Source organism: Salvelinus namaycush, chromosome 9 (assembly GCF_016432855.1).
Source record: "Salvelinus namaycush isolate Seneca chromosome 9, SaNama_1.0, whole genome shotgun sequence".
Taxonomy (NCBI): domain Eukaryota; kingdom Metazoa; phylum Chordata; class Actinopteri; order Salmoniformes; family Salmonidae; genus Salvelinus; species Salvelinus namaycush.
This window is the reverse complement of record NC_052315.1, coordinates 72,740-132,525: the sequence shown is the minus strand read 5'-3', so window position 1 is coordinate 132,525 and position 59,786 is coordinate 72,740. Positions and strand designations below refer to the sequence as shown.

Below are 59,786 nucleotides of genomic sequence, written 5' to 3'. Positions count from 1 at the left end.
GTCATTGTTGCTAGCTGTCTGGCCATCCAGAATCAGGGCAGTTTATTGTCATTGTTGCTAGCTATCTAGCCATCCAGAATCAGGGCAGTTTATTGTCATTGTTGCTAGCTGTCTGGCCATCCAGAATCAGGGCAGTTTCTTGTCATTGTTGCTAGCTATCTAGCCATCCAGAATCAGGGCAGTTTCTTGTCATTGTTGCTAGCTATCTAGCCATCCAGAATCAGGGCAGTTTATTGTCATTGTTGCTAGCTATCTAGCCATCCAGAATCAGGGCAGTTTATTTTCATTGTTGCTAGCTATCTAGCCATCCAGAATCAGGGCAGTTTCTTGTCATTGTTGCTAGCTGTCTGGCCATCCAGAATCAGGGCAGTTTCTTGTCATTGTTGCTAGCTGTCTGGCCATCCAGAATCAGGGCAGTTTCTTGTCATTGTTGCTAGCTGTCTGGCCATCCAGAATCAGGGTAGTTTATTGTCATTGTTGCTAGCTGTCTGGCCATCCAGAATCAGGGCAGTTTATTGTCATTGTTGCTAGGTATCTAGCCATCCAGAATCAGGACAGTTTATTGTTATTGTTGCTAGCTATCTAGCCATCCAGAATCAGGGCAGTTTATTGTCATTGTTGCTAGCTGTCTGGCCATCCAGAATCAGGACAGTTTATTGTCATTGTTGCTAGCTATCTAGCCATCCAGAATCAGGGCAGTTTCTTGTCATTGTTGCTAGCTATCTAGCCATCCAGAATCAGGGCCGTTTCTTGTCATTGTTGCTAGCTATCTAGCCATCCAGAATCAGGGCCGTTTCTTGTCATTGTTGCTAGCTATCTAGCCATCCAGAATCAGGGCCGTTTCTTGTCATTGTTGCTAGCTGTCTGGCCATCCAGAATCAGGGCAGTTTCTTGTCATTGTTGCTAGCTGTCTGGCCATCCAGAATCAGGGGAGTTTATTGTTATTGTTGCTAGCTGTCTGGCCATCCAGAATCAGGGCAGTTTCTTGTCATTGTTGCTAGCTATCTAGCCATCCAGAATCAGGGCCATTTCTTGTCATTGTTGCTAGCTGTCTGGCCATCCAGAATCAGGGCAGTTTCTTGTCATTGTTGCTAGCTGTCTGGCCATCCAGAATCAGGGGAGTTTATTGTTATTGTTGCTAGCTGTCTGGCCATCCAGAATCAGGGCAGTTTCTTGTCATTGTTGCTAGCTTTCAGGGCAGTTTCTTGTCATTGTTGCTAGCTGTCTGGCCATCCAGAATCAGGGGAGTTTCTTGTCATTGTTGCTAGCTGTCTGGCCATCCAGAATCAGGGCAGTTTCTTGTCATTGTTGCTAGCTGTCTGGCCATCCAGAATCAGGGCAGTTTATTGTTATTGTTGCTAGCTATCTGGCCATCCAGAATCAGGGCAGTTTATTGTTATTGTTGCTAGCTATCTAGCCATCCAGAATCAGGGCAGTTTATTGTAATTGTTGCTAGCTGTCTGGCCATCCAGAATCAGGGCAGTTTATTGTCATTGTTGCTAGCTATCTAGCCATCCAGAATCAGGGCAGTTTCTTGTCATTGTTGCTAGCTGTCTGGCCATCCAGAATCAGGGCAGTTTCTTGTCATTGTTGCTAGCTGTCTGGCCATCCAGAATCAGGGCAGTTTCTTGTCATTGTTGCTAGCTGTCTGGCCATCCAGAATCAGGGCAGTTTCTTGTCATTGTTGCTAGCTGTCTGGCCATCCAGAATCAGGGCAGTTTCTTGTCATTGTTGCTAGCTGTCTGGCCATCCAGAATCAGGGCAGTTTCTTGTCATTGTTGCTAGCTGTCTGGCCATCCAGAATCAGGGCAGTTTCTTGTCATTGTTGCTAGCTGTCTGGCCATCCAGAATCAGGGCAGTTTCTTGTCATTGTTGCTAGCTGTCTGGCCATCCAGAATCAGGGCAGTTTCTTGTCATTGTTGCGAGCTATCTGGCCATCCAGAATCAGGGCAGTTTCTTGTCATTGTTGCTAGCTGTCTGGCCATCCAGAATCAGGACAGTTTATTGTCATTGTTGCTAGCTGTCTGGCCATCCAGAATCAGGGCAGTTTCTTGTCATTGTTGCTAGCTGTCTGGCCATCCAGAATCAGGGCAGTTTCTTGTCATTGTTGCTAGCTGTCTGGCCATCCAGAATCACAACACACGTCCTTCTGCTCTTAGAAGCGCGTTTTTTTTGTGTAACGTTATCAGTTAACCAGTCTATGTAAGCATAAAGAAAACAAGGAATGTGACAGAGAGAGCTATAGAAAAACAGAGATCCAGATATAGAATAACTAGAATGGGCATTCCCATTCCAGTCAACTGTTAATGCTATGGATCATTATGTATAGACTACTACCTCACAATACAGCTGGAGAATCTGTACTTGTACGTCACAATAATACTGTCAAGCTAAATCGATAAATACCCTGTTCAAGGCAGACGTAGCTAACAAGCTTATTCAAGTCGATGTTGCAATGCCAGTGCGTTTGTTTCATTTGTTTGTGAAGGCCCAAGGTGCTCGTCAGTGGCAGTGGCGGAGGTGCAGTGTAAACCACAACATATCTAGAACTCTAGAGGAGTGATGGCTGCAGCTCAGACAGACGCCCGGTTGGCTGAGTGCCAGTCTGTTTGGGCTGTCATGACAACTCCTTGACACTCACTGTCATGACAAACTCCTTGATTGAAACACTCAAAACAAACATGTTTGGCTTGACAATGACAGCAATAGAGTTGTCAGGAGCTCGAACAGATCTGGGACCAGGATAAGGCTCTTTTGTCCTACACTGGCGGATGGGGCAGGTTGTCCATCGTGTGGCCGTGACTCAACTCGTCCTCCGTTGTCACTTGTCCCGGAGCAGGTAAAACACCATGGCCTTCAGGTAATGTCCACAGGCGCAGGTAGCAGACACCAACCAATGGGAGCGGAAGCTGGGGTCCGTGTTCACCACGCACTTTGTGATATCAGCCTATGAGAGGAGAGAGAGTGGGTGACAGTCAGCCTATGAGAGGAGAGAGAGTGGGTGAATGTCAGCCTATGAGAGGAGAGAGAGTGGGTGAGTCAGCCTATGAGAGGAGAGAGACAGCATCACTCGGATACTGCACGTCCCAATCACTCAGATACTGCACGTCCCAATCGCTCAGATACTGCACGTCCCAATCACTCAGATACTGCACGTTCCAATCACTCAGATACTGCACGTCCCAATCGCTTAGATACTGCACGTCCCAATCACTCAGATACTGTATGTCCCAATCACTTAGATACTGCACGTCCCAATCACTCAGATACTGCACGTCCCAATCACTCAGATACTGCACGTCCCAATCCCTTAGATACTGCACGTCCCAATCCCTCAGATACTGCACGTCCCAATCACTTAGATACTGCACGTCCCAATCCCTTAGATACTGCACGTCCCAATCACTCAGATACTGCACGTCCCAATCACTCAGATACTGCACGCAGACATGGACCTGGGGTGGAGAGTCAGGACACAGACATGGGACCTCTGAAGGAGAAGGGTGGAGAGTCAGGATACAGACATGGACCTCTGAAGGAGAAGGGTGGAGAGTCAGGACACAGACATGGGACCTCTGAAGGAGAAGGGTGGAGAGTCAGGACACAGATATGGGACCTCTGAAGGAGAAGGGTGGAGAGTCAGGATACAGACATGGACCTCTGAAGGAGAAGGGTGGAGAGTCAGGACACAGACATGGACCTCTGAAGGAGAAGGGTGGAGAGTCAGGACACAGATATGGGACCTCTGAAGGAAAAGGGTGGAGAGTCAGGATACAGACATGGGACCTCTGAGGGAGAAGGGTGGAGAGTCAGGACACAGACATGGGATCTCTGAAGGAAAATGGTGGAGAGTCAGGACACAGACATGGACCTCTGAGCAGAAGCTGGGCACTTATGATTTCACAGGTCAAAGTTTCACAGGCAGTTGAGGGATGCCCTATATACCAGTCAATTTCCTTTACACAGGGAGTGACCCTTTAACAGTTAGTCTATAACCAATGAATGCCAGAAAAATTACCTGCATTAACAGGAAGATATTATATTACAAAATGTGTTTGACACACGCTGCTCTAAGCAAATAGATATTATCTAGACTAGAGGTCAGGTTAAAATGTTCATTAAAAAACACGTTTACGTTGACCATGTCCAGAAAAAAGTAGAAGGAAATATGGCGAAGGTGCAAGTATGCAATGTCCCAATCAAACAAAACACTGTAATCTTAACTCATATTTCAAAATACCACTTGTGACAATTGGTCAAAAGGTTTTGACTGGCAATAAAAAAAATACATGATAAGGAGAGAGAGAAAAAATTGTCCTTAAGACATAAGAAAACATTGAGACTAAATAAGTAGGCTACATCAACACAGAGTTCTACTATCTGATAATAGCAGCCGTTTCCTTCTCAATGTTGTGGTATGGGTTTTTATCAGCAACGTTTCCTGACCCTTTCAGTTTTTGTAAATCGGTCAGTGCCTAAGCATTTCTGTGAAATGTACAGTATGGCAACTGCAAGTTACAAAAGAGACGACTAGGACTAGAATTGGGGTAAATCTGCACCTAATTTTACAAGGTTGTAGTTGGTTACACAACACATTGTGTTCCATACTAATCTGATAAAAATAGGTCAGGCTGTCTTGAGAAATCAGAGGGTTATACTACGTACCGGGTTGGAGAAGTTAGCAAGGTAACTTTGGTCAACTCTGAGTTCAACTCGGGATAACCGATCATAGGAATGTTGCTCGCCTTTTAGCCAGGTACATTTTTATGGCAACGAATCCTTCAGAACTAACCTGGTCCAGGGCAGGCTAACTCAGGGCTAACTCTGTTTATCCTGCATTCAGAACTAACCTGGTCCAGGATAGGCTAACTCAGGGCTAACTCTGTTTATCCTGCATTCAGAACTAACCTGGTCCAGGGCAGGCTAACTCAGGGCTAACTCTGTTTATCCTGCATTCAGAACTAACCTGGTCCAGGGCAGGCTAACTCAGGGCTAACTCTGTTTATCCTGCATTCAGAACTAACCTGCTCCAGGGCAGGCTAACTCAGGGCTAACTCTGTTTATCCTGCATTCAGAACTAACCTGCTCTAGGATAGGCTAACTCAGGGCTAACTCTGTTTATCCTGCATTCAGAACTAATCTGGTCCAGGGCAGGCTAACTCAGGGCTAACTCTGTTTATCCTGCATTCAGAACTAACCTGCTCCAGGATAGGCTAACTCAGGGCTAACTCTGTTTATCCTGCATTCAGAACTAACCTGGTCCAGGGCAGGCTAACTCAGGGCTAACTCTGTTTATCCTGCATTCAGAACTAACCTGCTCCAGGATAGGCTAACTCAGGGCTAACTCTGTTTATCCTGCATTCAGAACTATCCTGGTCCAGGGCAGGCTAACTCAGGGCTAACTCTGTTTATCCTGCATTCAGAGCTAACCTGGTCCAGGATAGGCTAACTCAGGGCTAACTCTGTTTATCCTGCATTCAGAACTAACCTGCTCCAGGGCAGGCTAACTCAGGGCTAACTCTGTTTATCCTGCATTCAGAACTAACCTGGTCCAGGGCAGGCTAACTCAGGGCTAACTCTGTTTATCCTGCATTCAGAACTAACCTGGTCCAGGGCAGGCTAACTCAGGGCTAACTCTGTTTATCCTGCATTCAGAACTAACCTGCTCCAGGATAGGCTAACTCAGGGCTAACTCTGTTTATCCTGCATTCAGAACTAACCTGCTCCAGGATAGGCTAACTCAGGGCTAACTCTGTTTATCCTGCATTCAGAACTAACCTGGTCCAGGGCAGGCTAACTCAGGGCTAACTCTGTTTGTCCTGCATTCAGAACTAACCTGCTCCAGGATAGGCTAACTCAGGGCTAACTCTGTTTATCCTGCATTCAGAACTAACCTGCTCCAGGATAGGCTAACCCAGGGCTAACTCTGTTTATCCTGCATTCAGAACTAACCTGCTCCAGGGCAGGCTAACTCAGGGCTAACTCTGTTTATCCTGCATTCAGAACTAACCTGCTCCAGGGCAGGCTAACTCAGGGCTAACTCTGTTTATCCTGCATTCAGAACTAACCTGGTCCAGGGCAGGCTAACTCAGGGCTAACTCTGTTTATCCTGCATTCAGAACTAACCTGGTCCAGGATAGGCTAACTCAGGGCTAACTCTGTTTATCCTGCATTCAGAACTAACCTGCTCCAGGGCAGGCTAACTCAGGGCTAACTCTGTTCATCCTGCATTCAGAACTAACCTGCTCCAGGGCAGGCTAACTCAGGGCTAACTCTGTTTATCCTGCATTCAGAACTAACCTGCTCCAGGGCAGGCTAACTCAGGGCTAACTCTACTTATCCAGAATGAAATGTCTGAGCTGCAAGTTGAGGGCCAATGAAATCAGATTCCCTCCCTCTCGCAAACATTGCATCATCCACTTAATTCGTTCATACACAGTAAAACGTTTGTATGATGTTATCAAATCAAATTTATTTATATAGCCCTTCTTACATCAGCTGATATCTCAAAGTGCTGTACAGAAACCCAGCCTAAAACCCCAAAACAGCAAGCAATGCAGGTGTAGAAGCACGGTGGCTAGGAAAAACTCCCTAGAAAGGCCAAAACCTAGGAAGAAACCTAGAGAGGAACCAAGCTATGAGGGCTGGCCAGTCCTCTTCTGGCTGTTATAACAATTATTTTATCGATAGTAGTGGGGGAAAAAGGTGTTGTGTGCATTGATAAACACACCAAAGAAACGGGGATATCTAGTCAGTCGAACAACTGAATGCTTCTTCCCCATTTAACCCAACCCCTCTGAATCAAAGAGGGGTGGGGGTGCCTTAATCAACATCCACAGCACCTGGGGAACACAGGGTTAACTGCCTTGTTCAGGGGGCAGAACGACAGATTTTTTTTACCATGTCAGCTCAGGGATTCAAACCAGGAACCTTTCGGTTATTGGCCCTAACGCTCTAACCACTAGGCTAACTGCCGGCGTTAACAGCTACCTAACGGCATTAATGAAACGTAATAAAATAAAGACGTCACTTCTAAGAGTCTGGTGAATATGCAAGATCACTCTTCTTTCATTTTGATTTCTGCACAAATGTAAATGTGGCACTGACTTGTCCATAATATTAATGTTTCAGCATCGCCTCATTGAATAGTTTTGGGGGGTCGACTAGCACTCGTAGTTACAAGCCTGCTAGAGTTAGCCGACAGGCGGAAGAGCAAAATCCACAGTCGTAGCACAGATGAAGCCTAAACTGGAATGTGAAAGCTAACTGAAGCTAGGTCACTTCAGAAAAGCAAGGGTACATCTAGCTACGTACATAGTATACCCTTCTGGTTTCAACTGGAACCTGCAGAGATGAGGTCAGAGGAAAGTGGATTAGGTCACGTAGACCTCTTTCATTATCTGGCATGTTTAACTTCCAATGGGCCAAGGTTTGTGTCCCAAATGAAACCCTTTGGGTCCTGATTGAATGTAGTGCACTACATAGGGAATATGGTGTCATTTGGGACACAGTACCCAGCCCTGCTGTAGAGGGATTCTTGGTTGATTTTTAAGCTTTGCCAAAAGAGCAGGACTCACAGATCTAGGCCACGGCTCCTTGCCAGGCCTCCTCTCTGCTCTCTGCTCCGAGAACCAGTTGAGCTCCACACTTTGCTCTTTACAGATTTATATTCGATGTTCTCTAGAGCAAGACTATATTGAGACATTCTTTTGGAGTTTATTAAAGTAGTGGCTCAAATATATTCAACTCCATTTCTGGATGTTTTTATTTGTATTTTTTTAGAAATAGCTATTACAGACACCTCATGCTTTCAGGTGAAATCTTCGGGTTAGTAAAAAAACACAGTGCCTTTTTACTATGTACAGAGCAAGGAGTTTTGTTTTTGCACAGTCATGATTGTGTTGTGTTCAGGCTCTTGTTTGCCTCTGTTTTATTTAGCTATTCTCTCAGTGGACACGTTCAGGACACTTCAGGACACGTTCAGGACAGACCTGATAGGTGGGTACAACATAGGGAAACGCATACAGCTGTCATAGTCAATGCACAATGTATCTGTACAGACACTCTGCACACTCTTCGGGGAAAAAAAGAAGGTGCTATCTAGAATCTAAAAGGGTTCTTCGGCTGTCCCCATAGGATAACCCTTCGAAGAACCCTTTTTGAGTTCCAGGTAGAACCCTTTTTGAGTTCCATGTAGAACCCTTTTTGAGATCCATGTAGAACCCTTTTTGAGTTCCAGGTAGAACCCTTTTTGAGTTCCATGTAGAACCCTTTCCAAAAATGGTTCTACCTGAAAACGCTAAAGGGTTCTACTATGGGGACAGCCGAAGAACCAATTTTGGAACCCTTTTTTTCACTAAGATTGCAGACACAGGCTTTCTTACTGTCCACTGTTCTCGTCTTAGTGCCGAGTCTGTCATCTAGGAGATCAATCATGAGTTTTACACACGTCTGTCTATTATCAACTATTCTAAACGAACCACAGACTTAGTCAATCACTGAACCACAGGCCTGTTACATAAGAGGTCAAAGTTGAGCAATGCAACTTCTCTTTCTGTTTCCTAACTTGTTCTTGTCCTTATACATACTATATGTTCTGACAAGTATCCATGCAGTACTACTGACAGGGTTCTGACTAGTATCCATACAGTACTACTGACAGGGTTCTGACTAGTATCCATACAGTACTACTGACAGGGTTCTGACTAGTATCCATACAGTACTACAGACAGGGTTCTGACTAGTATCCATACAGTACTACTGCAGGGTTCTGACTAGTATCCATACAGTACTACAGACAGGGTTCTGACTAGTATCCATACAGTACTACAGACAGGGTTCTGACTAGTATCCAGACAGTACTACTGACAGGGTTCTGACTAGTATCCATACAGTACTACTGACAGGGTTCTGACTAGTATCCAGACAGTACTACTGACAGGGTTCTGACTAGTATCCATACAGTACTACTGACAGGGTTCTGACTAGTATCCATACAGTACTACTGACAGGGTTCTGACTAGTATCCATACAGTACTACTGACAGGGTTCTGACTAGTATCCATACAGTACTACTGACAGGGTTCTGACTAGTATCCATACAGTACTACTGACAGGGTTCTGACTAGTATCCATACAGTACTACTGACAGGGTTCTGACTAGTATCCATACAGTACTACTGACAGGGTTCTGACTAGTATCCATACAGTACTACAGACAGGGTTCTGACTAGTATCCATACAGTACTACTGACAGGGTTCTGACTAGTATCCATACAGTACTACTGACAGGGTTCTGACTAGTATCCATACAGTACTACTGACAGGTTTAGGGTTCTGACTAGTATCCATACAGTACTACTGACAGGGTTCTGACTAGTATCCATACAGTACTACTGACAGGTTTAGGGTTCTGACTAGTATCCATACAGTACTACTGACAGGGTTCTGACTAGTATCCATGCAGTACTACAGACAGGGTTCTGACTAGTATCCATGCAGTACTACTGACAGGGTTCTGACTAGTATCCATACAGTACTACTGACAGGGTTCTGACTAGTATCCAGACAGTACTACTGACAGGGTTCTGACTAGTATCCATACAGTACTACTGACAGGGTTCTGACTAGTATCCATACAGTACTACTGACAGGGTTCTGACTAGTATCCATACAGTACTACTGACAGGGTTCTGACTAGTATCCATACAGTACTACAGACAGGGTTCTGACTAGTATCCATACAGTACTACAGACAGGGTTCTGACAAGTATCCATGCAGTACTACTGATAGGGTTCTGACTAGTATCCATACAGTACTACAGACAGGGTTCTGACTAGTATCCATACAGTACTACTGACAGGGTTCTGACTAGTATCCATACAGTACTACAGACAGGGTTCTGACAAGTATCCATGCAGTACTACTGACAGGGTTCTGACTAGTATCCATACAGTACTACTGACAGGGTTCTGACTAGTATCCATACAGTACTACTGACAGGGTTCTGACTAGTATCCATACAGTACTACAGACAGGGTTCTGACTAGTATCCATACAGTACTACTGACAGGTTTAGGGTTCTGACTAGTATCCAGACAGTACTACTGACAGGGTTCTGACTAGTATCCATACAGTACTACTGACAGGGTTCTGACTAGTATCCATACAGTACTACTGACAGGGTTCTGACTAGTATCCATACAGTACTACTGACAGGGTTCTGACTAGTATCCATGCAGTACTACTGACAGGGTTCTGACTAGTATCCATACAGTACTACTGACAGGGTTCTGACTAGTATCCATACAGTACTACTGACAGGTTTAGGGTTCTGACTAGTATCCAGACAGTACTACTGACAGGGTTCTGACTAGTATCCATACAGTACTACTGACAGGGTTCTGACTAGTATCCATACAGTACTACAGACAGGGTTCTGACTAGTATCCATACAGTACTACAGACAGGGTTCTGACTAGTATCCATACAGTACTACTGACAGGGTTCTGACTAGTATCCATACAGTACTACTGCAGGGTTCTGACTAGTATCCATACAGTACTACAGACAGGGTTCTGACTAGTATCCATACAGTACTACAGACAGGGTTCTGACTAGTATCCAGACAGTACTACTGACAGGGTTCTGACTAGTATCCATACAGTACTACTGACAGGGTTCTGACTAGTATCCATACAGTACTACAGACAGGGTTCTGACTAGTATCCATACAGTACTACTGCAGGGTTCTGACTAGTATCCATACAGTACTACAGACAGGGTTCTGACTAGTATCCAGACAGTACTACTGACAGGGTTCTGACTAGTATCCATACAGTACTACTGACAGGGTTCTGACTAGTATCCATACAGTACTACTGCAGGGTTCTGACTAGTATCCATACAGTACTACAGACAGGGTTCTGACTAGTATCCATACAGTACTACTGACAGGGTTCTGACTAGTATCCATACAGTACTACTGACAGGGTTCTGACTAGTATCCATACAGTACTACTGACAGGGTTCTGACTAGTATCCATACAGTACTACTGACAGGGTTCTGACTAGTATCCATACAGTACTACTGACAGGGTTCTGACTAGTATCCATACAGTACTACTGACAGGGTTCTGACTAGTATCCATACAGTACTACAGACAGGGTTCTGACTAGTATCCATACAGTACTACAGACAGGGTTCTGACAAGTATCCATGCAGTACTACTGACAGGGTTCTGACTAGTATCCATACAGTACTACTGACAGGGTTCTGACTAGTATCCATACAGTACTACTGACAGGGTTCTGACTAGTATCCAGACAGTACTACTGACAGGGTTCTGACTAGTATCCATACAGTACAACTGACAGGGTTCTGACTAGTATCCAGACAGTACTACTGACAGGGTTCTGACTAGTATCCATACAGTACTACTGACAGGTTTAGGGTTCTGACTAGTATCCATACAGTACTACAGACAGGGTTCTGACTAGTATCCATACAGTACTACAGACAGGGTTCTGACTAGTATCCATACAGTACTACTGACAGGGTTCTGACTAGTATCCATACAGTACTACTGACAGGGTTCTGACTAGTATCCATACAGTACTACTGACAGGGTTCTGACTAGTATCCATGCAGTACTACTGACAGGGTTCTGACTAGTATCCAGACAGTACTACTGACAGGGTTCTGACTAGTATCCAGACAGTACTACTGACAGGGTTCTGACTAGTATCCATACAGTACTACTGACAGGGTTCTGACTAGTATCCATACAGTACTACGGACAGGGTTCTGACTAGTATCCAGACAGTACTACTGACAGGGTTCTGACTAGTATCCATACAGTACTACTGACAGGGTTCTGACTAGTATCCATACAGTACTACAGACAGGGTTCTGACTAGTATCCATACAGTACTACTGACAGGGTTCTGACTAGTATCCAGACAGTACTACTGACAGGGTTCTGACTAGTATCCATACAGTACTACAGACAGGGTTCTGAATTGTATCCAGACAGTACTACTGACAGGGTTCTGACTAGTATCCATACAGTACTACTGACAGGGTTCTGACTAGTATCCATACAGTACTACTGACAGGGTTCTGACTAGTATCCATACAGTACTACTGACAGGGTTCTGACTAGTATCCATACAGTACAACTGACAGGGTTCTGACTAGTATCCATACAGTACTACTGACAGGGTTCTGACTAGTATCCATACAGTACTACTGACAGGGTTCTGACTAGTATCCATACAGTACTACTGACAGGGTTCTGACTAGTATCCATGCAGTACTACTGACAGGGTTCTGACTAGTATCCAGACAGTACTACTGACAGGGTTCTGACTAGTATCCAGACAGTACTACTGACAGGGTTCTGACTAGTATCCAGACAGTACTACTGACAGGGTTCTGACTAGTATCCATACAGTACTACTGACAGGGTTCTGACTAGTATCCATACAGTACTACTGACAGGGTTCTGACTAGTATCCATACAGTACTACTGACAGGGTTCTGACTAGTATCCAGACAGTACTACTGACAGGGTTCTGACTAGTATCCATACAGTACTACTGACAGGGTTCTGACTAGTATCCACAGTACTACTGACAGGGTTCTGACTAGTATCCATACAGTACTACTGACAGGGTTCTGACTAGTATCCATACAGTACTACTGACAGGGTTCTGACTAGTATCCAGACAGTACTACTGACAGGGTTCTGACTAGTATCCATACAGTACTACTGACAGGGTTCTGACTAGTATCCATACAGTACTACAGACAGGGCCTGCTGTAGACCCACATTATATGAAAGGTAAACATTCCCACAAGGCAGTGCGGTCTGAGCTATATCATCAGTCAACACCGCCTTCCCTGCTGCAGAGACATAAACCACCACGACGGTGAAACCATAGAAACACATCCACTACCAAGTCAGCCACACTGAGGGTGTCTGACTGCAGTCGACTGATGGGCTTTTCATTCCAGCAATGCGATGTCTATATGTGAGTATAGAAACCTAATCTATAAACAAAATGGGACCTCTAACGTTCTATAGATTATATTTCTATGGTGGTGAGGACTAGTGTTCCTCTTACCCATCCTCCTCTCTTCTTCAACCAGGAGACCAGGCTCTTGAGGACAAACTCCCCCATGCAGTCTACGATGGTGTGGACCATGGCAGGGTGACCGTGCCTCACGCAGTCCACCGCCAGGGCACCGGCTACCGTATACAGGGACACCACCTTCCCCCACGTTATACCTGAGGAGAGATGCAGACAGAGACTCAGACACTAGAACCTTCTACAGCAGACACATAAACACCCAGTACGACTAACAGTGCAGACACTGTCTCTTCAGACAGTCAAGTCTTCAGACATGTTTATAAAGTTATAGCGCTTCCAACACATTTAAATAATCGTACAAAAATGTACACCTATTTATTGACCATTTCCTTTAAGCTTATTTACACAACGGATAATGTAAAATTATTAATGCATAATACTGAGACTCTATAGCAATGACGTGAGATAATGGCTTGGGTTAAACATCATCATGCTGCCTGACGGATGCATGACAGAGCATTACCACTAAGCAGTGCATTTCTGAGCTCCCTGTCTGTCTGTCTGAGCTCCCTGTCTGTCTGTCTGAGCTCCCTGTCTGTCTGTCTGAGCTCCCTGTCTGTCTGCCTGCCTGCCTGTCTGTCTGTCTGTCTGTCTGTCTGTCTGTCTGTCTGTCTGTCTGTCTGTCTGTCTGAGCTCCCTGTCTGTCTGTCTGTCTGTCTGTCTGAGCTCCCTGTCTGTCTGTCTGAGCTCCCTGTCTGTCTGTCTGTCTGTCTGTCTGTCTGTCTGTCTGTCTGTCTGTCTGAGCTCCCTCCCTGCCTGCCTGCCTGTCTGTCTGTCTGTCTGTCTGTCTGAGCTCCCTGTCTGTCTGTCTGTTTGAGCTCCCTGTCTGCCTGTTCGTCTGCCTGTCTATCTGAGCTCCCTGCTCCCTGTCTGTCTTTCTCTCTGAGCCCCCTGCCTGCCTGTCTGCCTGTCTGCCTATCTGTCTGAGCTCCCTGTCTGTCTGAGCTCCCTGTCTGTCTGTCTGTCTGAGCTCCCTGTCTGTCTGTCTGTCTGAGCTCCCTGTCTGTCTGTCTGTCTGAGCTCCCTGTCTGTCTGTCTGTCTGAGCTCCCTGTCTGTCTGTCTGTCTGTCTGTCTGTCTGAGCTCCCTGTCTGTCTGTCTGTCTGTCTGTCTGTCTGTCTGTCTGAGCTCCCTGTCTGTCTGTCTGTCTGTCTGAGCTCCCTGTCTGTCTGTCTGTCTGAGCTCCCTGTCTGTCTGTCTGTCTGAGCTCCCTGTCTGTCTGTCTGTCTGTCTGTCTGTCTGTCTGTCTGTCTGTCTGTCTGTCTGTCTGTCTGTCTGTCTGTCTGTCTGTCTGTCTGTTTGAGCTCCCTGTCTTTCTGAGCTCCCTGTCTGTCTGAGCTTCCTGTCTGTCTGCCTGCCTGTCTGAGTTCCCTCCCTGTCTGTTTGAGCTCCCTGTCTGTCTGAGCTCCCTCCCTGTCTGCCTGTCTGTTTGAGCTCCCTGTCTGTCTGAGAGACCGGAGTGTGTTTGAGGAGCTGACTGCATCTCTGCCAGGAACTCCTTCAGTGAAGGGGGGAGAGAGAGAGAAAAGGAGAAAGAGAGGAGGTAGAGAGAGAGGGAGAGACAGAGCGAGAGGTAAGAGAGACAGAGAGAGGGGGGGGGGGGGAGAGAGAGAGAGAAAGACAGAGCGGGAGGTAAGAGAGACAGAGAGAGAGAGGGGGGAGAGAGAGAGAGAAAGACACAGAGCGAGAGGTAAGAGAGACAGAGAGAGAGAGGGGGGAGAGAGAGAGAGAGAGAGAAAGACAGAGCGAGAGGTAAGAGAGACAGAGAGAGAGAGACAGAGAGAGAGAGAGAGAGAGAGAGAGAGAGAGAGAGAAAGACAGAGCGAGAGGTAAGAGAGAGAGAGAGAGAGGTAAGAGAGAGAGAGAGAGAGAGAGAGAGAGAGAGAGAGAGAGAGAGAGAGAGAGAGAGAGAGAGAGAGATTTATGCTTATTTATTTTAACTTGTGTGCTTTAACCATTCGTACATTGTTACAACACTGTATATATATAATATGACATTTGTAATGTCTTTATTGTTTTGAAACTTCTGTATGTGTAATGTTTACTGTTAATTTGTATTGTTTATTTCACTTTTGTATAATATCTACCTCACTTGCTTTGGCAATGTTAACACATGTTTCCCATGCCAATAAAGCCCCTTGAATTGAATTGAATTGAATTGAGAGAGAGAGAGAGAGAGAGAGAGAGAGAGAGAGAGAGAGAGAGAGAGAGAGAGAGAGAGAGAGAGAGAGAGAGAGAGAGAGAGAGAGAGAGAGAGAGGAGTTATGCAACTAGAAGCAGCAGCCAGACATTCAGCAGACATGCCTAACTGCCCGTGAACAAGACCCCACCAATACACCAGAAACAGCCAGGCCATCTCTAAAAGGGTTACATTATTCCTTACTAGCTCAGACATTTATCAAACTTGAAGCATTTGTTTTCAGTAAGGATTTTATCTAGTACACTACCATTTATGGTAAGGTGTTCTGGCTATGAGGACTGAATAGTTCCTCGCACAATCTAATTCCTTTGTCCAAATAAGCAAATTTTCAGTTCTAAGTAACATAAAATGATTTCTCATCCAAACAAATAGTTCTAGGGATTTTGATCTGAAAATGTAATATAATCAACTGACAATGTAATGGACTCTGTGTGTAATATAAGGTTTAAGTCCAACGTCATGGATTCAACAGTCATTCCCTGACAGAATGGGGCCATGTCAACACGACTATAATTAGTATAGCTATAGATACCATAGATACTATAGTCTCTTGTGATAGATTGTAACTATGTTTATCTCAAAACAAAAGAAACATCACAACAAAGACCCCCTGTCTATCAGTGTGAGACTTCTCCTGTCTTACACCTGGTCAAATAACTCTCTTTCTCTCCATTACTAACGTAGAGGAGAGAAAGTTCTGTATGTAGCCGGACTCGAGCTGTGATACAGCCCAAATAGACCTCTATTTCCCTTCGGGGGCTCTGGTCAAAAGTACTGCATTGTATAGGGAATACGATGCCATTTGTGACAGCCATACATTCTATTTTGGACCCTGTGGTTTTAGTAAAGACTAGTCTACTGTGAGTGACAACAGGACTAGGTCAACTCAACTAGGTCAACAGCAGAGTGACAACAGGACTAGGTCAACAACAGGACTAGGTCAACAGCAGAGTAACAACAGGACTAGGTCAACAGCAGAGTGACAACAGGACTAGGTCAACAGCAGAGTGACAACAGGACTAGGTCAACAGCAGAGTAACATCAGGACTAGGTCAACAACAGGACTAGGTCAACAGCAGAGTGACAACAGGACTAGGTCAACAACAGGACTAGGTCAACAGCAGAGTAAAAACAGGACTAGGTCAACAGCAGAGTGACAACAGGACTAGGTCAACAGCAGAGTGACAACAGGACTAGGTCAACAGCAGAGTGACAACAGGACTAGGTCAACAGCAGGACTAGGTCAACAGCAGAATGACAACAGGACTAGGTCAACAGCAGAGTGACAACAGGACTAGGGCAACAACAGGACTAGGTCAACAGCAGAATGACAACAGGACTAGGTCAACAGCAGAGTAACAACAGGACTAGGTCAACAGCAGAATGACAACAGGACTAGGTCAACAGCAGAGTAACAACAGGACTAGGTCAACAACAGAGTAACAACAGGACTAGGTCAACAACAGAGTAACAACAGGACTAGGTCAACAACAGGACTAGGTCAACAGCAGAGTAACAACAGGACTAGGTCAACAGCAGAGTAACAACAGGACTAGATCAACGGCAGAGTGACAACAGGACTAGGTCAACAGCAGAGTAACAACAGGACTAGATCAACAGCAGAGTGACAACAGGACTAGGTCAACAGCAGAGTAACAACAGGACTAGGTCAACAGCAGAGTAACAACAGGACTAGGTCAACATCAGAGTAACAACAGGACTAGGTCAACAGCAGAGTGACAACAGCAGAGTGACAACAGGACTAGGTCAACAGCAGAGTGACAACAGGACTAGGTCAACAGCAGAGTAACAACAGGACTAGATCAACAGCAGAGTGACAACAGGACTAGGTCAACAGCAGAGTAACAACAGGACTAGATCAACAGCAGAGTGACAACAGGACTAGGTCAACAGCAGAGTAACAACAGGACTAGATCAACAGCAGAGTGACAACAGGACTAGGTCAACAGCAGAGTAACAACAGGACTAGATCAACAGCAGAGTGACAACAGGACTAGGTCAACAGCAGAGTAACAACAGGACTAGGTCAACAGCAGAGTAACAACAGGACTAGGTCAACATCAGAGTAACAACAGGACTAGGTCAACAGCAGAGTGACAACAGCAGAGTGACAACAGGACTAGGTCAACAGCAGAGTAACAACAGGACTAGGTCAACAGCAGAGTAACAACAGGACTAGGTCAACAACAGAGTAACAACAGGACTAGATCAACAGCAGAGTAACAACAGGACTAGGTCAACAACAGAGTAACAACAGGACTAGGTCAACAACAGAGTGACAACAGGACTAGGTCAACAGCAGAGTGACAACAGCAGAGTGACAACAGGACTAGGTCAACAGCAGAGTAACAACAGGACTAGGTCAACAGCAGAGTAACAACAGGACTAGATCAACAGCAGAGTGACAACAGCAGAGTGACAACAGGACTAGGTCAACAGCAGAGTGACAACAGGACTAGATCAACAGCAGAGTGACAACAGGACTAGGTCAACAGCAGAGTAACAACAGGACTAGGTCAACAACAGAGTAACAACAGGACTAGGTAAACAACAGAGTGACAACAGGACTAGGTCAACAACAGAGTGACAACAGGACTAGGTCAACAACAGAGTAACAACAGGACTAGGTAAACAACAGAGTGACAACAGGACTAGGTCAACAACAGAGTAACAACAGGACTAGGTCAACAGCAGAGTAACAACAGGACTAGGTCAACAACAGGACTAGATCAACAGCAGAGTGACAACAGGACTAGGTCAACAACAGAGTAACAACAGGACTAGGTCAACAACAGAGTGACAACAGGACTAGGTCAACAACAGGACTAGGGCAACAGCAGAGTGACAACAGGACTAGGTCAACAACAGAGTGACAACAGGACTAGGTCAACAGCAGAGTGACAACAGGACTAGGTCAACAACAGAGTGACAACAGGACTAGGTCAACAGCAGAGTGACAACAGGACTAGGTCAACAGCAGAGTAACAACAGGACTAGGTCAACAACAGAGTGACAACAGGACTAGGTCAACAGCAGAGTGACAACAGCAGAAATCCCTAAGAAAGGCCCTGCAGCTTTTCTTGCTACTAACAGGATGCCCAGTACACAGATATGATCTCATTTAACCATCCTGTTGTAGCTACTTACTGTACGTCTGTCTGCTTGAAACCACAGTCATGGTTCTCAGTAGAATACTTTAGCCATTTCAGACAGTAAATTCAGTTAAGATCATGGCCTGGATTGCATTCCAAAAGCCTCCTCACTCCTCATAGTGCACTATAAAGGCTCCTCACTCCTCATAGTTCACTATAAAGGCTCCTCACTCCTCATAGTTCACTATAAAGGCTCCTCACTCCTCATAGTGCACTATAAAGGCTCCTCACTCCTCATAGTGCACTATAAAGGCTCCTCACTCCTCATAGTTCACTATAAAGGGAATAAGGGGCAATTTGGAACAAACGACTCATGTTTGCCATTGAGTTGCCACTCCTTAAAGGGATATTTTGACATTTTGGCAACTATGCACCTTTTTTATACTTATCCTTTTTAAGCCCTTTTTATTCTAACATGCTAGCTGCTCTGGTAGACTTTCAGTTTGTTAGTTAGTTAGTTAGTTAGTTAGTTAGTTAGCTAGTTAGTTAGCAATGGCTCCAGAAACTAGCATCAACGTCCTTTAAACTTCACACAGATACATAGAAATGGTAGCCGTGAGTTCTCGAACTCTTGGTAAGTAGGGGGGGGGGGGGGGGGGGGGGTGCTTAATTGCCCAAATGTCAAATTATCCCTTTAATTGCCTTTTGTTGCAGAGTTACTGTTACTGTAGCAGGGTGGAGATTGTAGGTAATTACTCTGGAAAAGGCTGATTAAATTGTGGAGTAAACTCCCTGGGCTAGCTGGGGCCTAACAGAACAGTCTGTCATTTGTAATTACCTTTGGCATGTGCATTTTCTAACCCAATATGGGCCATCCTTGAGTTCAGCCCTCTACCAGTTCTGTTCTGAAGGGAGAGCAGAGCAGCAACAGGAAATAATCTACATTCTAGAATTCACAGCTTCCAGGCTTCTGATTGTCATATTCTAACTGAAATATTGGTTCCAGAATTGTTCCCTCGACCAGTTCCATTGCGAGTCTGACAGGAGGAGACCCGCCCGACCAGGGACCGTATCAAGCATCTCAGAGGATAGGAGTGCTGATCGCAACGGCACATTCTGGTTCCGCAACGCCACGTTCTGGTTCCGCAACGCCACGTTCTGGTTCCGCAACGCCACGTTCTGGTTCCACAACGCCACGTTCTGGTTCCACAAGGCCACGTTCTGGTTCCACAAGGCCACGTTCTGGTTCCACAAGGCCACGTTCTGGTTCCACAAGGCCACGTTCTGGTTCCACAAGGCCACGTTCTGGTTCCACAACGCCACATTCTGGTTCCACAACGCCACGTTCTGGTTCCACAAGGCCACGTTCTGGTTCCTCAACGCCACATTCTGGTTCCACAACGCCACATTCTGGTTCCACAAGGCCACGTTCTGGTTCCACAAGGCCACGTTCTGGTTCCACAAGGCCACATTCTGGTTCCACAAGGCCACATTCTGGTTCCGCAAAGCCACATTCTAGGTCCGCAACGCCACATTCTGGTTCCGCAACGCCGCATTCTGGTTCCGCAACGCCACATTCTGGTTCCACAACGCCACACTCTGGTTCCGTAGCTCAAAGTGACCATAAATATCACAGTAGTCACGAGCCAGTTAGCACCAACTATTTAACAATCCGAGCAACTTATCTTCTAAAACATATTACACTATTGAATAATGCAACAATTCACAAGCATGTGCAGAAAATTAAAGGGTTTTATTTTCTAGTCGTACATATTAAATTAGCTGACAATACACAGCTAGCGAACTCCTGCTAGTCAGCTAGCTAACAACATGCTTCATGATCAAGTAACGTTAGCATATCAATAATGAACGTTTACCCCCTCCCATACGAATATAAAACTACAGTAACATTATCATACGCTGTCATTCATATTATAATTTAGCTAGGCTGCACAGCTAGTTAATGTCAGCTAGCAAGCTAAACAAAATAATGTCTTTATCCTTCTCATATCAACGTGCTGGCTGTTAGCTGAATGTTGACCGTTAGCTGAACCATAGCTAGATAGGACCTATTAAACTTACAGTAGTATATTAAAGTTACCTTAGAACAAACCAGACTTCATTTGATCAATATATCATGGAAGTCATCAGGACTATATAAGTTAAAAGGCTCCCGAGTGGCGCAGTGGTCTAAGGCACTGCATCTCAGCGGTAGACTCATCACTACAGACCCTGGTTTGATTCCAAGCTGTATCACAACCGGTTGTGTATTGGGAGTTCCATATGGCAGTGCACAATTGGCCCAGCATCATCCGGGGTAAGCCGTCATGGTAAATAAGAATTTGTTCTTAACTGACTTGCCTGGTTAAAATAAAGGTTACATTTAAAAAAAAAGCTAATTGCAACTGAAAACAAGTCTCAAAGATAAAGAAAAAGCCTATATTTCAGCTGTTTAAAAAACATTTCTCTGCTATTGCAATTTTTACTGTAAGATTGTTGGCTCAGCGATACAATTGTGTTTACACTGTCCCTGTTTAGAGGGGGGCAACTGTCAACGTGTGTCGGTCGAGACGTGACCAGTTTGCAGTATATTTGTAACAGAAGGTATTTTCGCGACAAATCTACCAAGTGTGAAGAGGCAAAACTGACTCTAGATCAGGACTCCTAATTTTATGAATATGAAGCCCAGAGCAGCAGCAAGAATACATTTTTTCAGTCTCCAGTCCTTGACGAATGAGTGTACAGGCTTCTACAGGCTCATGGCTGAGTCTCAATCTCTCCTCTACAGGCTCATGGCTGAGTCTCAATCTCTCCTCTACAGGCTCATGGCTGAGTCTCAATCTGTCCTCTACAGGCTCATGGCTGAGTCTCAATCTCTCCTCTACAGGCTCAAGGCTGAGTCTCAATCTCTCCTCTACAGGCTCATGGCTGAGTCTCAATCTCTCCTCTACAGGCTCATGGCTGAGTCTCAATCTCTCCTCTACAGGCTCATGGCTAAGTCTCAATCTCTCCTCTACAGGCTCATGGCTGAGTCTCAATCTCTCCTCTACAGGCTCATGGCTGAGTCTCAATCTCTCCTCTACAGGCTCATGGCTGAGTCTCAATCTCTCCTCTACAGGCTCATGGCTGAGTCTCAATCTCTCCTCTACAGGCTCATGGCTAAGTCTCAATCTCTCCTCTACAGGCTCATGGCTGAGTCTCAATCTCTCCTCTACAGGCTCATGGCTGAGTCTCAATCTCTCCTCTACAGGCTCATGGCTGAGTCTCAATCTCTCCTCTACAGGCTCATGGCTGAGTCTTAATCTGTCCTCTACAGGCTCATGGCTGAGTCTCAATCTCTTCTCTACAGGCTCATGGCTGAGTCTCAATCTGTCCTCTACAGGCTCATGGCTGAGTCTCAATCTCTCCTCTACAGGCTCATGGCTGAGTCTCAATCTCTCCTCTACAGGCTCATGGCTGAGTCTCAATCTCTCCTCTACAGGCTCATGGCTGAGTCTCAATCTCTCCTCTACAGGCTCATGGCTGAGTCTCAATCTCTCCTCTACAGGCTCATGGCTGAGTCTCAATCTCTCCTCTACAGGCTCATGCCTGAGTCTCAATCTGTCCTCTACAGGCTCATGGCTGAGCCTCAATCTCTTCTCTACAGGCTCATGCCTGAGTCTCAATCTGTCCTCTACAGGCTCATGGCTGAGTCTCAATCTCTCCTCTACAGGCTCATGGCTGAGTCTCAATCTCTTCTCTACAGGCTCATGGCTGAGTCTCAATCTCTCCTCTACAGGCTCATGGCTGAGTCTCAATCTGTCCTCTACAGGCTCATGGCTGAGTCTCAATCTCTCCTCTACAGGCTCATGGCTGAGTCTAAATCTCTCCTCTACAGGCTCATGGCTGAATTCTCAATCTCTCCTCTACAGGCTCATGGCTAAGTCTCAATCTCTCCTCTACAGGCTCATGGCTGAGTCTCAATCTGTCCTCTACAGGCTCATGGCTGAGTCTCAATCTCTCCTCTACAGGCTCATGGCTGAGTCTCAATCTCTCCTCTACAGGCTCATGGCTGAGTCTCAATATCTCCTCTACAGGTTCATGGCTGAGTCTCAATCTGTCCTCTACAGGCTCATGGCTAAGTCTCAATCTCTCCTCTACAGGCTCATGGCTGAGTCTCAATCTGTCCTGTACAGGCTCATGGCTGAGTCTCAATCTCTTCTCTACAGGCTCATGGCTGAGTCTCAATCTCTCCTCTACAGGCTCATGGCTGAGTCTCAATCTGTCCTCTACAGGCTCATGGCTGAGTCTCAATCTCTTCTCTACAGGCTCATGGCTGAGTCTCAATCTGTCCTCTACAGGCTCATGGCTGAGTCTCAATCTCTCCTCTACAGGCTCATGGCTGAGTCTCAATCTCTCCTCTACAGGCTCATGGCTGAGTCTCAATCTCTCCTCTAAAGGCTCATGGCTGAGTCTCAATCTCTCCTCTACAGGCTCATGGCTGAGTCTCAATCTCTCCTCTACAGGCTCATGGCTGAGTCTCAATCTCTTCTCTACAGGCTCATGGCTGAGTCTCAATCTGTCCTCTACAGGCTCATGGCTGAGTCTCAATCTCTCCTCTACAGGCTCATGGCTGAGTCTCAATCTCTTCTCTACAGGCTCATGGCTGAGTCTCAATCTGTCCTCTACAGGCTCATGGCTGAGTCTCAATCTCTTCTCTACAGGCTCATGGCTGAGTCTCAATCTGTCCTCTACAGGCTCATGGCTGAGTCTCAATCTCTCCTCTACAGGCTCATGGCTGAGTCTCAATCTCTCCTCTACAGGCTCATGGCTGAGTCTCAATCTCTCCTCTACAGGCTCATGGCTGAGTCTCAATCTCTCCTCTACAGGCTCATGGCTGAGTCTCAATCTCTCCTCTACAGGCTCATGGCTGAGTCTCAATCTCTTCTCTACAGGCTCATGGCTGAGTCTCAATCTGTCCTCTACAGGCTCATGGCTGAGTCTCAATCTCTCCTCTACAGGCTCATGGCTGAGTCTCAATCTCTTCTCTACAGGCTCATGGCTGAGTCTCAATCTGTCCTCTACAGGCTCATGGCTGAGTCTCAATCTGTCCTCTACAGGCTCATGGCTGAGTCTCAATCTGTCCTCTACAGGCTCATGGCTGAGTCTCAATCTCTCCTCTACAGGCTCATGGCTGAGTCTCAATCTCTCCTCTACAGGCTCATGGCTGAGTCTCAATCTCTCCTCTACAGGCTCATGGCTGAGTCTCAATCTCTCCTCTACAGGCTCATGGCTGAGTCTCAATCTCTCCTCTACAGGCTCATGGCTGAGTCTCAATCTCTCCTCTACAGGCTCATGGCTGAGTCTCAATCTCTCCTCTACAGGCGCATGGCTGAGTCTCAATCTCTCCTCTACAGGCTCATGGCTGAGTCTCAATCTGTCCTCTACAGGCTCATGGCTGAGTCTCAATCTGTCCTCTACAGGCTCATGGCTGAGTCTCAATCTCTCCTCTACAGGCTCATGGCTGAGTCTCAATCTCTCCTCTACAGGCTCATGGCTGAGTCTCAATCTCTCCTCTACAGGCTCATGGCTGAGTCTCAATCTCTTCTCTACAGGCTCATGGCTGAGTCTCAATCTGTCCTCTACAGGCTCATGGCTGAGTCTCAATCTCTCCTCTACAGGCTCATGGCTGAGTCTCAATCTCTCCTCTACAGGCTCATGGCTGAGTCTCAATCTCTCCTCTACAGGCTCATGGCTGAGTCTCAATCTCTCCTCTACAGGCTCATGGCTGAGTCTCAATCTGTCCTCTACAGGCTCATGGCTGAGTCTCAATCTGTCCTCTACAGGCTCATGGCTGAGTCTCAATCTCTCCTCTACAGGCTCATGGCTGAGTCTCAATCTCTTCTCTACAGGCTCATGGCTGAGTCTCAATCTGTCCTCTACAGGCTCATGGCTGAGTCTCAATCTCTCCTCTACAGGCTCATGGCTGAGTCTCAATCTCTTCTCTACAGACTCAGGGTTGAGTCTCAATCTCGCCTCTACAGGCTCATGGCTGAGTCTCAATCTGCCCACTACAGGCTCATGGCTGAGTCTCAATCTGCCCACTACAGGCTCATGGCTGAGTCTCAATCTGCCCACTACAGGCTCATGGCTGAGTCTCAATCTGCACACTACAGGCTCATGGCTGAGTCTCAATCTGTCCTCTACAGGCTCATGGCTGAGTCTCAATCTGTCCTCTACAGGCTCATGGCTGAGTCTCAATCTCTCCTCTACAGGCTCATGGCTGAGTCTCAATCTCTCCTCTACAGGCTCATGGCTGAGTCTCAATCTCTCCTCTACAGGCTCATGGCTGAGTCTCAATCTCTCCTCTACAGGCTCATGGCTGAGTCTCAATCTCTCCTCTACAGGCTCATGGCTGAGTCTCAATCTCTCCTCTACAGGCTCATGGCTGAGTCTCAATCTCTCCTCTACAGGCGCATGGCTGAGTCTCAATCTCTCCTCTACAGGCTCATGGCTGAGTCTCAATCTGTCCTCTACAGGCTCATGGCTGAGTCTCAATCTGTCCTCTACAGGCTCATGGCTGAGTCTCAATCTCTCCTCTACAGGCTCATGGCTGAGTCTCAATCTCTCCTCTACAGGCTCATGGCTGAGTCTCAATCTCTCCTCTACAGGCTCATGGCTGAGTCTCAATCTCTTCTCTACAGGCTCATGGCTGAGTCTCAATCTGTCCTCTACAGGCTCATGGCTGAGTCTCAATCTCTCCTCTACAGGCTCATGGCTGAGTCTCAATCTCTCCTCTACAGGCTCATGGCTGAGTCTCAATCTCTCCTCTACAGGCTCATGGCTGAGTCTCAATCTCTCCTCTACAGGCTCATGGCTGAGTCTCAATCTGTCCTCTACAGGCTCATGGCTGAGTCTCAATCTGTCCTCTACAGGCTCATGGCTGAGTCTCAATCTCTCCTCTACAGGCTCATGGCTGAGTCTCAATCTCTTCTCTACAGGCTCATGGCTGAGTCTCAATCTGTCCTCTACAGGCTCATGGCTGAGTCTCAATCTCTCCTCTACAGGCTCATGGCTGAGTCTCAATCTCTTCTCTACAGACTCAGGGTTGAGTCTCAATCTCGCCTCTACAGGCTCATGGCTGAGTCTCAATCTGCCCACTACAGGCTCATGGCTGAGTCTCAATCTGCCCACTACAGGCTCATGGCTGAGTCTCAATCTGCCCACTACAGGCTCATGGCTGAGTCTCAATCTGCACACTACAGGCTCATGGCTGAGTCTCAATCTGTCCTCTACAGGCTCCAGGTTGCTCAGAGTGTGTTTCTGTTGTAAAATCCCCTGAAGCTTTATGAGCTTTAAATCTAAACCTAAAGACAGAAAAAGACTGAATGTGTACAGACATATCAGAAGTGGTCTATTCCTCCCTTCTCCCACAGAACTATGCTTTAGCCCCTGTCAGTAAATCATTTTAAAGAGTGGTATAAAATAAATATAACACATCACACTGAGACCTGGTCTTCCTTGAAGTGAGTCAGGCGATAGTACACCCGATGTTGAAATATCTTCATTGTGTTTGATTGATAATGAATCCACTAGTTCCTCCATTTCTAAAAGGCCCCCAACATCCTCTGTGCTTCCCTACTTCTCTTTCCCATGAATATTCGTGCAAATATTTGCCACAATACAAGAAATCTGTACCGACATTGCTACTGGCATCATGTTACAACCCAGATACATTATAAATCAGAGTAGTGTCGTCCATACGTTAAAATATATGTCACAGTACTACGCCGAACCGAGCCAAGCCAAATCAAGTTGAGCTGGCCTGGTTATGAATCCACCATATTGTAGATAGTAGATGGAAACATGCTGCTGAAAAAAATCACATCCGAGTCAAGACAGGTCATATAAAATCACATCCGAGTCAAGACAGGTCATATAAAATCACATCCGAGTCAAGACAGGTCATATAAAATCACATCCGAGTCAAGACAGGTCATATAAAATCACATCCGAGTCAAGACAGGTCATATAAAATCACATCCGAGTCAAGACAGGTCATATAAAATCACATCCGAGTCAAGACAGGTCATATAAAATCACATCCGAGTCAAGACAGGTCATATAAAATCACATCCGAGTCAAGACAGGTCATATAAAATCACATCCGAGTCAAGACAGGTCATATAAAATCACATCCGAGTCAAGACAGGTCATATAAAATCACATCCGAGTCAAGACAGGTCATATAAAATCACATCCGAGTCAAGACAGGTCATATAAAATCACATCCGAGTCAAGACAGGTCATATAAAATCACATCCGAGTCAAGACAGGTCATATAAAATCACATCCGAGTCAAGACAGGTCATATAAAATCACATCCGAGTCAAGACAGGTCATAAAAAATCACATCCGAGTCAAGACAGGTCATATAAAATCACATCCGAGTCAAGACAGGTCATATAAAATCGCCGATTGTTTGTTTGCCCCAAACTTGTTGTCAGAGAGGGATAGTCGTACTGGTGTGGTAGTGAATAGTTATTGACCTACCGGTGGAGAAGATCTCTGCAGCCACAGCCAGGAAGGCATCAGACACCACGCTCTCAGACGCAACGGTGATGTTCAGCTGACGAGCTACGTTACGGTAGATGTTGGGCCGCAGGTACTCCAACTCATCACCTAGGGAACAGAACAGGTAGTGAGCCAATCAGGTACTCCAACTCATCACCTAGGGAACAGAACAGGTAGTGAGCCAATCAGGTACTCCAACTCATCACCTAGGGAACAGAACAGGTAGTGAGCCAATCAGGTACTCCAACTCATCACCTAGGGAACAGAACAGGTAGTGAGCCAATCAGGTACTCCAACTCATCACCTAGGGAACAGAACAGGTAGTGAGCCAATCAGGTACTCCAACTCATCACCTAGGGAACAGAACAGGTAGTGAGCCAATCAGGTACTCCAACTCATCACCTAGGGAACAGAACAGGTAGTGAGCCAATCAGGTACTCCAACTCATCACCTAGGGAACAGAACAGGTAGTGAGCCAATCAGGTACTCCAACTCATCACCTAGGGAACAGAACAGGTAGTGAGCCAATCAGGTACTCCAACTCATCACCTAGGGAACAGAACAGGTAGTGAGCCAATCAGGTACTCCAACTCATCACCTAGGGAACAACAGAACAGGTACTGAGCCAATCAGGTACTCCAACTCATCACCTAGGGAACAACAGAACAGGTACTGAGCCAATCAGGTACTCCAACTCATCACCTAGGGAACAACAGAACAGGTAGTGAGCCAATCAGGTACTCCAACTCATCACCTAGGGAACAACAGAACAGGTACTGAGCCAATCAGGTACTCCAACTCATCACCTAGGGAACAACAGAACAGGTAGTGAGCCAATCAGGTACTCCAACTCATCACCTAGGGAACAACAGAACAGGTACTGAGCCAATCAGGTACTCCAACTCATCACCTAGGGAACAACAGAACAGGTACTGAGCCAATCAGGTACTCCAACTCATCACCTAGGGAACAACAGAACAGGTACTGAGCCAATCAGGTACTCCAACTCATCACCTAGGGAACAACAGAACAGGTACTGAGCCAATCAGGTACTCCAACTCATCACCTAGGGAACAACAGAACAGGTACTGAGCCAATCAGGTACTCCAACTCATCACCTAGGGAACAACAGAACAGGTACTGAGTAGAGGTCTTCACGGATCCATCTGTACCTGAATAACCGAAACCCAAGCAGGTCCGGATCCAGAATTCTAAATAATGTCACAGGTCTGGGTCAGATCGGAAAGGATTGTCACAGGATTCGGGGTATGTGTAATTTTAACTGACTTGTCCGGAAGGACCGGTACAGATCCTAACGTGACTGTTGTAGTAGAGAGAGAGAGAAATGTTAGAATTATTCTGCTGCTCTTGCTTTTCACGAGAGTGGAGCGTGGCGTGTGTGGCTTGTTGTTGTTGTTGTTGGCCAATCATAAATCATCAAAGGGGCACCAGGTTACAGTCATAGAGCCTCAGTATGGGGCAACAGTTAGGAGATATCTAATCAATGGAAGATGGAATTAAAAGTTCAAGGAGAAGGATAGGCTACAATGACCAACAGCCAACAGGTAGTCTGCTTCTTTATATTCTGAATGGAGTTGTTGTTGTGTGTAACTGCAGGATGAGAAAGCACATATTCTCCAGTCAAGATAGGTACTACGTAATCATATTTGATGATAAATAACCTAGCGATGACAGCTACTAGTCTACTATAGCGTAAGTCGGCTTGGTCACTTAAGCCTCTCTCTCCCTCCTCTCCAGCATTAGAATCTCTGGCTAATAAAGTACACAATCGGATCAGACCGGGTCTGGATTAGACCAAGTCTATACGGAACGGGTTAAATTGTCCTCGGGTCCATTCGGGAATGGGTCTCTATTTAAAAAAAAAATTTTTTTTTATGCGTATCAGGTCCGGGTGGGAAAGCCCCAAGTCATTTTCAGAACGGGTCCAACTTTTTTGATACCCGTGAAGACCTCTAGTAGTGAGCCAGTGATGTGGTTTGGTTTCCTAGTCTGGTTCGAGGTGGTTTGGTTTCCTAGTCTGGTCCGAGGTGGGTTGGTTTCCTAGTCTGGTCCGAGGTGTGTTTGGTTTCCTAGTCTGGTCTGAGGTGGTTTGGTTTCCTAGTCTGGTCCGAGGTGGTTTGGTTTCCTAGTCTGGTCCGAGGTGGTTTGGTTTCCTAGTCTAGTCCGAGGTGTGTTTGGTTTCCTAGTCTGGTCCGAGGTGTGTTTGGTTTCCTAGTCTGGCCCGAGGTGGTTTGGTTTCCTAGTCTGGTCCGAGGTGGTTTGGTTTCCTAGTCTGGTCCGAGGTGGTTTGGTGTCCTAGTCTGGTCCGAGGTGGTTTGGTGTCCTAGTCTGGTCCGAGGTGTGTTTGGTTTCCTAGTCTGGTCCGAGGTGGTTTGGTTTCCTAGTCTGGTCCGAGGTGGTTTGGTTTCCTAGTCTGGTCTGAGGTGTGTTTGGTTTCCTAGTCTGGTCCGAGGTGTGTTTGGTTTCCTAGTCTGGTCCGAGGTGTGTTTGGTTTCCTAGTCTGGTCCGAGGTGTGTTTGGTTTCCTAGTCTGGTCCGAGGTGTGTTTGGTTTCCTAGTCTGGTCCGAGGTGTGTTTGGTTTCCTAGTCTGGTGTGAGGTGGTTTGGTTTCCTAGTCTGGTCCGAGGTGGTTTGGTTTCCTAGTCTAGTCCGAGGTGTGTTTGGTTTCCTAGTCTGGTCCGAGGTGTGTTTGGTTTCCTAGTCTGGTCCGAGGTGGTTTGGTTTCCTAGTCTGGTCCGAGGTGGTTTGGTTTCCTAGTCTGGTCCGAGGTGGTTTGGTTTCCTAGTCTGGTCCGAGGTGGTTTGGTGTCCTAGTCTGGTCCGAGGTGGTTTGGTTTCCTAGTCTGGTCCGAGGTGTGTTTGGTTTCCTAGTCTGGTCCGAGGTGTGTTTGGTTTCCTAGTCTGGTCCGAGGTGGTTTGGTTTCCTAGTCTGGTACGAGGTGTGTTTGGTTTCCTAGTCTGGTCCGAGGTGGTTTGGTGTCCTAATCTGGTCCGAGGTGGTTTGGTTTCCTAGTCTGGTCCGAGGTGTGTTTGGTTTCCTAGTCTGGTCCGAGGTGGTTTCGTTTCCTAGTCTGGTCCGAGGTGGTTTGGTTTCCTAGTCTGGTCCGAGGTGGTTTGGTTTCCTAGTCTGGTCCGAGGTGGTTTGGTTTCCTAGTCTGGTCCGAGGTGGTTTGGTTTCCTAGTCTGGTCCGAGGTGGTTTGGTTTCCTAGTCTGGTCCGAGGTGTGTTTGGTTTCCTAGTCTGGTCCGAGGTGGTTTGGTTTCCTAGTCTGGTCCGAGGTGTGTTTGGTCCGAGGTGTGTTTGGTTTCCTAGTCTGGTCCGAGGTGTGTTTGGTTTCCTAGTCTGGTCCGAGGTGTGTTTGGTTTCCTAGTCTGGTCCGAGGTGTGTTTGGTTTCCTAGTCTGGTCCGAGGTGTGTTTGGTTTCCTAGTCTGGTCCGAGGTGTGTTTGGTTTCCTAGTCTGGTCCGAGGTGTGTTTGGTTTCCTAGTCTGGTCCGAGGTGTGTTTGGTTTCCAAGTCTGGTCCGAGGTGGTTTGGTTTCCTAGTCTGGTACGAGGTGTGTTTGGTTTCCTAGTCTGGTCCGAGGTGGTTTCGTTTCCTAGTCTGGTCCGAGGTGGTTTGGTTTCCTAGTCTGGTCCGAGGTGTGTTTGGTTTCCTAGTCTGGTCCGAGGTGGTTTGGTTTCCTAGTCTGGTCCGAGGTGTGTTTGGTCCGAGGTGTGTTGGTTTCCTAGTCTGGTCCGAGGTGTGTTTGGTTTCCTAGTCTGGTCCGAGGTGTGTTTGGTTTCCTAGTCTGGTCCGAGGTGTGTTTGGTTTCCTAGTCTGGTCCGAGGTGTGTTTGGTTTCCTAGTCTGGTCCGAGGTGTGTTTGGTTTCCTAGTCTGGTCCGAGGTGTGTTTGGTTTCCTAGTCTGGTCCGAGGTGGTTTGGTTTCCTAGTCTGGTCCGAGGTGTGTTTGGTTTCCTAGTCTGGTGTGAGGTGGTTTGGTTTCCTAGTCTGGTCCGAGGTGGTTTGGTTTCCTAGTCTGGTCCGAGGTGGTTTGGTTTCCTAGTCTGGTCCGAGGTGGTTTGGTTTCCTAGTCTGGTCCGAGGTGGTTTGGTTTCCTAGTCTGGTCCGAGGTGGTTTGGTTTCCTAGTCTGGTCCGAGGTGTGTTTGGTTTCCTAGTCTGGTCCGAGGTGGTTTGGTTTCCTAGTCTGGTCCGAGGTGTGTTTGGTCCGAGGTGTGTTTGGTTTCCTAGTCTGGTCCGAGGTGTGTTTGGTTTCCTAGTCTGGTCCGAGGTGTGTTTGGTCCGAGGTGTGTTTGGTTTCCTAGTCTGGTCCGAGGTGTGTTTGGTTTCCTAGTCTGGTCCGAGGTGTGTTTGGTTTCCTAGTCTGGTCCGAGGTGTGTTTGGTTTCCTAGTCTGGTCCGAGGTGTGTTTGGTTTCCTAGTCTGGTCCGAGGTGTGTTTGGTTTCCTAGTCTGGTCCGAGGTGGTTTGGTTTCCTAGTCTGGTCCGAGGTGTGTTTGGTTTCCTAGTCTGGTCCGAGGTGTGTTTGGTTTCCTAGTCTGGTGTGAGGTGGTTTGGTTTCCTAGTCTGGTCCGAGGTGGTTTGGTTTCCTAGTCTGGTCCGAGGTGGTTTGGTTTCCTAGTCTGGTCCGAGGTGGTTTGGTTTCCTAGTCTAGTCCGAGGTGGTTTGGTTTCCTAGTCTGGTCCGAGGTGGTTTGGTTTCCTAGTCTGGTCCGAGGTGGTTTGGTTTCCTAGTCTGGTCCGAGGTGGTTCGGTTTCCTAGTCTGGTCCGAGGTGGTTTGGTTTCCTAGTCTGGTCCGAGGTGGTTTGGTTTCCTAGTCTGGTCCGAGGTGGTTTGGTTTCCTAGTCTGGTCCGAGGTGGTTTGGTTTCCTAGTCTGGTCCGAGGTGTGTTTGGTTTCCTAGTCTGGTCCGAGGTGGTTTGGTTTCCTAGTCTGGTGTGAGGTGTGTTTGGTCCGAGGTGTGTTTGGTTTCCTAGTCTGGTCCGAGGTGTGTTTGGTTTCCTAGTCTGGTCCGAGGTGTGTTTGGTCCGAGGTGTGTTTGGTTTCCTAGTCTGGTCCGAGGTGTGTTTGGTTTCCTAGTCTGGTCCGAGGTGTGTTTGGTTTCCTAGTCTGGTCCGAGGTGTGTTTGGTTTCCTAGTCTGGTCCGAGGTGTGTTTGGTTTCCTAGTCTGGTCCGAGGTGTGTTTGGTTTCCTAGTCTGGTCCGAGGTGGTTTGGTTTCCTAGTCTGGTCCGAGGTGTGTTTGGTTTCCTAGTCTGGTCCGAGGTGTGTTTGGTTTCCTAGTCTGGTGTGAGGTGGTTTGGTTTCCTAGTCTGGTCCGAGGTGGTTTGGTTTCCTAGTCTGGTCCGAGGTGGTTTGGTTTCCTAGTCTGGTCCGAGGTGGTTTGGTTTCCTAGTCTGGTCCGAGGTGGTTTGGTTTCCTAGTCTGGTCCGAGGTGGTTTGGTTTCCTAGTCTGGTCCGAGGTGGTTTGGTTTCCTAGTCTGGTCCGAGGTGTGTTTGGTTTCCTAGTCTGGTCCGAGGTGGTTTGGTTTCCTAGTCTGGTCCGAGGTGTGTTTGGTCCGAGGTGTGTTTGGTTTCCTAGTCTGGTCCGAGGTGTGTTTGGTTTCCTAGTCTGGTCCGAGGTGTGTTTGGTCCGAGGTGTGTTTGGTTTCCTAGTCTGGTCCGAGGTGTGTTTGGTTTCCTAGTCTGGTCCGAGGTGTGTTTGGTTTCCTAGTCTGGTCCGAGGTGTGTTTGGTTTCCTAGTCTGGTCCGAGGTGTGTTTGGTTTCCTAGTCTGGTCCGAGGTGTGTTTGGTTTCCTAGTCTGGTCCGAGGTGGTTTGGTTTCCTAGTCTGGTCCGAGGTGTGTTTGGTTTCCTAGTCTGGTCCGAGGTGTGTTTGGTTTCCTAGTCTGGTGTGAGGTGGTTTGGTTTCCTAGTCTGGTCCGAGGTGGTTTGGTTTCCTAGTCTGGTCCGAGGTGGTTTGGTTTCCTAGTCTGGTCCGAGGTGGTTTGGTTTCCTAGTCTGGTCCGAGGTGGTTTGGTTTCCTAGTCTGGTCCGAGGTGGTTTGGTTTCCTAGTCTGGTCCGAGGTGGTTTGGTTTCCTAGTCTGGTCCGAGGTGGTTCGGTTTCCTAGTCTGGTCCGAGGTGGTTCGGTTTCCTAGTCTGGTCCGAGGTGGTTTGGTTTCCTAGTCTGGTCCGAGGTGTGTTTCTGATGTAAGAGGAGCACTATTTTAACAGGATATCTTTTTATAGACCACTCCTGTGGTAATTCGTCAACCGTATGAAGTTGACAAGACGGTACAAAACAGATCTCGAACCACGCTAGTGACTTCTCTGTTCCCTGTTCACTAGGTACTAGTTCAAGCACCAAATCTTTCAGTAAGTTATCTTCCTTTACACTGGTATCATTTCTGCTATTAGCTGCAGCAGGTCAGGTGCACCTGAATCAGGGGCTCTGGTCAAATGTAGTGCACTAAATAGGGAATAGGATGCCATTAGGGCTCTGGTCAAATGTAGTGCACTAAATAGGGAATAGGATGCCATAGGGCTCTGGTCAAAAGTAGTGCACGAAATTGGGAATAGGATGCCATAGGGTTCTGGTCAAAAGTAGTGCACAAAATAAATTGGGAATAGGATGCCATAGGGCTCTGGTCAAAAGTAGTGCACGAAAATGGGAATAGGATGCCATAGGGCTCTGGTTAAAAGTAGTGCACGAAATTGGGAATAGGATGCCATAGGGCTCTGGTCAAAAGTAGTGCACGAAATTGGGAATAGGATGCCATAGGGCTCTGGTTAAAAGTAGTGCACAAAATTGGGAAAAGGGTGCCATTAAGGACACTGCCTCAGACATGATTATAATATCTGCTCCATGGTAAGAAGGTATTTATTTAGAGGTAGTTCCTGCTGCTAAGTAACAGCGGTCTAGATGATCACGTGATGTAGGCTACTGTGTGTGGGCTTCAGACAGGGATTCAGTACTGTGTCTATATCTTTCAGAAGAGTGTACACTTCTCTTCATCAAAGGGGGGAGACAAATAATACAGAGGAGTAGGGGGGGGGGGGGGGGGGGGGGGTAATAGGCTACAGAGGGTAGGTGTTGTACAATCCAACACCGGGTAGCCTAGGTAACCTCCACAAACGCACGCCATTAGTTAGAGTCTGAACAGAGAGCCAAATTCCAACACCAAGTTAATCTGACCACGTAGGCTTGGCTACTAGCCTGTAGAAAGCCTGTAAAATAGCCGGATCTGTAAACAGAGCCTATTAATACAAACAACTATGTTTAAAGTGAAATATTCACTTTTCTTTTATGAAGCCGGGAAAAGACAGAAAAATCTAAAGCTAATTTGACCTATTTACTAACAAGGGGTTTCAGCATCAGCAGCGTCACTGCTGCTACAGTCCTGTACCTGTATTGATCTGCTACAGTCCTGTACCTGTATTGATCTGCTACAGTCCTGTACCTGTATTGATCTGCTACAGTCCTGTACCTGTATTGATCTGCTACAGTCCTGTACCTGTATTGATCTGCTACAGTCCTGTACCTGTATTGATCTGCTACAGTCCTGTACCTGTATTGATCTGCTACAGTCCTGTACCTGTATTGATCTGCTACAGTCCTGTACCTGTATTGATCTGCTAAAGTCCTGTACCTGTATTGATCTACTACAGTCCTGTACCTGTATTGATCTACTGCTGCTACAGTACTGTACCTGTATTGATCTGCTACTACAGTACTGTACCTGTATTGATCTACTGCTACTACAGTACTGTACCTGTATTGATCTGCTACAGTCCTGTACCTGTATTGATCTACTGCTGCTACAGTACTGTACCTGTATTGATCTGCTACTACAGTCCTGTACCTGTATTGATCTACTGCTGCTACAGTACTGTACCTGTATTGATCTGCTACAGTCCTGTACCTGTATTGATCTGCTACAGTCCTGTACCTGTATTGATCTGCTACAGTCCTGTACCTGTATTGATCTACTGCTGCTACAGTCCTGTACCTGTATTGATCTACTGCTGCTACAGTCCTGTACCTGTATTGATCTACTGCTGCTGCAGTCCTGTACCTGTATTGATCTACTACAGTCCTGTACCTGTATTGATCTGCTACAGTCCTGTACCTGTATTGATCTGCTACAGTCCTGTACCTGTATTGATCTGCTACAGTCCTGTACCTGTATTGATCTGCTACAGTCCTGTACCTGTATTGATCTGCTACAGTCCTGTACCTGTATTGATCTGCTACAGTCCTGTACCTGTATTGATCTGCTACAGTCCTGTACCTGTATTGATCTGCTACAGTCCTGTACCTGTATTGATCTACTACAGTCCTGTACCTGTATTGATCTGCTACAGTCCTGTACCTGTATTGATCTACTACAGTCCTGTACCTGTATTGATCTACTACAGTCCTGTACCTGTATTGATCTACTACAGTCCTGTACCTGTATTGATCTACTGTTACTACAGTACTGTACCTGTATTGATCTACTAAAGTCCTGTACCTGTATTGATCTACTACAGTCCTGTACCTGTATTGATCTACTACAGTCCTGTACCTGTATTGATCTGCTACAGTCCTGTACCTGTATTGATCTACTACAGTCCTGTACCTGTATTGATCTACTACAGTCCTGTACCTGTATTGATCTACTACAGTCCTGTACCTGTATTGATCTACTACAGTCCTGTACCTGTATTGATCTACTGTTACTACAGTACTGTACCTGTATTGATCTACTAAAGTCCTGTACCTGTATTGATCTACTACAGTCCTGTACCTGTATTGATCTGCTGCAGTCCTGTACCTGTATTGATCTACTACAGTCCTGTACCTGTATTGATCTACTACAGTCCTGTACCTGTATTGATCTACTGCTACTACAGTACTGTACCTGTATTGATCTGCTACTACAGTACTGTACCTGTATTGATCTACTGCTACTACAGTACTGTACCTGTATTGATCTACTGCTACTACAGTACTGTACCTGTATTGATCTACTGCTGCTACAGTACTGTACCTGTATTGATCTACTGCTACTACAGTACTGTACCTGTATTGATCGACTGCTACTACAGTACTGTACCTGTATTGATCTGCTACTACAGTCCTGTACCTGTATTGATCTACTGCTGCTACAGTACTGTACCTGTATTGATCTACTACAGTCCTGTACCTGTATTGATCTACTACAGTCCTGTACCTGTATTGATCTACTGCTGCTACAGTACTGTACCTGTATTGATCTACTACAGTCCTGTACCTGTATTGATCTACTGCTGCTACAGTACTGTACCTGTATTGATCTACTACAGTCCTGTACCTGTATTGATCTGCTACAGTCCTGTACCTGTATTGATCTGCTACAGTCCTGTACCTGTATTGATCTGCTACAGTCCTGTACCTGTATTAATCTACTACAGTCCTGTACCTGTATTGATCTACTGCTACTACAGTACTGTACCTGTATTGATCTACCACAGTCCTGTACCTGTATTGATCTACTACAGTCCTGTACCTGTATTGATCTACTACTTAATGTACTTGGTAATGTAAACTTGTTTTTTCATGTAAAGAGTGGAATGGGATTATGTCTTACATTGAAAACAATATGTTTACTTTACCATGTACATTAATGGGCTAAACTTTTTCTAAGAGTATGTATAAGGCTGTTTGAGAGAAGGTATTTTTTGGCTTCAGACAAAAGCTAATATTTCACTTAAACATATTTTTTTTGTATTGATTTCCAGTGTTTTTTCCCGGAAGATCGGATAATAACACAAGTCCTGCCACCAAACATTATTACTGTTCATTATACCTATTTGGAATTGCATTAAACAACATGTGTCACGAATCCCGCCGAAGATGGTGCCTCTCCCTGTTCGGGCGGCGCTCGGCGGTCGTCGTCACCGGCCTACTAGCTGCCATCGATTCCCTTCTTTTTGTTTCTGTTAGTTTGGGTTGATTGGGTACACCTGTTTTGAGTTTAGTTTTGTGGGTAGGCTATTTAAGGACAGTAGGCCCGCTGGCTGTTGTGCGGGCTTGTTTTTCTGTTCGTTGGTGTTGGTATTTTAGGTGGATGCTATTTTTCCGGACAGTTTAGTCCTGTGTGTTTGGACTGGTATTTTCATGCGCCTGTGTGTTGGGCATGACCGTTTTCACTGTCGTCAGGAAATAAAGATCCACGTTCTGAACTAACCTGCTCTCTGCGCCTGACTCCTCCACCCTCATAGAAGCTCTGACAACATGGCTGTCAATGGCAGGCTATTTTTGGTTTTTAAAATGGTACAGCTCTTTAACAGTTTAAGCTACAGACACTAGATCATCTGTAAAAAGGTCTTACAATTAAATAACCTGTTTATACTGTATAATGATTTAATGGTGCATATATTTTCATAAAAGGAATAAACCACAGTACGTAACTTCCCCCCAGAATGGATTTTCTGAATACTGTGTCGGGCCGAACATTGCCATTGAGCTGTTTATTTGTTTATTCGGTCTTGCAGAAGAAGCAGCTACTCTTCCTGGGATCCACAAAAAAAACGCACAACATGACAAGTAATAAAAGAGCCAGTTTGCGCTGTTCTGTGAAGGGAGTAGTACACAGTGTTGTACGAGATCTTCAGTTTCTTGGCAATTTCTCGCATGGAATAGCCTTCATTTCTCAGAACAAGAATAGACTGATGAGTTTCAGAAGAAAGTTCTTTGTTTCTGGCCATTTTGAGCCTGTAATCGAACCCACTAATGCTGATGCTCCAGATACTCAACTAGTCTAAAGAAGGTCAGTTTTATTGCTTCTTTAATCAGAACACAAGTTTTCAGCTGTGCTAACATAATTGCAAAAGGGTTTTCTAATGATCAATTAGCCTTTTAAACTGATGAACTAGGATTAGCTAACACAACATGCCATTGGAACACAGGAGTGATGGTTGCTGATAAGGGATTTTGGTTATCGGGGAGGTTTTGTTGGAAGGACTCTTTTTAACCTTAGTAGTACAGGATTAGGTAGGATTAGGTAGGAGAGTTTCGTTTTTCGTAATGTTGGTTTCTTTATTCATTTAGTCTGTAAACTGTGATTGACTACACACCAGTACAGTAGTTGAAGGCATGCACCTCTAATGTTTGTTTGTGGCCGCCGTAATTCCTTACCAAGAAGAAGACCGGGAGAGGTTTTGCATATGCAACTGAATAACATACTGTAACAATAGGATGGCTGGTGGGTCAAGAGCCCTGTTTAACAAGCTGTTGGACTGGTTCAAACCGCTATTTTGAAAGCGGAATGCCAGCGGGTAGCGAGGATGAGGCGATGGAGGATATGGAGAGAAGTTTGGAGAAGTAACAGATTGACGGAATCATGATGGAAGTAGAAGTGCTGGTTGATTCTGACGGTGCGTTGAGCAAGCTGGGTCGAGAGTGAAGAAGACCGTGACAATGGTTGATTCTGACGGTGCGTTGAGCAAGCTGGGTCGAGAGTGAGTGGAAGACCGTGACAATGGTTGATTCTGACGGTGCGTTGAGCAAGCTGGGTCGAGAGTGAGTGGAAGACCGTGACAATGGTTGATTCTGACGGTGCGTTGAGCAAGCTGGGTCGAGAGTGAGTGGAAGACCGTGACAATGGTTGATTCTGACGGTGCGTTGAGCAAGCTGGGTCGAGAGTGAGTGGAAGACCGTGACAATGGTTGATTCTGACGGTGCGTTGAGCAAGCTGGGTCGAGAGTGAGTGGAAGACCGTGACAATGAAAAATAGAGCAAAACGCACGTTGTAGATGATCTTTGGTTTCTTGTTGGAGTGCGATTTGTTAATAATGATGTATATTTGGGGAGATCCATTTGAGGTCAAAATATATAGAGGATGCATTAGGAAAGGTAGAGTCGGTCAGAGTTACCAGGAGTGGTTTTGTTCTGATTTTACGCGCCTCGGAAGAGCAGAAGGACAAAGCTTTGTTGCTCCATAAATTGGCGACATCTGAAGTGGAGAGCATTAATTTTCGGAGCAGGGCACCAATTAAAAAGGTGTGATATCAGGAGTATCGCTGGACATTGAGGTTTCAAGTCTTAAGAATAAGACGTGGTGGGAGCACGTTTCCCGTACCATGTAGTGGATGGACAGAAGGAAGAAAGCCAGTCGGTTTTTTACTGATGTTTGATGAAGAGTATCTGTAAAGATTGGATACGTAAGTCTTCGTAAAATACACCGTTACAGTGCCAAAAATTGCAAAAAGCCATGTCTCAAGTGTGTGTCAACGGAATCAACATGTAGTTGAAGAATCTGATGATGTGCGGTGTAGCGATTGTGGTGGAAATCACAGAACTCCTGGAGCGCCCTACTAGGGTAAAGGAATTTGAAGTTGCAAGGATCCCGAGATGTCCTACAGAGATGTGCGGGAAATAGTTGAAGGAACATGTGGAGCTGAGGAAGATATGGCAGTGAATGAACCGCAGCTGGTTCAGAATGTCGCTCCACAGTTGAGGGATACAGGTGCAGTGAAATGTGTTGGAGGTGAGAGATTTCAGTGCAGAAGGTTTACAGGAAGTCTTGAGAGAAGGGATTCCATCCTCCCAGGCCGACAGCCTGGTGTAGGATCGTTTAGGGCCAAAGTAGTGGGATCGGGTGTTGGTTTTTGGGATAAAGTGTGTATACGTGCAGGGATAAATTGTGGTGTAATTAAAAATTTAAGGTGGTGCAATTTATGATTATTTTTTTAACCAAAATGTGCAATCCGCACTCCGACCTGCGAAAAGCAGCAATATGCAACAAAGTGCCTAGTCTGCCGGAAAGCCACAAGAAGAAGAAGTAACTTCAAGGACATCGTCATCAGAGATTGGAATATTGTACCAGTGTTGAATATCCAAACTAAAATAGCTAGGTAAGGTAAGAAATTGAGGTAAGAATTATTTAAGGTTGGTTTCTGTGCAGTGAAGTAATCACTGATATTAGCGGACACGTTAGCTAGCAAATTAGCTAACTATCTAGCTAGCTAACATTAGGCCACACACCACTAACTAGCTAGCCAAGTTAGCTAGCTAGGCCCGGTTTACCAAAACCCATCTAAATGCTACGTTCATCGTTAACTCTCTGAGCTGTTTCCCAAAACCATTGCTACTGAAGTTGGTCTTGAAAATGCTTGTTCTTGAACGACAATCTCAGACCACTTGTAGAACAGCTAAGTATTTCCTAAAGATTTTTTTTTCACACAGAAGATCTCTGCTAAACACAAAATCAAGATGTGTATCTGTCTTTCTGTGACTGCCCATAACTTCAGAACAAATGTGACAGTCACTACAAAATACAAAGCTGCCCATTTCTTTGCAAGGATATGAAGACACTTCAAATGAAAACTGAGATGATTGTATTAACATTTACAGTATAGACTTACAGTACCAGTCAACAGTTTGGACACACCTACTCATTCAAGGGTTTTTCATAATTGTTTACTGTTTTCTACATTGCAGAATAATAGTGAAGACATCAAAACTATGAAAAAACACATGGAATCATGTAGTAACCAAAAAAAGTGTTAAACAAATCAAAATATATTTTACATTTTAGATTCTTCAGAGTAGCCACCCTTTGTCTTGATGACAGCTTTGCACACTCTTGGCATTCTCAACCAGCTTCATCAGGAATGCTTTCCAACAGTCTTAAAGGAGTTCCCAGATATGCTGAGCACTTGTTGGCTGCTTTTCCTTCACTCTGCGGTCTAACTCATCCCAAACCATCTCATATGGGTTGAGGGAGGCCAGGTCATCTGATGCAGCATTCCATCACTCTCCTTCTTGGTCAAATATCCCTTACACAGCCTGGAGGTGTGTTGGGTCATTGTCCTGTTGAAAAACAAATTATAATTCCACTAAGCGTAAACCAGATTGGATGGCGTATCGCTGCAGAATGCTGTGGTAGCCATGCTAGTGTGCCTTGAATTCTAAATAAATCACAGACAGTGTCAAAAGCAAAGCACCATCACACCTCCTTCTCTACTTCACGGTAGGAACCACACATGCGGAGATAATCTGTTCACCTACTCTGCATCTCACAAAGACACGGCGGTTGGAACCAAAAATTTCAAATTTGGGCTCATCAGACCAAAGGACAAATTTCCACCAGTTTAATGTCCATTGCTTGTGTTTCTTGGCCCAAGCAAGTCTCTTCTTCTAATTGGTGTCCTTTAGTAGTGGTTTCTTTGTAGAAATTCAAACATGAAAGCCTGATTCACGCCGTCTCCTCTGAACAGTTGATGTTGAGATGTCTGTAACTTGAAATGTGAAGCATTTATTTGGGCTGCAATCTGAGGTGGAGTTAACTCTTATAACTCTGGGTCTTCCTTTCCTGTGGCGGTCTTCATGAGAGCCAGTTTCATCATAGCGCTTGATGGTTTTTGCGACTGCACTTGAAGAAACGTTCAAAGTTCTTGACATTTTCGGGATTGACTGACCTTCATGTCTTAAATGATGGACTGTCGTTTCTCTTTGCTTATTTGAGCTGTTCTTGCCATAATATGGATATATAATAAAATATTTTTATTTGTTTAACACTTTTTTTTGGTTACTACATAATTATTTCATGGTTTTGATGTCGAAAATAGTAAAATAAGATATTTGTTCTTAACTGACTTGCCTTAAAAAAATGACCTCACGCTACAGTACAACTCACTGTCTCATTATGATGAACATATCTACAATTCCTCATTACTGATTGGTCTGTTAATTGTTTGTATATAGTGTTAGTGTATGGTTGATTTACAGTTATGTCTCTGGTTGTGTGGATGGATGCAGACACAGTGATCAGCTTGTTGGGTGTGAACTGGGAGCACAGTGCTGTAGCGGTGGGACAGAGAGGTATCAGGTATAATGAGTTAGCGAGGTAACTTTGGTCAACTCGGGATAACCGGTAACATGAAAGTGGCTCACCTTTTATGGCAATGAATCCTTCAAAACTAACCTGCTCCAGGGCAGGCTAACTCTGGGCTAACTCCATGTATCCTGCATTCAGAACTAACCTGCTCCAGGGCAGGCTAACTCAGGGCTAACTCTGTTTATCCTGCATTCAGAGCTAACCTGCTCCAGGATAGGCTAACTCTGTTTATCCTGCATTCAGAGCTAACCTGGTCCAGGGCAGGCTAACTCAGGGCTAACTCCATGTATCCTGCATTCAGAACTAACCTGCTCCAGGGCAGGCTAACTCAGGGCTTACTCTGTTTATCCTGCATTCAGAGCTAACCTGGTCCAGGGCAGGCTAACTCAGGGCTAACTCTGTTTATCCTGCATTCAGAACTAACCTGGTCCAGGGCAGGCTAACTCAGGGCTAACTCTGTTTATCCTGCATTCAGAACTAACCTGCTCCAGGATAGGCTAACTCAGGGCTAACTCTGTTTATCCTGCATTCAGAACTAACCTGCTCCAGGGCAGGCTAACCCAGGGCTAACTCTGTTTATCCTGCATTCAGAACTAACCTGGTCCAGGCCAGGCTAACTCAGGGCTAACTCTGTTTATCCTGCATTCAGAACTAACCTGGTCCAGGGCAGGCTAACTCAGGGCTAACTCTGTTTATCCTGCATTCAGAACTAACCTGGTCCAGGGCAGGCTAACTCAGGGCTAACTCTGTTTATCCTGCATTCAGAACTAACCTGCTCCAGGGCAGGCTAACTCAGGGCTAACTCTGTTTATCCTGCATTCAGAACTAACCTGCTCCAGGATAGGCTAACTCAGGGCTAACTCTGTTTATCCTGCATTCAGAACTAACCTGCTCCAGGCCAGGCTAACTCAGGGCTATCTCCATTTATCCTGAATGAAGTGACTGAGCTGCGAGTTGAGGACCAATGAAATCAGATTCAATCTGTCTCGCAAAGACTGTGTCATCTTCCCCTTCAATTGTGGAAGACTACTGATTAAATATGTTATTAATCAAAGGTTTTTGTGTGTGTGTAAAAAAAAGTTATGTTAGAATACCTATCACATTAAACATTTAGTAAGGACAGCATTTGGTTTGTCGCGTGATTGTTTTTTGAAATGTGCGTAAAGGCAAACTGACAGCCGCATCCAACCATAGACATACAGTGCATTGGGAAAGTATTCAGACCCCTTGACTTTTTCCACATTTTGTTACGTTACAGCCTTATTCTAAAATTGATTAAATAAATGTTTTCCCTCATCAATCTACACACAATACCCCCTAATGACGAACCTTATTTACATAAGTATTCAGACCCTTTGCTATGAGACTCGAAATTGAACTCAGGTGCATCCTGTTTCCATTGATTATCCTTGAGATGTTTCCACAACTTGATTGTAGTCCACCTGTGGTGAATTCAGTTGAATGGACATGATTTGGAAAGGCACACACCTGTCTATATAAGGTCCCACAGTTGACAGTGCATGTCAGAGCAAAAACCAAGCCATGAGGTCGAAGGAATTGTCCGTAGAGCTCCGAGACAGGATTATGTCAAGGCACAGATCTGGGGAAGTGTATCAAAACATGTCTGCAGCATTGAAGGTCCCCAAGAACATAGTGGCCTCCATCATTCTTAAGTGGAAGAAGTTTGGAACCACCAAGACTCTTCCTAGAGCTTGCTGCCCAGCCAAACTGAGCAATCGAAGGAGAAGGGCTTTGGTCAGGGAGGTGACCAATAATTCGATGGTCACTCTGACAGAGCTCTAGAGTTCTTCTGTGGAGATGGGAGAACCTTACAGAAGGACAACCATCTCAGCAGCCCTCCACCAATCAAGCCTTTATGGTAGAATGGCCAGATGGAAGCCACTCCTCAGTTAAAGACACATGACAGCCCACTTGGAGTTTGCCAAAAGGCACCTACAGGACTCAGACCATGAGAAACAAGATTCTCTGGTCTGAAGAAAGCAAGATTGAACTCTTTAGCCTAAATGCCAAGCATTCTAGAGAAGAATAGGAGAAACTCCCCAAATACAGGTTTGCCAAGCTTGTAGTGTCACACCCAAGAAGACTCGAGTCTGTAATCGCTGCCAAAGGTGCTTCAACAAAGTACTGAGTAAAGGGTCTGAATACTTATGTAAATGTGATATTTCCGTTTTGCATTTTTCATAAATTTTCGAAAAACCTGTTTTTGCTTTGTCACTATGAGGTAACGTGCGTAGATTGATGAGAAAACATATATTTTTTAATACATTTTAGAATAAGGCTGTAATGTATTAAAAACGGTGGAAAAAGTCAAGGGGTCTGAATACACTGTATAATCCATAGATGGCAGTTCCCATTCAAGTTAAGACTGGCAGCCATTAAACCCATAAACCCATGAGATTAATAGTCAAATTGCCATGGTTATAGGTTCAAACCCCTTCTATGGATTATACTGTATGTCTATAGCCAGAACACAACAAGCTGTTCCACAGATAGGAGTGGGAAAATGTGTTTGTGCGTTGATCATTTTTATTTAACTAGGCAAGTCAGTTAAGAACAAATTCTTATTTACAATGACAGCCTACCAGGGAATAGTGGGTTAACTGCCTTGTTCCGGGGCAGAACGACAAATGTTTACCTTGTCAGCTCTGGGATTCGAACTAGCAACCTTTCAGTTACTAGCCCAACGCTCTAACCACTAGGCTACCTGCCACCCAATAAGCACACCAAAGAAGGCATTAACAATAAGTAATAAAATAAAGACGACACTTCTAAGAGCCTATTTCACACCATAGTCTGTTGAATTTGCAAGATCACTTTACTTCATTTTGATTTCGTCACAAATGTAAATGTGGCACTGACTTGTTTCAGCAATGTTTCAATGAAGAGTTTGGCATTCGACATGTGTGACATGCACACGCAGTTACAAGCCTGCTGGAGTTAGCTGTAAGCGGTCGGGCGAGCAATATCCACCGTCGTAGTACGGATGAAGCTTGACTTTGAAGCTATTCTGAAGCTGGCTAGCTTTATAAAAGCTTGAGTCGGTTTACAAATAGTCTGGGTAGCCATTTGATTAGGTGTTCAGGAGTCTTTTTGGCTTGAGGGTAGAAGCTGTTAAGAAGCCTCTTAGACCTAGACTTGGCGCTCCGGTACCGCTTGCCGTGCGGTAGCAGAGAGAACAGTTTATGACTAGGGTGGCTGGAGTCTTTGACAATTTTTAGGGCCTTCCTCTGACACTGCCTGGTATAGAGGTCCTGGATGGCAGGAAGCTTGGCCCCAGTGATGTACTGGGCCGTTCGCACTACCCTCTGTAGTGCCTTGCGGTTGGAGGCCGAGCAGTTGACATACCAGGCAGTGATGCAACCCGTCAGGATTTTTTATTTTTATAAATGTTTTATGTCACCTTTATTTAACCAGGTAGGCTAGTTGAGAACAAGTTATCATTTACAATTGCGACCTGGCCAAGATAAAGCAAAGCAGTTCGACACAAACAACAACACAGAGTTACACATGGAATAAACAAAGGTACAGTCAATAACACAATAGAAAAAAAGAAAGTCTATATACAGTGTGTGCAAATGGCACGAGGAGGTAAGACAATAAATAGGTCAAGTAATTACAATTTAGCAAATTTACACTGGAATGATAGATCTGCAGATGATGATGTGCAAGTAGAAATACTGGTGTGCAAAAGGGCAGAAAGAAAATAAAAACAATATGGGGATGAGGTAGGTAGATTGGATTGCTATTTACAGATGGACTATGTACAGCTGCAGCGATCGGTTAGCTGCTCAGATAACTGATGTTTAAAGTTAGTGAGGGAAATATACGTGTCCAGCTCCAGCGATTTTTGCAATTCGTTCCAGTCATTGGCAGCAGAGAACTGGAAGGAAAGGTGGCCAAAGGAGGTTTTGGCTTTGGGGATGACCAGTGAGATATACCTGCTGGAGCGCGTGCTACGGGTGGGTGTTGTTATCGTGACCAGTGAGCTGAGATAAGGCGGAGCTTTACCTAGCAAAGACTTATAGATGACCTGGAGCCAGTGGGTCTGGAGACGAATATGTAGCGAGGGCCAGCCGATTAGGGCGTACAGGTCACAGTGGTGGGTGGTATATGGGGCTTTGGTGACAAAACGGATGGCACTGCAATAGACCGCATCCATTTTGCTGAGTAGAGTGTTGGAGGCTATTTTGTAAATTACATCACTGAAGACGAGGATCCCTAGGATAGTTTTACTAGGGTATGTTTGGCGGCGTGAGTGAAGGAAGCTTTGTTGCGAAATAGAAAGACGATTCTAGATTTAATTTTGGATTGGGGATGTTTAATATGAGTCTGGAAGGAGAGTTTACAGTCTAACCAGACACTTAGGTATTTGTAGTTGTCCACATATTGTAAGTCAGAGCCGTCCAGAGTAGTGATGCTAGTCGGGCAGGCGGGTGCGGGCAGTGAACGTTTGAAAAGCATGCATTTAGTTTTACTAGCGTTTAACAGCAGTTGGAGGCCACGGAAGGAGTGTTGTATGGCATTGATGCTCGTATGGAGGTTAGTTAACACAATGTCCAAAGAAGACCCAGATGTATACAGAATGATGTCGTCTGCATAGAGGTGGATCAGGGAATCACCCGCAGCAATAGCAACATCGTTGATATATACAGAGAAAAAGAGAAAAAGAGTCGGCCCGAGAATTGAACCTTGTGGTACCACCATAGAGACTGCCAGAGGTCCGGACAACAGGCCCTCTGATTTGACACACTGAACTCTGTCTGAGAAGTAGTTGGTGAACCAGGCGAGGCAGTCATTTGAGAAACCAAGGCTGTTGAGTCTGCCGATAAGAATACGGTGATTGACAGAGTCGAAAGCCTTGGCCAGGTCGATGAAGACGGCTGCACAGTACAATCTTTTTTCAATGGTGGTTATGATATCGTTTAGTACCTTGAGCGTGGCTGAGATGCACCCATGGCCAGCTCGGAAACCGGATTGCACAGCGGAGAAGGTATGGTGGGAATCGAAATGGTCAGTGATCTGTTTATTAACTTGGCTTTCGAAGACTTTAGAAAGGCAGGGCAGGATGGATATAGGTCTGTAACAGTTTGGATCTAGAGTGTCACCCCCTTTGAAGAGGGGGATGACCACGGAAGCTTTCCAATCTTTAGGGATCTCGGACGATACGAAAGAGAGGTTGAACAGACTGGTAATAAGGGTTGCAACACTGGCGACGGATAATTTTAGAAAGAGAGGGTCCAGATTGTCTAGGATGCTCCCGATGGTGCAGCTGTTGAACCTTTTGAAGATCTGAGGACCCATGCCAAATCTTTTCAGTCTCCTGAGGGGGAATAGGTTTTGTCGTGCCCTCTTCACAACTGTCTTGGTGTGCTTGGACCATGTGAGTTTGTTGGTGATGTGGACACCAAGGCCTGCTCCACTGCAGCCCCGTCGATGAGAATGGGGGCGTGCTCGGTCCTCTTTTTCCTGAAGTCCACAATCATCTCCTTTGTCTTGATCACATTGAGGGAGAGGTTGTTGTGCTGGCACCACACGGCCAGGTCTCTGACCTCCTCCCTATAGGCCGTCTCGTCGTTGTCGGTGATCAGGCCCACCACTGTGGTGTTGGAGTTGTGCCTAACCGTGCAGTCATGAGTGAACAGGGACTACCGGAGGGGTATGAGCACGCACCCCTGAGGGGCCCGTGTTGAGTATCAGCGTGGCGGAAGTGTTGTTACCTACCCTTAGCACCTGGGGGCGGCCCGTCAGGAAGTCCAGGATCCAGTTGACGAGGGAGGTGATTAGTCCCAGGGTCCTTAGTTTATTGATGAGCTTTGAGGGCACTATAATGTTGAATGCTGAGCAGTAGTCATTGAATAGCATACCTTACTGATACCATACCTTACTGATAAGACCATGTCAATTTTCTCTCCTTCCCATCTATCCCACTATCCTCCCCCTCAGTGTTCCTCTGGAGAGGCCTGCCTCGGATAAATGAGACCGAGGGCAACCCCCCTCATTTTGACACTTGATGTTGATGTTGATCATTTGGATCAGCTGTTTAGTGCTTGGGGCAAAACCAGAAATACTGTTCTGTCTAGACTAATCACATTCCCCACCTCACCTCTCCCTGGCTACTGCATGTAGACATGATTAAACTCTATGAACACATGGACTATAATTCAGTCAATGTTTGTTACCTAAACCTGTTCGCTTGTCTTTGCCGACCACAGGTTAGATATGAGAGATTTGCTTGTTTAAAAAGAAAAAGTGTTAGTGTTGGTACAGTTTGCAAATAAAGTCTTGTGACACTATATATATATGTTTTCCAGGTGAATCTCTAGCAGGACTCTAGTCGTCGGAGTGCAATTTGTTTAAATCAGGTGTGTTAGCTGGGGCCCGGGGAAAAAGTGTGACACCAATCATGCCCCCGAGGGCTGGAGTATCACGATGAAGATTAGCAGATCAACAGACTCGATGCAAGAGCCCCTGGGCACATGCCCTGCATGCCCAGTTGGTATTCGGTCATGATTACTACAAGTTTAGATAGCTGGCTTGTCACGAATCCCCCCCCCCAGTACTGCTGCTCATTCCGTTCACCAGCTCCGGAGGTCTACGTCACCGGCCTTCTAGGAGTCACTGAACTGGATCATTACCACCAACCCCGGACTGTCTTGTCTCATTACGCACACCTGGTTCCCATTCCCCCCAATTAGTATGTGTATACAGTTGTAGTCGGAAGTTTACATACACCTTAGCCAAATACATTTAAACTGAGTTTTCCACAATTCCTAACATTTAATCCTAGTAAAAATTCCCTGTCTTAGGTCAGTTAGGATCACCACTTTATTTTAAAATTGTGAAATGTCAGAATAATAAGAGAATGATTTATTTCAGCTTTTATTTCTTTCATCACGTTCCCAGTGGGTCAGACGTTTACATACACACTCTTGTAACTCATACATGTACGTCTTAAATTCCATTTTGAATATGGTTTAGATATGGCTGAGAACAAAAATATATTGAGTGTCAATGTTGTCTGGACACAATGTTAGCTAAAAACGTGTGTAGCTAGCTCCTGTTGCTAGGAGATGAGTGGCTAGGTTTCAGTTTTGCATCATAGTTTGGGTACCTAGAAAATATACATTTCCAATGAGGACATGCTGCATTTCTCACCTTGAATTAGACAGAATTAAGATTACAGATCATACAGTCTCTTTTTCTGTTTCTCCTCCAACCAAAATGTAATATTAGCCTGTTAGCCCCCATGTAATTTTGTACATTTTTTGCTGTAAAAAATAGCAGAAAAAGTATTGTTTTTAATTACATCAAACGGGAGGCAATTTGAGTGTCACTGTTGACAATTTAGTGTATTTTCTTAAATGTCTTCTTAAAGAATCCCTACGGAAAATTGCTAAATTTATGTACATCCTTGCAGCAAGAGAACTAGCGGTACCGTATTCGTTCCGTAATATGGAGTACTGACGGAGAAAGGACTTGAGGAAAAACTCACTTCAAGAGGGTGCTACGAAATTAATGTCAAAACGTAGTTGTCAAAATGTAGTTGGATTAATCAAAATCTAATTGATGCTTTCACTTTTTCACATCCAGCACCTTGGCAATGAAGCCAAAATATTGGCGATCAATCTACTTTGAGTGGGGCCGTTTCTATGGCGATTTAAAGGGAAAGACTCAGAAATACACAATGAAAACAAGAACAGATTGTCTTCGCGGAAAGTGGATATTGAAATTCAGTCTGTTAGCTTTGTTAATATATATTTAAGCCAATGTTATCACTCATGTTTTAACTCACGAATCTGCATCCATTAGTTACTATATCTCTTGTCAGTTGATGTTTTAAGTTAGTACCGTTCTGTCGCGGAGAAAATACCACTTTTTGATCATGCCTGTGATGCCATCCATTCACTCTAAACATACTAAATTCTCAGTAAATCGTCTTAACTTTTGATAGACACGGGGTTTTGGACAATTGTTTTTGTGACCGAATTTTCTATTGAATGGACATATGTGTATAAACCTTGAAATAAATCATAATTTTATGGATGAACATCCTATAACATACATTACTGGCTGAAAAACTATCGTTCCGTTTATAATATTTGGACATTGTAGACAATCTATTACCAAGTGCTTTCTAACATAGTCTAAAATAGGATGTACAGCCCTTATAGGTACGCAGCCTGTCATTCAGACAGGCACAGTAGCCCACCAATATACACAAACTGCGTGCTTACCTAACCACATGAGGACAGAGGAGATCTCTCCAAGCGTCCCACCTGATGCCGACAGCTGATGCTCGGGCTTCGACCACCCAATCCCGGTCCTGTTCAGCCTGGAATGGATGAAATCCCTGCATAGCGCCTTCGCCTGTGACACCAGCTCCTTGTCTGTGGGGGATCGGTCAAATACTTCCATCACTTCTGCCGCGAATACTGAGGAGCGACGCAACATCTCCATACCCCAGTCCCCAGCAGCAGTTAATCACAAACAACCCGCCTGCCTGGCGCTGGCTCTAATCCGCCTGCGCCTCCACCTCGATCGCCGTTTATGGTCCTCTCTGTCACCAGAAAGCTACTTCCCTACCTCCTCCCTCGCGTCGAGGGCGTTTCGAAAAGGAGGGATTATTGAATGTCTCTCCACGAGCGTAGAATTGCATTGGTTTGTTCACCGTCACGGTGCACACCGGCTCCCTTGCAATGCCACATTTATATTCCTTGAGTTATTGGCTGATTTAAAAAATATAAATATATTTAACCTTTACTTAACTAGCCAAGTCAGTTCCGAACAAATTCTTATTTACAATGACAGTCTACCCCGGACAAGGCTGGGCCAATTGTGCGCTGCCCTATGAGATTCCCAATCACGTCTGGATGTGATACAGCCTGGATTCGAACCAGGGACTGAGATGCAGTGCCTTAGACCACTGCGCCAGGGAGCCCAATTTGACCTACCCTGATTATACATTGACCTACATTATCACTACACAGAAACTTGTATTGGTAGTCGGATTAAATCAGGCTGTAATACACAATGAATTGGTTTATAGCCTGAAACATTTGAGTACAACATCGTGTAAATGTACCTTACAAGACAAAATGTAGAATAAAAGTAGATTTGAATTTACTCTCCTGGTTGTCTGTGAGGTTTGGCATTCAGCTGCTCGAAATTAGAGACAAAATATCGACAGGAAAGTATTGTTAACTTTTTAGAGAGCCGGTAGGTATATGATTCCTGCAGGTATACAACTAGTTTTATATTGGATATATTCAGTTCCCTCGTCTATAATTACAGTATGACAATTAAAATAGTATATTCTGAATCAGGAGAGGGTGGAGAACGATCCAGACTTTTTTTTTTGAATGAATGTAATTTAAATATATATACAGTACCGGTCAAAAGTTTGGAAAAAAAGTCTAGATTCCAGTTGTTGAATTTTTGAATTGAAGTAGTCAACAGGATACAGAATTGCTATTTGAATGGAAGGAAATAGAATATAATTGAGTGAAATTCAAGTTCCTCTTCTATATTAGGTGTAGTCTATACAAATACACATCTGGTACATAAAGGGGAAAGGGGGACAACTGAAATGTGTCTTCCGCATTTAACCCAACCCCTCTGAATCAGAGAGCGGCGGGGAGGGGTGCCGTAATCGACATAATCGACGCCCAGGGGAACAGTGGGTTAACTGCCTTGTTCAGGGGCAGAACGACAGATTTTTACCTTGTCAGCTCGGGGAGTCAATCCGGCAACCTTTCGGTCACTGGCCCAACGCTTAAAACATCAACCATGTCGTTATTTATATATATATACTGTATATATATTGTGTGTGTGTCGGTGTCTGTGTGTGTGTGGTACCAGTCAAAAGTTTGGACACCTACTCTTTCATCAAATATATTTAGACATTCTTCAAAGTAACCACCCCTTTGCCTTGATGACAGCTTTGCACAGTCTTGGCATGTTGAACACTTTTTTTTGGTTACTACATGATTCCATATGTGTCATTTCATTAGTTTTGATGTCTTCACTATTATTCTACAATGTAGAACATAGTAAAAAATAAACAAACCCTGGAATGAGTAGGTGTGTTCAAACATTTGACTGGCGCTGTGTATTTATTTGAACTTAAAACACAAGCACATGCTAAATCAACAGTGGTTCCTCAAATGATCTCTTAGTGAAAAGTCATTACTGCGCCTTAGCTCACCATGCCAAGACAGGCCCTGTAATTATTCTACATCAGCAGTACAGCCGAATTATCCTGGAACAACTGTAGATTTCAGTTCCCTTATTACACAACAGGCCCATCCCAAATGGCACCCTGTTCTCTAAATAGTGCACTACTTCAAAAGGGCCCTAGTCAATCTTAGTGCACTATATAGGGAATAGGGTGCCATTTTGGACTTATGATGATGATGATATTGTCAGTTTAAATTAAAAAAAATGTTTAAGTATCTTGGGTAATGTGTCCTATGGACCGGTTTCATAGACACTCAGAAGTCTCCATTTGAAAGTGCTTTTTCCGTGTCTGCAAAACCGGTCCTATACAGTATGTATAGCTTATTTACGTGTGTACAGTAACTACTGCTCAAGGGCATTACCCACATGTTGGGCTGAGAATAAAAAGACAAACAAGAAGAAAAATAACTTCAAAAATATGTTTAAGAACATGATCAACACAGCAGAATGTTGACAGCAGAATGTTGACAGCAGAATGTTGACAGCAGAATGTTGACTGCAGAATGTTGACAGCAGAATGTTGACAGCAGAATGTTGACAACAGAATGTTGACAGCAGAATGTTGACTGCAGAATGTTGACAGCAGAATGTTGACAGCAGAATGTTGACAACAGAATGTTGACAACAGAATGTTGACTGCAGAATGTTGACAGCAGAATGTTGACAGCAGAATGTTGACAGCAGAATGTTGACAGCAGATGGCTTGGGCACTGTTTCCCTGGTTCAAACCACAAATGCCACTTTTGTCTCTCCCTTCTCCTCCCCTGCTCTGGCTAAAAGGGAATGTTATCTTGAGAAAGTAAAGGAAGCTCTTTGGAGCTGTCATATAAAGATTACAGAGGGGCCTTGAGGATGTATCCTATGCCAACACACACAGCAACAGTTCTCCCTGGTGGTCCAACGAGGATTTAAAGTACTGTATTCTCTTTCTGTTCATTTTAGTTCATGAGTTTGGTTGAATTAATTAAAACCATATGGACAATAATAGCACGAGGGTATGAAGACCACGGCCTTAAATAAGAGGAGTTTATAGGAATTTAGGAAGGAAAAGGCATCTCGCTCACAAAACTTGGTACCGTATTGATCTAAATATGAATATCCTGACGTTTCGGCCATTAACGAGTCACACAACCTTTTGAAATTTGAAACCTTCAAGAAATCTTATAAATGTATATATTTCTTTTTTACCCAATTGGTAGTTACAGTCTTGTCCCATCGCTGCAACTCCCGAACGGACTCGTGAGAGGCGAAGGTCAAGAGCCATGCGTCCTCCGAAACACGACCCTGCACTGCTTCTTGACACACTGCTCGCTTAACCCGGAAGCCAGCCGCACCAATGTGTCAGAGGAAACACTGTACAACTGGCGACAGTGTCAGCGTGCATGCGCCCGGCACAGGATTCGCTAGAGCGCAATGGGACAAGTACATCCTGGTCGGACAAACCCTCCCCTAACCCGGAAGACGCGGGGAAAATTGTGCATCGCCTCATGGGTCTCCCGGTCGTGGCCAGCTGTCACACAGCCCGGGATTGAACCCGGATCTGTAGTGACACCTCAAGCACTGCAATGCCTAGACCGCTGCGCCACTCGGGAGGCCCCAAGAATTCGTTTTTTAAATGATATACAGTATTAGACAAGATGCAGTTTACATTGCGGCTAGAATACGGAGTTGTACATGTGTTTACAGTGAATGAACCTATATGACAACAGTATGCCCACACCTTGATTCACCACGCCCTCTCAAACAGCCGTTTGTGTTGAACAAGGAATTTTGTTTGGACATGCAAAGAGAATACCTTCTTATACGATTCCCCAACTGACTATTAATCATCTTCATATCCTGGTTTTGTTTGAGTCGTTCTTAGGGTAAGTAGCTGTGTAACTAGGCTGCTATGGGTCCTGAGTTGTCAGGCTAAATAGCTGTGTAACTATGCTGCTATGGGTCCTGAGTTGTCAGGGTAAATAGCTGTGTAACTATGCTGCTATGGGTCCTGAGTTGTCAGGCTAAATAGCTGTGTAACTATGCTGCTATGGGTCCTGAGTTGTCAGGCTAAATAGCTGTGTAACTATGCTGCTATGGGTCCTGAGTTGTCAAGGTAAATAGCTGTGTAACTATGCTGCTATGGGTCCTGAGTTGTCAGGGTAAATAGCTGTGTAACTATGCTGCTATGGGTCCTGAGTTGTCAGGCTAAATAGCTGTGTAACTATGCTGCTATGGGTCCTGAGTTGTCAGGCTAAATAGCTGTGTAACTATGCTGCTATGGGTCCTGAGTTGTCAAGGTAAATAGCTGTGTAACTAGGCTGCTATGGGTCCTGAGTTGTCAGGCTAAATAGCTGTGTAACTATGCTGCTATGGGTCCTGAGTTGTCAGGCTAAATAGCTGTGTAACTAGGCTGCTATGGGTCCTGAGTTGTCAGGCTAAATAGCTGTGTAACTATGCTGCTATGGGTCCTGAGTTGTCAGGGTAAATAGCTGTGTAACTAGGCTGCTATGGGTCCTGAGTTGTCAGGCTAAATAGCTGTGTAACTATGCTGCTATGGGTCCTGAGTTGTCAGGGTTAGTAGCTGTACATGCTGCTATGGGTCCTGAGTTGTCAGGGTAAATAACTGTAACTATAGGCTGCTATGGGTCCTGAGTTTGAATCTCTTGGACTTGTCTCAAATGGCACTCTATTCCCTATATAGTGCACAACCTTTGACCAGAGCCGCTGGGAATAGGGTGCCCATTTGGACAGAGCCATTGTCTCCGCTCCCCTCAGTTTTTCACCCACTAGGAAGTTGGGAACAGCACCCTGCCCGTTTCATGATGGTCCACAGCTCACTGCTGCCATCTTCTGGTAAAGTGAGCCAGATGGACAGGGAAACATCTTCTGGTAAAGTGAGCCAGATGGACAGGGAAGCATCTTCTGGTAAAGTGAGCCAGATGGACAGGGAAGCATCTTCTGGTAAAGTGAGCCAGATGGACAGGGAAACATCTTCTGGTAAAGTGAGCCAGGTGGACAGTGGAGCATCTTCTGGTAAAGTGAGCTAGATGGACAGGGAAACATCTTCTGGTAAAGTGAGCCAGATGGACAGGGAAACATCTTCTGGTAACGTGAGCCAGATGGCTAAGGAAGCATCTTCTGGTAAAGTGAGCCAGATGGACAGGGAAACATCTTCTGGTAACGTGAGCCAGATGGACAGGGAAGCATCTTCTGGCAAAGTGAGCCAGATGGACAGGTAAGCATCTTCTGGTAAAGTGAGCCAGATGGACAGGGAAGCATCTTCTGGTAAAGTGAGCCATGGATAGGAAGCATCTTCTGGTAAAGTGAGCCAGATGGACAGGGAAGCATCTTCTGGCAAAGTGAGCCAGATGGACAGGTAAGCATCTTCTGGTAAAGTGAGCCAGATGGACAGGGAAGCATCTTCTGGTAAAGTGAGCCAGATGGATAAGGAAGCATCTTCTGGTAAAGTGAGCCAGATGGACAGGGAATCATCTTCTGGCAAAGTGAGCCAAATGGACAGGGAAGCATCTTCTGGTAAAGTGAGCCAGATGGACAGGGAAGCATCTTCTGGTAAAGTGAGCCAGATGGACAGGGAAGCATCTTCTGGTAAAGTGAGCCAGATGGATAAGGAAGCATCTTCTGGTAAAGTGAGCCAGATGGACAGGGAAGCATCTTCTGGTAAAGTGAGCCAGATGGACAGGGAAGCATCTTCTGGTAAAGTGAGCCAGATGGACAGGGAAGCATCTTCTGGTAAAGTGAGCCAGATGGATAAGGAAGCATCTTCTGGTAAAGTGAGCCAGATGGACAGGGAAGCATCTTCTGATAAAGTGAGCCAGATGGACAGGGAAGCATCTTCTGGTAAAGTGAGCCAGATGGACAGGGAAGCTAATAAAGATATTGTCTGTGTCTGAAATGGCACCCTATTCCCTATTGGGTCAGATGTAGTGCACATGCACTATATTGTAAATAGGGCGACTTTCAGACGCAGACATTGGAAAAGAGTGACTGACAGACGTGTCGGTTAAATACAGGTGCAGCTGTTCCAGCTCCTCTGTTAGACGGTTTAATATATAGGTATAACTGTCCTCTATTAGGTTTAATATATAGGTAAAACTGTCCTCTATTAGAAGGTTTAATATATAGGTATAACTGTCCTCTATTAGAAGGTTTAATATATAGGTATAACTGTCCTCTATTAGAAGGTTTAATATATAGGTATAACTGTCCTCTATTAGAAGGTTTAATATATAGGTATAACTGTCCTCTATTAGAAGGTTAATATATAGGTATAACTGTCCTCTATTAGAAGGTTTAATATATAGGTATAACTGTCCTCTGTTAGAAGGTTTAATATATGTATAACTTCTCTATTAAGGTTAATAATAGTAAACTGTCCTCTTTAGAAGGTTTAATATATAGGTATAACTGTCCTCTATTAGAAGGTTTAATATATAAGTATAACTGTCCTCTATTAAGGTTTAATATATAGGTATAACTGTCCTCTATTAGAAGGTTTAATATATAGTAAAACTGTCCTCTATTAGAAGGTTTAATATATAGGTATAATGTCCTCTGTTAGAAGGTTTAATATATAGGTAAACTGTCCTCTATTAGAAGGTTTAATATATAGGTATAACTGTCCTCTATTAGAAGGTTTAATATATAGGTATAACTGTCCTCTATTAGGTTTAATATATAGGTATAACTGTCCTCTATTAGAAGGTTTAATATATAGGTATAACTGTCCTCTATTAGAAGGTTTAATATATAGGTATAACTGTCCTCTATTAGAAGGTTTAATATATAGGTATAACTGTCCTCTGTTAGAAGGTTTAATATATAGGTATAACTGTCCTCTGTTAGGTTTAATATATAGGTATAACTGTCCTCTATTAGAAGGTTTAATATATAGGTATAACTGTCCTCTATTAGAAGGTTTAATATATAGGTATAACTGTCCTCTATTAGAAGGTTTAATATATAGGTATAACTGTCCTCTATTAGAAGGTTTAATATATAGGTATAACTGTCCTCTATTAGAGGTTTAATATAGGTATAACTGTCCTCTATTAGAAGGTTTAATATATAGGTATAACTGTCCTCTGTTAGGTTTAATATATAGGTAACTGTCCTCTATAAAGTTTATATATAGGTATAACTGTCCTCTATTAGAAGGTTTAATATATAGGTATAACTGTCCTCTATTAGAAGGTTTAATATATAGGTATAACTGTCCTCTATTAGAAGGTTTAATATATGTAATAACTGTCTCTGTTTGGGTTAATATATAGGTATAACTGTCCTCTATTAGAAGGTTTAATATATAGGTATAACTGTCCTCTGTTAGAAGGTTTAATATATAGGTATAACTTCCTCTGTTAGAAGGTTTAATATATAGGTATAACTGTCCTCTATTAGAAGGTTTAATATATAGGTATAACTGTCCTCTATTAGAAGGTTTAATATATAGGTATAACTGTCCTCTATTAAAAGGTTTAATATATAGGTATAACTGTCCTCTATTAGAAGGTTTAATAATAGGTATAACTGTCCTCTATTAGAAGGTTTAATATATAGGTATAACGTCCTCTGTTAGAAGGTTTAATATATAGGTATAACTGTCCTCTGTTAGAAGGTTTAATATATAGGTATAACTGTCCTCTGTTAGAAGGTTTAATATATAGGTATAACTGTCCTCTGTTAGAAGGTTTAATATATAGGTATAACTGTCCTCTGTTAGAAGGTTTAATATATAGGTATAACTGTCCTCTATTAGAAGGTTTAATATATAGGTATAACTGTCCTCTGTTTGGGTTAATATATAGGTATAACTGTCCTCTGTTAGGTTTAATATATAGGTAAAACTGTCCTCTATTAGAAGGGTTAATATATAGGTATAACTGTCCTCTATTAGAAGGTTTAATATATAGGTAAAACTGTCCTCTATTAGAAGGTTTAATATATAGGTATAACTGTCCTCTATTAGAAGGTTTATTATATAGGTATAACTGTCCTCTATTAGAAGGTTTAATATATAGGTATAACTGTCCTCTATTAAGGGTTAATATATAGGTATAACTGTCCTCTATTAGAAGGGTTAAATATATAGGTAAACTGTCCTCTATTAGAAGTTTAATATATAGGTATAACTGTCCTCTTTAGAAGGTTTATTATATAGGTATAACTGTCCTCTGTTAGAAGGTTTAATATATAGGTATAACTGTCCTCTATTAGAAGGTTTAATATATAGGTATAACTGTCCTCTATTAGAAGGTTTATATATAGGATAACTGTCCTCTATTAGAAGGTTTAATATATAGGTATAACTGTCCTCTATTAGAAGGTTTATATTAGGTATAACTGTCCTCTATTAGGTTTAATATAGGTATAAACTGTCCTCTATTAGAAGGTTTAATATATAGGTATAACTGTCCTCTATTAGAAGGTTTAATTATAGGTAAACTGTCCTCTGTTAGAAGGTTTAATATATAGGTATAACTGTCCTCTATTAGGTTTAATATATAGGTATAACTGTCCTCTACTAGAAGGTTTAATATATAGGTATAACTGTCCTCTGTTTGGGTTAATATATAGGTATAACTGTCCTCTGTTAGAAGGTTTAATATATAGGTATAACTGTCCTCTATTAGAAGGTTTAATATATAGGTATAACTGTCCTCTGTTAGGTTTAATATATAGGTATAACTGTCCTCTATTAGAAGGTTTAATATATAGGTATAACTGTCCTCTGTTAGAAGGTTTAATATATAGGTATAACTGTCCTCTGTTAGAAGGTTTAATATATAGGTATAACTGTCCTCTATTAGAAGGTTTAATATATAGGTATAACTGTCCTCTATTAGAAGGTTTAATATATAGGTATAACTGTCCTCTGTTAGAAGGTTTAATATAGGTATACTGTCCTCTATTAGAAGGTTTATATATAGGTATAACTGTCCTCTATTAGAAGTTAATAATAGGTATAACTGTCCTCTTTAGAAGGTTTAATATATAGGTATAACTGTCCTCTATTAGGTTTAATATATAGGTATAACTGTCCTCTATTAGAAGGTTAATTATATAGGTATAACTGTCCTCTATTAGAATTTTAATATAGTTAACTGTCCTCTATTAGAAGGTTTATATATAGTATAACTGTCCTCTATTAGAAGTTTTAATATATAGGTATAACTGTCCTCTATTAGAAGGTTTAATATATAGGTATAACTGTCCTCTATTAGAAGGTTTAATATATAGTAAACTGTCCTCTATTAGAAGGTTTAATATATAGGTATAACTGTCCTCTATTAGAAGGTTTAATATTAGTATAACTGTCCTCTGTTAGGTTTAATATATAGGTATAACTGTCCTCTGTTAGGTTTAATATATAGTGATAACTGTTCTCTATAGAAGGTTTAATATTAGGTATAACTGTCCTCTATTAGAAGGTTTAATATATAGGTATAACTGTCCTCTATTAGAAGGTTTAATATTAGGTAAACTGTCCTCTGTTTAGAAGGTTTATATATAGGTATAACTGTCCTCTATTAGAAGGTTAATATATAGTATACCTGTCCTCTGTTTGGGTTAATATATAGGTATAACTGTCCTCTATTATGGTTTAATATATGGTATAACTGTCCTCTATTAGGTTTAATATATAGGTTA

At 44.4% G+C, this 59,786-nt stretch overlaps 2 protein-coding genes across 2 annotated transcripts in view; one reads left to right on the top strand and one right to left on the bottom strand.

The window, feature by feature from the left end:
• Positions 1-2,069: 2,069 nt before the first annotated feature.
• Positions 2,070-50,429, bottom strand: LOC120053331 (bcl-2-related ovarian killer protein homolog A-like). The gene is made up of 4 exons (XM_039000457.1): positions 50,135-50,429; positions 27,001-27,129; positions 13,130-13,293; positions 2,070-2,947 (listed from the first exon to the last, which is right to left on the bottom strand). Exons 1-4 carry the CDS (start codon positions 50,355-50,357, stop codon positions 2,822-2,824), a joined length of 642 nt encoding a protein of 213 aa, XP_038856385.1. The 5' UTR covers positions 50,358-50,429; the 3' UTR covers positions 2,070-2,821.
• Positions 50,430-55,522: 5,093 nt separating this feature from the next.
• The window catches only part of LOC120053568 (Nance-Horan syndrome protein-like), a 23,945-nt gene continuing 19,681 nt past the window's right edge, over positions 55,523-59,786 (top strand). Inside the window, exon 1 of the mRNA XM_039000699.1 lies at positions 55,523-55,976. Within this exon, the coding sequence (XP_038856627.1) occupies positions 55,523-55,976 (454 nt within the window). The remainder of the gene's footprint in view (positions 55,977-59,786) is intronic.

What these genes read in the sequence shown, in the direction of transcription:
- LOC120053331 (XM_039000457.1), bottom strand. Translation starts at nt 50,357, where the DNA reads ATGGAGATGTTGCGTCGCTCCTCAGTATTCGCGGCAGAAGTGATGGAA. An exon ending in TGCAGAGATCTTCTCCACCG is followed by an intron (nt 13,294 to 27,000) that starts GTAGGTCAATAA and finishes ATCTCTCCTCAG; the next exon opens with GTATAACGTGGGGGAAGGTG. An exon ending in TGAAGAAGAGAGGAGGATGG is followed by an intron (nt 2,948 to 13,129) that starts GTAAGAGGAACA and finishes CTCCTCTCATAG; the next exon opens with GCTGATATCACAAAGTGCGT.